The 70,274-nt window shown below is 36.4% G+C and overlaps 3 protein-coding genes, 1 long non-coding RNA gene and 2 pseudogenes across 5 annotated transcripts; 4 read left to right on the top strand and 2 right to left on the bottom strand.

Moving 5' to 3' along the window:
* Positions 1 to 20,804: 20,804 nt before the first annotated feature.
* On the top strand, positions 20,805 to 26,919 carry LOC120135252 (gamma-tubulin complex component 4-like). The gene is made up of 16 exons (XM_039151549.1): positions 20,805 to 21,035; positions 21,152 to 21,443; positions 21,534 to 21,670; positions 21,956 to 22,054; positions 22,253 to 22,373; positions 22,604 to 22,876; positions 22,969 to 23,049; positions 23,128 to 23,211; positions 23,408 to 23,494; positions 23,632 to 23,687; positions 23,770 to 23,940; positions 24,099 to 24,324; positions 25,047 to 25,135; positions 25,742 to 25,895; positions 26,283 to 26,405; positions 26,488 to 26,919. Exons 1-16 carry the CDS (start codon positions 20,866 to 20,868, stop codon positions 26,554 to 26,556), a joined length of 2,232 nt encoding a protein of 743 aa, XP_039007480.1. The 5' UTR covers positions 20,805 to 20,865; the 3' UTR covers positions 26,557 to 26,919.
* Positions 26,920 to 27,758: 839 nt separating this feature from the next.
* LOC120135360 (blue-light photoreceptor PHR2-like) lies at positions 27,759 to 35,044 on the top strand. Its single transcript, XM_039151638.1, has 4 exons — positions 27,759 to 28,789; positions 34,045 to 34,274; positions 34,487 to 34,588; positions 34,691 to 35,044. The coding sequence occupies exons 1-4, from the start codon at positions 27,815 to 27,817 to the stop codon at positions 34,767 to 34,769; spliced, it is 1,386 nt and encodes a 461-aa protein (XP_039007569.1). The 5' UTR covers positions 27,759 to 27,814; the 3' UTR covers positions 34,770 to 35,044.
* Positions 35,045 to 35,516: 472 nt separating this feature from the next.
* On the bottom strand, positions 35,517 to 36,771 carry LOC120135262. The gene is made up of 3 exons (XR_005517235.1): positions 36,148 to 36,771; positions 35,922 to 36,051; positions 35,517 to 35,603 (listed from the first exon to the last, which is right to left on the bottom strand). It is a non-coding gene; the product is annotated as an uncharacterized LOC120135262 (long non-coding RNA).
* A 4,597-nt stretch (positions 36,772 to 41,368) lies between these two features.
* On the top strand, positions 41,369 to 43,318 carry LOC120135337 (annotated as a pseudogene).
* Positions 43,319 to 47,779: 4,461 nt separating this feature from the next.
* On the top strand, positions 47,780 to 66,602 carry LOC120135373 (annotated as a pseudogene).
* Positions 66,603 to 66,927: 325 nt separating this feature from the next.
* On the bottom strand, positions 66,928 to 68,970 carry LOC120135346 (60S ribosomal protein L22-2-like). Of its 2 annotated transcripts, XM_039151623.1 has the most exons (3): positions 68,874 to 68,970; positions 68,545 to 68,774; positions 66,928 to 67,223 (listed from the first exon to the last, which is right to left on the bottom strand). In XM_039151623.1, the coding sequence occupies exons 2-3, from the start codon at positions 68,772 to 68,774 to the stop codon at positions 67,079 to 67,081; spliced, it is 375 nt and encodes a 124-aa protein (XP_039007554.1). In that variant the 5' UTR covers positions 68,874 to 68,970; the 3' UTR covers positions 66,928 to 67,078. The 2 variants fall into 2 exon arrangements, with proteins under 2 accessions (XP_039007554.1, XP_039007553.1); XM_039151622.1 differs by lacking the exon at positions 68,874 to 68,970 and having other exon boundaries at positions 68,545 to 68,865.
* Between the last annotated feature and the right edge of the window lie 1,304 nt (positions 68,971 to 70,274).

The following is a 70,274-nucleotide window of genomic DNA, read 5'->3' as shown; positions in this document are numbered from 1 at the left end:
TTTATAACATTTCATATCACTTGTTCTTTCTCTTCTGTCACATACCACATGTATGTGTAACCATATACTTCATATCATATCACATGTATCACATATTGCATATTCATGTAATCATATAGATCATGTCACATGGCTTATATCATTTCTCATATTCATATATATATAGTTCACTTTCACATATCACATTTTCCTTTTCTCCTATTTTTCATATCATGTCTCTTATAACCACATATGTCTGTCTTATCTCATATCCTATAATTCTTTAGCTTATATCTTATATCACATGTTTATATCATATAACTTATGTAATCACATATACTATTTATACTAGTTCACATAGCTTATTTCACTAACATGTATTCACATATACATTTCACTTTTCGTATGATTTCATAATCATCTGTCACGTAGCTTATAACACTTCTCTTGTGTTCATCTGGCATGTAACTCATTGTCATCTCTTATTCTCGTATGATTCTCATACACCAAGTATATCACATAGCTTGTTACCTATATAAATATTTTCTCATAACTTATCATCACATAGTTCCCATAACATTTTCCTATAGATTCATAAATCTTTACCATATGACTTATGTATTATATGTTCATTTCCGCTCATATATCCTCTCCATATAACTTATTTACATATTCATATAATCACTTCTGTCAATGTCTCCTCATTTATATATCATTCTTATATTGCCCTATAAATCAATGTTATTTAACTTATCTCACTTTTCATTTAATCTCATAAGTTGGTTATACAATTCCTATATATATATATATCTAACTCATGTAATTTATATCATTTCTCTTGTTATCATATAAATCATTGCCATATAACACATATCATATAAATTCATACCACCTAACATGTAATACAACTAAACATATTCATGTAATATAAACATAATCATACAATCATATATTCAACATATTGGAAACAGACTTGTCGCAAGTCAAATTTCCATACACAATACGTATATTCTAATAGTACGCACTCACCTGGCCTCACTAGTCAATATCGATCTGTTATCTTTCCTTGATCGATCTTACTTGCCAAATGTTCCGGAGTTGCTTTATGCGTAGAATCTACATACATGTACATTTTGAGGCAATCATTAGATACCTACACCTTGTAATTGGATACTAGCAACTTAAACGAACTTATTAAACCAATATTCACATTTTCCTTTAAGGGGAATCGGTTCCCTACTATGGGGGTATCGATTCCCTCATGACATTATGGAAATGTTGTTCGTTTGAAGGGGTATCGGTTCCCCTTGAATGGGTACCGATTCCCCTTGCCCAGAAATCATATTTTCAACCCGAAAATTACTTCATTTCCACTCAAACACTTCATATATCATCCCCTTTTCATTCTTAACTCTAGTACACATAGTTAAACCAATCTATATTCATTTATTTCATCTTAAACCTCAAAATCCTATTATCCATATAAGATTCAAAAATCATACCAAATTTTCAATGTGTTCTAATTCTCATTCTAACACTTCATACTTCTTAATTAGATTGATGACAAGTCAAATTCATCCATAAAACTTCAACAACCATACCATATCAAAATTTCATCTTAAAACTCATATGGCAAATTCCTTCATAATTCCTTTATCTTATTGTTTAAATCTCATATAAGCTTTCCTTAAGCTTATTTAATACCCAAAGAATAAAAACTAAGCTTAAAACTCAAGAATTAACCAACTGAAATTAAACTTACCTTTGCCTTGCTCTCCCACGTATGAAGAAGAAGAAAGGAGAAGAGCACTCTGGATGGTTCTCATATATCCCACGTTTATATTACCTTAAAAAAAATATAAAAATCCTTCTGGTCAAATGACCATAATACCCTTAATTTCCTTTAATAATTACCAAATAACCTTCAATATATATTCAAATAATCATTGAATTCCTTCATTCTTCTACTTTAGTCACCAAATTATGAAACTTTACAATTTGGTCACTAACCCGGTATTGCGGATGTTACAAATCTCCCCTCCTTTTAAGAAAATTCGTCCTCGAATTTTCACTGCACATCTTAATAAGAACATATCTTCTAATGTTCTTATGTTGCTTCCCTGACTTATTCTTTCTTGTCATCATCAGAAACTTACTTTTCAATCCTTTAGTTTTCCGACTATTTTTTTCGTTTATACATTCATCCTCTGTTGCTTATCATATCAACCATATTCAAATTCACATCATAATCAATTAACTCAACTTTATCTTTTCCTTCAATCTTATAACTTTATCACCTTTACTCTGACAGCTAGTCAATAACATATGTTTAATCTAGGGTACAAACCCTAATCAACCAAACACATACATCCTTTCAAATAGAAATTATCTCAACATTCGCTTACTCAACTTATCAATTTCACCTCTATTCTCATACATCCTGGAATTTCTTTTGCTTCAACTCAACATTCTGACTTCCTGTGTCCTATAATCTGATCATCGATATACACATTCTCAAACTCTTCTTATCAATCCTCAGCTTTACTTAAATATACAAATTCTTACTTCCTTTTCCTTTACTATACCACATTATTATGATCCAAATATGCAACTGTATCCAGATCCATTGCAGATCTGGTTATCATATCATGACAATATCTTATAATCTTATAATTCCAGTACATTTTTATCATATACTCTAGTTAGCCCATACTAACTCTTTTCATCTTAACTGCAAACCCTTATCATAAACATACTCTTGTTTATGCGCAATACTATCACTTCGTTTCAAACTCATAAGCTCTGACTTTATACATCTTATACACTTGTCACTGATGCACTTATCCTTGAGTTCTTCTATACGTACTCATCACGTCCTTAGATCTTTTTAACATTCTTATGGTGACACCGGTTCACCATATTCTATCTTATCCACATAATAACTCTATATCGTTTTTCCGATTCCAAACGATGAAAACTTTCTATCATTATTCAGATATGATTTCAGCTTTCTGAAATCAACTTTTGATCTTACTAGGCATTTCCTGAGGTGTCCGCTCTTCATCCTGCCTGGCCAGGGCAAGTGAATAGCTATCACAATCAGGAATATCACCTTTCACTTACTTCGAAATTATCACGATCGGATTTCTACTGTATTAAACTATTCTTATTCTATTAGCAAGACAACATACTCCTTACACAATCAGATCAGAATTTTTTTTTTCAATCTATGTTGGCATGTACACCTTTTATGACACTTTGGACTTCGGTTTATGCCGAGAATCGGCTAAACCTTAGCTCTGATACCATTAAATGTAACACCCCCAACCCGTATCCGATCCGGATACGAGTCCGAAGTGTCACATTGACTTTTCAAACATTTATTCGTATAAAATAGTGGGTAATTTAAAAACTTTGATAACATTTAAATTATTTCAAAACGTTTACAACAGATATCAGAGTTCATACCATTTATATCTTTAGACTACATGCCAACTACACTCTGTAAACAGTACATACATTTTCTGATCTGACATTTGGTAAGGATAACTGACCTGTCTTGCTCCGCATTACTCTTTATTCTTCTCGAAACCTACGTGTGAAACAATCACACGCTAAGTCGTTGACTTAGTGAGGCAATAATTAAACATATAACAATAAATTCATAAACGTGCATTCATACCATTGAATCATGACATTTCAATATGCATGTATCTATTGCATGATAACAATATATATAATCATGTCATACACACACGCAACATATCTTCTTGTATTACTTTCACTTTTCGTTTGTCTTCCAATTGCATTGCCCATGTATATTATTATCTTTATCAACATCATTATAATTCAAGCAACACATGACATATCACCATAAGTATATACATCACATATATCTTATACATTACATTCCATGTTATCTCTTATTAGCCCATGTGCACCTGTGAGAACTGTAGATATGTGAGTCTATTGAGGTTGTGCACCACTATGCTGTCACCACAGCTCATATAAATGTCCCGAAGGACCTATCCAGAGGTCACACATACCCCGGTAACTATCCAGAGGTCATAAAGATCCTCGGTAACTGTCCAGAGGTCATAAAGATCCTCGGTAAACTGTCCATATGTTCCTTAGAACATAGGTATACTGTCCATATGTCTCGAAAGACATAGGTAAAACTGTCTATATGTTCCGTAGAACATAGGTAAACCCTCGACTCTTGGCATGCCAACTATACCCCTAGCTCTCATATCACATAACATGGGCATTATCATTTATAACATTTCATATCACTTGTTCTTTCTCTTCTGTCACATACCACATGTATGTGTAACCATATACTTCATATCATATCACATGTATCACATATTGCATATTCATGTAATCATATAGATCATGTCACATGGCTTATATCATTTCTCATATTCATATATATATAGTTCACTTTCACATATCACATTTTCCTTTTCTCCTATTTTTCATATCATGTCTCTTATAACCACATATGTCTGTCTTATCTCATATCCTATAATTCTTTAGCTTATATCTTATATCACATGTTTATATCATATAACTTATGTAATCACATATACTATTTATACTAGTTCACATAGCTTATTTCACTAACATGTATTCACATGTACATTTCACTTTTCGTATGATTTCATAATCATCTGTCACGTAGCTTATAACACTTCTCTTGTGTTCATCTGGCATGTAACTCATTGTCATCTCTTATTCTCGTATGATTCTCATACACCAAGTATATCACATAGCTTGTTACCTATATAAATATTTTCTCATAACTTATCATCACATAGTTCCCATAACATTTTCCTATAGATTCATAAATCTTTACCATATGACTTATGTATTATATGTTCATTTCCGCTCATATATCCTCTCCATATAACTTATTTACATATTCATATAATCACTTCTGTCAATGTCTCCTCATTTATATATCATTCTTATATTGCCCTATAAATTAATGTTATTTAACTTATCTCACTTTTCATTTAATCTCATAAGTTGGTTATACAATTCCTATATATATATATATATCTAACTCATGTAATTTATATCATTTCTCTTGTTATCATATAAATCATTGCCATATAACACATATCATATAAATTCATACCACCTAACATGTAATACAACTAAACATATTCATGTAATATAAACATAATCATACAATCATATATTCAACATATTGGAAACAGACTTGTCGCAAGTCAAATTTCCATACACAATACGTATATTCTAATAGTACGCACTCACCTGGCCTCACTAGTCAATATCGATCTGTTATCTTTCCTTGATCGATCTTACTTGCCAAATGTTCCGGAGTTGCTTTATGCGTAGAATCTACATACATGTACATTTTGAGGCAATCATTAGATACCTACACCTTGTAATTGGATACTAGCAACTTAAACGAACTTATTAAACCAATATTCATATTTTCCTTTAAGGGGAATCGGTTCCCTACTATGGGGGTATCGATTCCCTCATGACATTCTGGAAATGTTGTTCATTTGAAGGGGTATCGGTTCCCCTTGAATGGGTACCGATTCCCCTTGCCCAGAAATCATATTTTCAACCCGAAAATTACTTCATTTCCACTCAAACACTTCATATATCATCCCCTTTTCATTCTTAACTCTAGTACACATACTTAAACCAATCTATATTCATTTATTTCATCTTAAACCTCAAAATCCTATTATCCATATAAGATTCAAAAATCATACCAAATTTTCAATGTGTTCTAATTCCCATTCTAACACTTCATACTTCTTAATTAGATTGATGACAAGTCAAATTCATCCATAAAACTTCAACAACCATACCATATCAAAATTTCATCTTAAAACTCATATGGCAAATTCCTTCATAATTCCTTTATCTTATTGTTTAAATCCCATATAAGCTTTCCTTAAGCTTATTTAATACCCAAAGAATAAAAACTAAGCTTAAAACTCAAGAATTAACCAACTGAAATTAAACTTACCTTTGCCTTGCTCTCCCACGTATGAAGAAGAAGAAAGGAGAAGAGCACTCTGGATGGTTCTCATATATCCCACGTTTATATTACCTTAAAAAAATATAAAAATCCTTCTGGTCAAATGACCATAATACCCTTAATTTCCTTTAATAATTACCAAATAACCTTCAATATATATTCAAATAATCATTGAATTCCTTCATTCTTCTACTTTAGTCACCAAATTCTGAAACTTTACAATTTGGTCACTAACCCGGTATTGCGGATGTTACAACAAGTGTCATGGAAGTATGAATGCCAGGTGAGTACTTCTAGAGGATATGATAACAAAGTGGGGCAGAGACCGCTTGAGCCTTTCAAAGATGATGTACTAGCTGTCAACGAACCTATAAAAGAGGAAGAAGCTAAAAAGTTCCTCAAGATGTTGAAGCACAGCAAGTACAACATTGTAGAATAGCTCCACAGTTTACCTACGCGTACTTCAATGCTAGCATTATTTTTGAACTCGGAGGCACATCGATAAGCACTGTTGAAAGTCCTAAATAAAACGTACGTGCCACAAGACATACCAGTCAGCAAGATGGATTAACTGGTGAACAATATTCAAGCTGATAATCTCATCTCGTTTTCAGATGATGAGATTCCATCCGGAGGAAGAGGTCGAACAAAGGCACTGCATATCACTACGTATTGCAAGGGTCACGTTTTATTGAGTATATTGATCGATAACGGCTCGGCCCTGAATGTGATACCTTAGGTGACATTGAAGAGGCTGTCAATAGATATATCTTACATGAGAACCTGTCAGAACGTGATCTGAGCATTTGACGGGACCAAAAGAGAGGTAGTCGGTAAGATCGAGGTATCGTTGACCATTGGACCAGCCACCTATGATGTTGAGTTCCTTGTGATGGATATCATGCCATCCTATAGCTGTCTTTTAGGAAGGCCATGGATTCATCAAGCAGGTGCAGTACCATCCACGCTGCACTAAAAAGTTAATTTTGTTATTGACGGAGCCTTAGTAATTATCAATGCTGAGGAAGATATCGTGGCAAGTGTGACCACAGAGGCCCCATACATCGAAGTAGATGAGGAAGCGGTAGAATGTGTCATTCCACTCCTTGGAGTTTGTGAATGGCACATTCATGGAAGAAGGAAAGAAGATTCCTAGACCTCGACTCTCCAAGTGCACAAAGATATAGATCAAGCAAACCCTAGGCCGAGGTGCTAAGATCAGAAAGGGGTTTGAGAGGCATTTGCAAGGAATGATAAATCCAGTCCTTCCTATTTTAAAGTTAGATCAGTTTGGGCTCGGTTTTCACCCTAGTTATCAGGAAAAGAGGAAAGAGGTCCAAAATAACTAGGAGAGGAGATTAACAAGGTTGACTGGAAATGAACTCCAATGGAAGCCTATGCCATTCCCGTCTCTTTACAAAACATTCAAGTCATGTGGTTATGTGTTTGAAACCACCATATCCGAGTTAAAAGCGGCTCTGGAAGATCTGAACATAAATGTCGTGACCACAAAAGATGTTAACAACATATATAGATTCGGGATATGCCCTCTGCCACATAGGTTCGTGCCTAGCAGTTGGTCGGTGGAAGAACTACCTGTGGTTTATAAGAGTCTTTCAGAGTAATATTCGAACTATCCCTATTTTCCTATACCCGGGGCAATAGGTGATATTTTGTAAGCGTGAATAAACATTTTGTTTAAATTCAATAAAAGATGCATTTTTTCCTCTCCATGGCAAACAAGTTTTCTTATTTTCATTTCTTTTTGAATTCATTGTTTATTTTCTTCATTCCAGTACTCTATTCTATTCTCTTTCAAATTTAATTCTTTGACTGTTTCGTGTGGGAAATTTCCTCTCTCGCACACATATCTTCTTTGTTCCTTCAGGACCCCAGATAACGATAATGTACGCACTGATGATCATGATCTAAAAGTGGATTTTGAATCGGCCATTTGTCTCGGGGAATTTGATGAATGCGACACTGAAGAGGAGTGTAACTTGCCTACCGAATTGTTGAGAATGATAGAAAGAGAAGAGAAGCAAATACTACCACATGAGGAGGCGATTGAAATCTTGAATATGGGCACTGAAGATGACAAAAAGAAGGTTAAAATTGACACAATTCTCTCAGTTGAAGTAAGACAAAACCTAATAGTATTACTTCAGGAGTATAGATATGTGTTCGCCTGGTCATATCAAGACATGTCGGGACTAGACACATATATGGTAGTTTATAAACTGCCAATTAAGATAGAGTTCAAACCCGTGCAACAGAAACTGATAAGGATGCGACCTGAGATGCTTCATAAAATTAAAGAAGAAGTCAAGAAGTAATTCGATGCCGGTTTCCTTCAAGTGGCCAAGTATCCAAAGTGGGTGGCCAACATAGTGCCATTTCCGAAGCAAGACGGGAAGGTTTGCATGTGCGCCGATTACCGGGATCTTAACAAGGCGGGCCTTAAAGACAAATTTTCTCTGCTTCACATTGACACGTTGGTAGACAATACAACCGGGAACGCTTTCTTTTCATTCATGGATGGATTCTTGGGATATAACCAGATCAAGATGCATCCTGAAAACATGGAGAAGACTACGTTCGTTACGATGTGGGGAATTTTTTGTTATAAAGTGATGTTTTTCGGTTTGAAGAATGCTGGGGAAACATATCAGAGAGCTATAGTGACCCTATTCCACGACATGATGCACAAAGAGATCGAAGTTTATGTCGATGACATGATTGTCAAGGCACAAACCGAGAATGAACATATCGAGAATTTGAGGAAGCTCTTCCAGAGATTGAGAAAGTTCCAACTGAGATTGAACCTTGGCAAGTGCACCTTCGGGGTAATATCCGGAAAACTATTAGGCTTCGTGGTCAGCAGAAAATACATCGAGGTCGATCCCGATAAAGTTAAGGTTATTCAGAGTCTACCTTCACCACGAACACAAAAAGAGGTCAGAGGTTTTCTGGGCAGATTGAACTACATAACACGATTCATATCTCAGTTAACCGACAAGTGTGACCCAATCTTCCGTCTTCTCCGAAAGAACAACGCTAGAGCGTGGGATGAAAAATATTAGATTGTATTCGAGAAAGTAAATGAGTATTTGTCTAACTCTACTGTCTTGATGTCCCCTATCCCGGGCAAACCTCTATTCTTGTATCTTTCCATATTCGAGAACTCCATGGGGTGGGTCCTTGGTCAACATGATAAATCTGGGAAGAAGGAAAGAGCCATCTACTATTTAAGCAAGAAGTTCACCGATTGCGAGGTCAGATATCCTCCTATCGAGAAGGTTTGTTGTGCTTTAGTCTGGGCTACAAAAAGACTCCGACAATACATGTTGTACCACACCACTTGGCTGATTTCCAAGTTAGATCCCCTGAAGTACATGATGGGTGTACCTGCTCTATCTGGAAGGTTAGCCCGATGGCAGATGCTCTTGTCTGAATTTGACATCGAGTACGAGAGCCAAAAAGCAATCAAATGAGTGTCATATCGAAGTTCTTGGCTAGTAGAACAGATGAGAATTACGAGCCATTAGACTTTGATTTTCCAGATGAAGACTTGACGGCTATATCCTTGGAAGAAACATGTACTTCAACGGACAGTTCCTGGAGAATGCATTTCGATGGTGCATCAAATGCATTAGGACATAGTATCGGGGCAATCCTGATCTCTCCAGAAGTGAATTATTACCCATTTACCAGTAGACTGAACTTCGATTGCACCAATAACATGGCAGAGTATGAAGCCTGTGTCTTGGGAATCCGAGCTGCACTGGGGCAAAGCATAAAGACCTTGCGAATATACAGAGATTCATCATTAGTAATCTATCAGCACTGCGGAGAATGGGAAACCAAGGATAGAAAGTTGATGGAATACCGGAGACTAATACTGGATCTGCTCGAAGAATTTGATGAAGTCACATTCCACTACGTGCCTAGGGAAGAAAATCAAATGACTAACGCTTTAGCTACCTTGGCAGCCGCATTCAAGGCTGGCAGGGAGTCTGAAATGATGCCAATTAACATGGATTCGTATGAGTACCCAGCTCATTGTTACCAAATTGAAGTGAAAGACACTAAGCCTTGGTACTACGACATTCTGCAGTATATCAAGCATCAGAGTTATCCAGAAGAAGCCACTGAAACCGATAAGAGAACCCTTAAAAGGATGACAGCTAGATACATCCTTGACGGAGAGGTTTTATACAAGAAAAGCCATAATCAAGTCATGTTAAGGTGCGTCGATGCTGAAGAGGCAAAAATGATAATGGAAGAAGTACATGATGGAGTTTGTGGAAGACATGCAAATGGACATATGATGTCAAGACAAATAATGAGATGCATATATTTTTGGTCTACACTGGAAATTGATTGCATCAACTAAGCTAGAAGATGTCATAAATGTCAGATTTATGAAGATAAAATCAATGTTCCACCTCATCCACTTCATGTAATGACGTCACCCTGGTCTTTCTCTGTGTGGGGCATGGACGTTATCGGGCAAATCCATCCAAAGGCTTCGAATGGTCACCGTTTCATTCTCGTGGCAATTGATTACTTCAAGAAATGGGTAGAGGCTGCATCATATGCCAATGTCACTCAGTCCACTATTTGCAAGTTTCTGAAGAAAAATATTATATGTCGGTATGGTCTACCTGAAAGGATCATTACCGATAATGCTACAAACTTGAACAACAAGATGATGAATGCTTCTTGTGAACAGTTCAACATAAAACATCACAATTCCACTACTTACAGACCAAAGATGGACAAAGCAATAGAAGCAACAAACAAAAACATTAAGAAGAAAATGGATAAAACGAATGAAACTTATAAAGACTGGCATGAGAAGTTACCTTTTGCTTTATTCGCTTATCGAACCTCGATACAAACCTCGACTGGGGTAACTCCATTTTCACTAGCTTATGGAATGAAAGCAGTGCTACCCATTGAAGTAGAGATTATGTTACTCCGGGTCTTGACAGAAGTCAAACTGGATGATGCAGAGTGGGTACAATCCAGATATGATCAGCTTAATATGATATATGAAAAGAGATTGAAAGCCATTCATCATGGTCAAATCTATCAGAAACAAATGATCCGAGCACATGACAAAAATGTACGTCCGAGAATATTCCGCGAATGAGATCTGGTGCTAAAAAGAGTTTGGCCAGTCTATAAAGATTTCCAAGGAAAATGGACACCAAATTGGGAGGGACCTTATGTCGTGAAAAAGGAATTCTCCGGAGGAGCCCTTGTCATGGCGGAAATGGACGGACCTGAACTGCCACATTCCATCAACTCGGATGCAGTCAAAAAGTACTTCGCTTAGGATAAAAACCCGAAAGGGCGTCTTAAGTCGAAGAAAGAAAAAAAAACGTTTATGGTGAAAACCTGAAAGGGCGCCCTAAATTAAAAAAAAAGAGAGGAAAAAAAAACAAAAACAAAAACAAAAAGAAAAAATAAGGTGGGTTCAAGATGAAAACCCGTAAAGGGCGTCTTGCAACCAAGGATGGGTCCAAGTTGAAAATTGAAAAGGCGATTTGGATAATGACAGTGGAGACATCCCGGCGTCTAAATCTTCTACAAACTCAACAAGTCGGAGAAAGGTTGCACTCTCCATAATGTGTCGCATTTTCGAAGAGTCCTTGACAAAGGCTGCATTCGAAGTCACCTGACGGCTTTTTAGCTCAGAAGTGCCCACATTATCGAGATCTAAGACATTCATACACACTTCATCATGTACTCATTTTCCAAAATGTTTGTCATGTATTATTTGTTTTTTCCCCTTATGAATAAATACAATCTTTTTTCTGAACCAATTCCTTTGGATCATCTTGAATTGAATTTAAACGTAATGATTTATTTATTTTTGCAAGAGATAATTGCATATTACTGTACAAAGATTCATTGAAAAGTACAGGTACCCGAAAGCCGATCAAGGCTCATGCACATACTTGAGATGGTCGAGAAGCATTTCCCAAATCAAGAAACAAATGGAATGTGCACATAAGATTTAAACATTTAAAGAATTCACGATCAAGGATCAGAACTTCAAGATTCCAAAATCAAGAGTAAACAACGACATGCCACCAGAGATCGAGATTTCTCTCTAGAGCCCAGAATAACATATGTTGCATATGCATCCATAACATCGCATATATGCATATCTTTGCGGATTTTATCTAGAGCCAATTTCAACTTCGCAGCGAAGGAGATTGGACTCGAAATGACACAATTTGCTCGAGAGTAGATTTTAACTTCACGACGAAGGACATCTAGCTCGAAGACCAAAATTCACAATAAATGGGTCATCCACGGTTTCAACTACACGGCGAAGGGAATCGTGTCCACCCGCAACATACAATACTTGGATTTCAACTTCACGACAAAAGATATTCAAGTCAAGGCTCAACTTCACGATGAAGGGGCCATCCACGATTTCAACTCCACGACAGAGGATATCACACCCACACGTCCACGATTTCAACTCCACGATAGAGGATATCGTGCCATTCGGGGCTCAACTTCACGATGAAGGGGCTTCCCAATTTCAGAGCCAATTTCAACTTCACAACGAAGGATATTGGACTCAAGACAACACAAGCTCAACTTCACAGCGAAGGGGCGGCTGACTGTCAACAAACAATTTCTAGTTCCAAAACCAATTTCAAATTCACGACGAAGGATATTGGACTCGGAGAAATACAACTTACTTGGATTTCAACTTCACAATGAAGGTTATCCAATTACCAGGCTCAACTTCACGACGAAGGGGCCACCCGCGATTTCAACTTCACGACGAAGGGAATCGTACACACAAGCGGCATTCATTTCTAGATTGGATTTCAACTTCACGACGAAGGATATCCAACTCAAAGAATGAGTGTCTGTCAATAAACTTTCCAGTTTCAGAGTCAATTTCAACTTCACGGTGGAGGATATTGGCCTCGAAACAACGCAACCTACATTGGATTTCAACTTCACGATTAAGGATATCCAATTATCAAGCTCAACTTCACGACGAAGGGGTCATTTACAATTCCAACTTCACTAATAGATTGATTCAACTTCACGACGAATGAGTCATCTGTAACACAGCCATATTGAAGTCTTTAGGTCAAGTTTCACCTTCACGTCGAAGTATCTTGAGCCAGAAGACGATCCAGAGACCGCTCGCCAAGTGTTTTGAGTCCGATTTCAACTTCACGACGAAGGATATCGTGCTCATAACCTTCCAGTTTAACTCGAGCTCACAACGAGGGAGTCATTTCATATTTTAGTTCAACCAATCGAATATCGGGTTTCAACTCTACGACGGAGGATATTCGATATGACCGAAATTTACGTCTTTTAATCTTTGCTCTATTTTCGTTATACGATAATGAGCAAAGAGGGGCAGCTGAAGACACTAAATTTCGTCCTTATATTATATAATATCTATTTATATTATAAATTATATTATATATTCATTTATATATAGTATATTTATTTACATTTTTTTCTTTTCAGACCCAATTGGTGCCCAAATGCAGACAAGTCCACATGTGTGATCCAATGCCCAACAAGCCAATCTAGGAACTTCCAGAAACCCTAGCCGCATGCTTCACTCCAATGTCGTTCTCCCCTTCAACTCCCCACGTTGCACGCCTCTCAACCACGCCTGATTTTCTCGGTAACCACCAACGGCACACAAAGATTTCGCATGCATCACCAACAAACAACCAAGAATAATCATATTAGGACTCTCATCAACCAATAAAACTGAGTTTCACTCGGGATCAAATGCTAAAAAAATAGGGTGTTTTTGTATTATAAATAAACACAATAGTTACCATAGGGATTAGGCACGATTTACACATAAAAGAATACCAGTAAAATTTCGAAAAGAAAAACAGACATTTTTGTAACGTTTCTCGAAAGCATATAAAGAAAGGTAACCTTTTTTACCTTTGATTCGGTTTGCATGGCTTGCATGTAATTGTTTTCTTCCTTCTTTGGTTTTAAACCGAACGCCGATGACTTTGGGGTGGAGGTTCTCGAAACATCGAATCTAGATCTACCCTCGATGCCTAGTTTTTTTTTAAAAATGTTTTGGTTTTCGAAGAGAGGGGAATGAAAGCTCTTAGAAAATGATTTTTTTTTAATATTCGTCGCCGATGACTGGCGAGGCGGCGCCACCTATTTTCTGGAAACACACGGCGGCGTGTTCATCCTTCGGATGAACAAGCCAGAGAAACGAGAGAAGAAGGAGAGGGGGCTTTGGTTTTCACATAAAAAATAGAGGGCTTTTAATTTTTTTAAGATATATAGTAAGCTCGTTAAAGCCCACGACCCGACCCATGAGCACCAAGGATCCGCGTATTTTGGTTTTAAAAAGGGTAAACTTCACTTTTCGTCCCTTCATGTTTTAAAAGCTTCAATTTGGTCCCTGATTTCGGTTGCAATTATGATTTCCCTTCAAATTTTTTCTATTATTTTATTTTCTCTTTAATTTAGTCCTCTGTTAGTGTACATATAATTATTTTTCCTTATTTTATTCATTTTATACATTTTTTATATATTATTATTAGTATTATTTTCTTTATACATATTTTGTTTTTATTATTTTTGTTATGTAAATATTTTAATATATTATATGCTTATTTTTATTTATCCTTTTTATATTATTGTATATATTTTGACTATTTTTTTTTATTTGTTTTATTTTGACTATCTTTATTTTGTTTGTTTTTTATTACTTTTTTCTTTTCTTCTTTTTATTTATTTTTCTATTTATTTGTTATTTTCCTCTTGCCTTTATATGTTGTATGTATCTATTATTCACTTTCTTTTTTTATATTTTCTTTTACGTTTTTGTCTTTGTTTCTTTTATATTTATGTTTTATTTTGTTTATATTTTTTATTTAGTCTATTTTTTTCTTCCTTTTCGTGTTCTGATTGTTATTGTTATATTTACGCTCTCTTGACCTTAATTCAATTCGTTTTTTCGTCTCAAATCTAATATTTTCATCATTTAAGGTCATTTTCAATCAGTCAGAGGTAAGTAAGTTAGATCAATATTTTACCTTTTAAATTAAACTTATAATTTTCTTACTTAATGACAACTGGAAATTACGTAGTATCGAAAGGGCAGTTCAAGGGTGTTAACCCTTTCTTGACTGTAACCGACTCCCGAATCCGACATATCACTGGTAAGACGCATATAATGTAAGAAATAAGGTATCCGATCGGCCTATTTTCAATAAAATAAATGATCGGTGGCGACTTCTAACCCAATTATTCAAGTCGAAGCCCAATTCCGGGCCCAACCGCAAGACGGTTCCAACACATACGTTGTAAACTGGTTCCTTAGAAATTTTTGAATGTAGAAAAGAACCTGAATCTCTTAGCACAAAATATGTTTCAACCCACCATAGTTGTACGGGCTGGCTTTTTTCTAGTGCTTTCAGGAAGATTTTATTATCTCATTCTGGGTCATGGCATGGCACGAACAATAGTCAAACTGAAATAATACAATCCCTACGTCGGCCAAATTTGTTTTATAGCTGTTTTCTTTGTTGAAGCAAAGTCAAGTATGTGCATGAATTTAAAAGCATGATGAACATTTATTTCTTTATAGCTTGTTGGAAATGTTTTGAGTGTATAACCAAATAAGGCATTTACTACAAAACCCACCACACAGCACGCTAGCTGGCATTTATGTCTCTAAATTAGATTTTGATGATGACTTCGGCTCAGAATCTATGTTCTTCCAAAAGACAAATATGGGTGACACCACCTCCTGCAACTTTTTTAGATGCACTTCCGAGTATGCTCTCAATCATGCATGCATGTATACATACATACACACATACAATAAGGGGATGGATTAACATATTATTGAGAAGACACAGAAGATGGTGAAATTATGATGGTATGTCATCATTCTTACAACTTTGAAACCATTGCTTAGGTTTTGCTTACGTGCAAATCACTTTGAATCTATGACAGTGTTTGAAATTCCATATCAGTGTTGGTGTATGACATAAGGCCATGGAATTTGCAGGGAATCCGGATTTAGTTTAAAGCGAAGGTCAATGTGTATAAAAAAGCTGGTGACTGCATTTATATAACAGTGAATGATGCCAAAGACTTATGTGGTGTTTGGTTCGTTGGAATGTTTATGAGGGAATTGGAATCTGTGAAGGAATTGGAATATGTTAGGAATTGAAATATGTTAGGAATTGAAATATGAATCTGAAACCTGTTTGGTTGGCAGAAAATTGAATTGGAATTTAATTTCATATTCTGTTTGGTTCGTAGATATGTCAGATGAATTTGATTTTAGTAATGTAAAATAACATAATTGTCCTTCTTGTTTTTTTGTTATATTTTAGTTTGTTTTATAACTTACATGTAACAATATATTATAAAAATTAAAAAAATATTAAATTTTCATTTTATTGATTGATTATTCATTTCAATAAATTATAAAAATCATGTTAATAAACATCATAAGTTAAAATCATCGCAATTAAGGATGGTCATGGGTCGGGCTGGGCCGGGTTTTTGGTCCATCCGATCCGACCCGAGAACAAAGGAACATCCACCCAAGACCCGACTCGACCCGACCAAAATAAAGTTTCACCCGACCCGACCCAACCCGAATATATGAATTAGAAACCCGACCCGACCCGACCCGAAATAATAAAAACTTATTTTTATTCAATAAAAAGTGACTTAAAAAACCCTAAACCTGACCCAAACCCTAAACCCGACACCGACCCGATCTGAATATCACACTTAAAAAAATTGACCCGACCCGAATATCAAACTTAAAAAAACCCGACCCGGCCCGATCCCGAAATTTAAAAAAAAACTGATCTGAACCCGACCCGAATGTCTCATTTAAAAAATCCCGACCCAAATACCAAAAGATTGACGAGGGTAGTATAGTCAAATTTCACATTCTCTCCTCCAAAGGATTTCAATTCTATTATGTTATGGATGGAATTTATTTTCCATCATTTGATGGAATTGAATTCCAATTATGCCTTTGAAAACTTGAACCAAACATGAAAAAATTGTGGAATTGGATTCCAATTCTCCTAATTCTAAGAGATTCCATGAACAAACCGCCACTCTAGGGAACCCCTATCTCTGTTTCTCTCATACTCGCACGTCTGCATCCAACACGGCAATACGCAAAGCCTACGTCTGTTCGACGTGCACTCTTACATTATTCTCTTCTGCACCTTGCATCCAACACAACAGTTTTGGTCATATCTATTATTATGGTGAATTTTTCTAAAATATATTTTTAAATTTTGTGACTTTTAATTTGATTCTCAGGTCTTGTAAAATTTTACAAGACTTGTGTTATCAAAATCAAGATTTTTTATTAGTTTAGATTCATTAAATTTAATTGAAAAAAAAAGCACTTGAATTTAGGGGGGGGGGGAACAAGGTGGTGATGGCGTGGATTTAGTGCAACGAGGCAGAGCTTGGTGTTTCCTTGGCTATCTGTACTTTTAATTTCTTTGCCTTGCGTATCACTATAACATACATGATTGCATGTCGCATGGGTTTTGGCGCTCTTTTGTCAGATTTTTGTCTTTTATTTTGCAACATCATGAATTTCACTCATTATTTCCCTTCCTTACCCATTGGCCAATGCCTTTGGGATTGTCACCAAACAAAATTACAATTTACAAATAAAAAAAGGGCCAACTCTCTCTTGCACTTATAAACACTGGAGCTTCTTCACATCTTCTCGACTCAAAATACGTTCCAAACTCAATACTCATGGACGTCAGTTGTGGGTGCGTTGCTCCTTATTGGAGAAGCAGGGCACGTGCAAACAAGTCTTGTCAAGATTTGACATACATGGATTTCTATATATGTATATTTATTATAAAAGATATCCTCTCTGCATGTGCTCTCTTTCTCCAACGTGGGTTCCTCACCTTATTATCTCATCTCTCTCAGCATGCTCCTCTAATTCTTGTAGGTAACGCAGTAGCATATTAATATATAATTACCGATCTCCATTTACTCACTAAAATTTCTGCCTTCTTCGTCTTCTTAATTTTTTATTAATGCATGTTGAAGTCCGTTCACTATGCTAAACCATTGGATTGGAATATGTATATAGTATATATATGTTTTTGGGCAATACATCGCACTGAATATATATACAACGAGATCAGCAGCGTTGGTATCCCGGGGGTTTTAAGTGCACCTCTGACCTTCTGATGCATGCATGAGAATGACACCCTTTGAGATTGGGGCCGGAGATTATGTGCATCATCATTCTTCATCAATCCATCCAAGTCTAGAAAACCCCATTGCTACACTATATTACAAGGATTCTTTTTATTTTACTAAACTAATAATGAACACATTAACGTTGCACACATCCATTTCTGTTGTTTTAATTTGAATATCAGTAATCAGACTGCAGCTTGCAATGCTCCGTCAAGTAATCACTTGGGGGAAGTAAATGTGGTGAAGGTGACTTTGATTTGGTGGAAATAAGAGGAGTTCAAATGAAGATGTTGAAGAAGTAGATGATGAAGCAACAAATCATCGGAATGTCAAGTGATGCCTTTGTAGGTCAGACTTCACATTGTTAGAGTATGATGTCTACTGATCAAAATTCAATTTTCTATTTACGTTTTTGAATTTTGATGGTTGTAGTACGTCGGACTCTAATTCAACTTTTCATCTTTTGTTATTTATTCAGCTAATTATATGTACCGAGTATTAATTGGATTGATATAAAATTTATTGATCTTTTCTAAAGCTGCCAGTTTGAGTAAATTTAAGCGAATAGTGTCCTCTATTTTATTGATATCTCAATAACGCCACATTTAGCACATGCACTCCATGTAAAACAAACTCAACATCTATAAATATTGTATTTTATATACGGGTAAATTACACTATTAATCATTAAATTTTAGACTTTGTATTGATTTTAGCGTTGGATTTTAAAACATTTTAATATAAGCGCTAAATTTGAGTTTTAAGTTTAATTAGGGCATGCATTGTGACATTAACGACACATTAAGTCGTTAATGACATGATGAGGTGACTGTTTCTTTCTTGTTTTTCTACAAAAAGATGTCAACTCCTTTAGTCATTGTATTGATTTTAGCGTTGGATTTTAAAACATTTTAATATAAGCGCTAAATTTGAGTTTTAAGTTTAATTAGGGCATGCATTGTGACATTAACGACACATTAAGTCGTTAATGACATGATGAGGTGACTGTTTCTTTCTTGTTTTTCTACAAAAAGATGTCAACTCCTTTAGTCATTGTATTGATTTTAGCGTTGGATTTTAAAACATTTTAATATAAGCGCTAAATTTGAGTTTTAAGTTTAATTAGGGCATGCATTGTGACATTAACGACACATTAAGTCGTTAATGACATGATGAGGTGACTGTTTCTTTCTTGTTTTTCTACAAAAAGATGTCAACTCCTTTAGTCATTGTTGTTGATCAAACGTAGTTCAACATTGATCATCATTCACGACAAGATCAATAATAAAAAAGTTTGTATTTTATTCCTTTTCCTTCTCCAGATAGTTTATTTTAAGAAATTCAATCAAAATAATGAAAATCCATTTAAAGGTTCAATGATGTAATGTTATGATCTCCTATGAAGATCGTTTGATGAGGCTTGTTTCAAGGTACAATGTTTATCTTTTTATAAGAAAATATTTATCATCGTTCGGCTTTTTCAACAAACACTTCAAACTCCTTAAATCTGATAAAGTGAACAATAAGACAAGTTAATCAATGTCTAAGGTGATTGCAAAAGATATCATATAATAGTTATTTTCGGTGCCCGACTAAAAATGAGTGAATAACCTAATTTTAATAAAGAAGACGACGAGGTCAAATAATTATTTGACTTCCACTTCAACACATGTCAACAACATAACTATCACATCATCATTCCATTGCTTTATATGGATCCAAAACTAAAGTTTAGTACTTATATTGAAACATTTTAAAATTTAATGCTAAAATTGATATAAATTTGAAAGTTTAGCGACTAACAATATAATTTACCCGTTTATAGATATAGCAAGTACCAACTGAATTTAACTTGGTATATATCATTACTGTTACAATGAGGACATGAAATCAAGTATATTTAAATATTTAATATCCTTTGATTCAAGAATGTGATCTAGATAATATAAATACCGGCATGCTTTGCTTGGTGCAGGTGATTAAGAAACCGGGTGTAATTATAAAACCATTCAAGTTTGGGCCTCGAGGAAGACGATCACAAATGGAGTTACACAAAGCTGGACAACAAACAGAAGCAAAGGTGCCAAGGTTGGCAAGACGAAGAAATAAGCGATACACACCTCCTAAATCTCATGCTTTCCGGAATGGCTTAACATAGTCCAGAAAGATTGATGTTTAAAGGATTTTAAAGATTGTATTATTTTTAATCGGCGGAGCTTAGTTACTAATGAAGTACATTAAAGCAAGTCACAAACTTGTTATGTTTCATCCTCGTTTCTTCACAGCTTAAAAATTCAGTTGAAACTTGATAAGTTTGAATCGGTGGTCCGACCGACACTAACTGGTGGGGAGCGGCATTTGGGCTCGAAATGTAGCACGGCCCAATCCATACTAATTCTGTCTACTGGAAACTGCACTAGTGGGGTCAGCCGGCGCGGTTATACCTTGCCGCCGGCATTCTGGAGGCTAACTTATAATTCAAATTTTATATTATATTCTGCTCCTGCATTTTACTCTTTAAGTTATTGGAGAGATTAGTAAGTATTAGCCATGAATTCTGTCTAATTGTATTCCATTTTGGGGAAAAAAAGGGGGAAATGTTGCACGAGATTTTACTAGCACTTGTGGGTTACACAGGAGATCTCATAATCGACGAGCGAGAACACAATAAATCTCTCGGCATTTGCTTATCCCCCGACGCACCCATCCCTGATCAACGTTCCTTCAAGCTTGCTTCCGATATCTCCTTTATTGACCCCAGTGAAAGGTCTTCTTTTTTCTATAAAAAAGAGGAAGAAATTTTCCATTTTCGTAAACATCCACAACCGCTTCTTTTTTATTCCATTCTCTTCCTAGGGTTTCATGCAAATGCTTTTGTTTCAGGGATCTTATCGAGAAGCTAATTACTTTAGGGTTTTACTACCGAGAGCTCGACCGCTTTGCCACGAAATCCCGGAATTTAAGCTGGATTAGATCCGCTGATGTTTCTCCTTTGAACAGAGCCTCTGAGTTGTCGAATTCTAAAAACAGGAAGCCAAGCGTTTATCGAAGAGCCATTGCTAATGGTCTGGTGGAGATGCTCTCTGTCTACAAGTCTACTGTTCTTCAAATTGAGCAGAAATTGTTGTCGGAAACCATGCCCATTTTGACAAGTGTCGCTCAAGGCCTCAATAAGGTTTCTTCTTACTTCAAGCACACCGCATAACTTATATAATTTCCTATTTGCTCTTTATTCCCGATTTATAAGTTAATGTTTTCGATGCAGTTCTTTGTAATTTTGCCACCTTTGTACGAGCTTATCCTAGAGATTGAGCGTGATGATATCCGCGGAGGACAGCTTCTTAACCTTTTACACAAACGTTGCCACTGTGGGGTGCCTGAATTGCAGGCCTGCATTCAAAGGTATTCATTTTCTTTCTTTCTTTCTTTCGTCCTTCACCTTTTTAATGAAAAAAAATCCAACAAGTAGTCTCCATTTCTCTTACAAAAATACAATTATGAATTGTATTTATATGCCATATTTTCAGTGTTCATGTAATTGCTTGCAGATGGCTGGGTGCCTGTGACTATGTTTATGCCTGGTTTATAAGGGCCTCTTCAAATGTAGTTATAAGTTATAACCATATGTTGATTGCTTAAAATGCTAAGATTTTTTTATCAGTTTGTAAACTAATTCCTGAACCATAGGCTTCTTTGGCATGGTCATCAAGTGTTGTATAACCAACTTTCGTCATGGATGGTTTATGGAATTCTACAAGACCAGCACGGAGAATTTTTCATTAGAAGGTAAGCAAAACTGCATATGTATTCCGTTTTCTATTCTAAATTTATGATTATTTTTTTATCTCTTAAATCCCTTGATTGTTTGTGAAATTTTAACGTCTTTTATTTCTTTCATTTTGTAATCTTGCATTGGCATTCTCTTTGGTTTGTGTCCTTACAAAATACAAGTTTGAAATGGTTTGATAATTACATTATTTTCAGGCAAGAAGATCAAGATATGGAGTATGGCTCATCTATCCCAGATACATCAGAAAAGTTGGCACGCTTGTCAACTGATGATACATCTTTGACGGATTGGCACTTGGGCTTTCATATATTCCTGGTATTTTGGAGCTGTCTCTCAATTGTTTTTTATTTTTATTTTTTGTATTCACTTTTTTGTGAACTTCCATTGATTGTTTTAGCTAAAATGAATTATAAACTATTTCGGATGGGGAAACACTGTTCTAGGGCTTGTGGTTAATTAGCATACTTTCAGCCACATTCCATCATTTATTTAGCGATTTGTTATCAGGGTAGGGGACATTGCTCACTTTTATTGTTGTTTTGTAGGATATGCTCCCTGAGTATATCCATATGCGTGTTGCAGAGTCTATTCTTTTTGCTGGTAAAGCCATCAGGGTTCTCCGGAACCCAAGCCCTTCCATTCAATTTCAGGACACTCTATACAATCAGCAGACGAAAAAAGGCTCTCAAAAGCTTCAGGGATCTGCCGGGGGTGTTCCTTTCCAGAGAGAGCCTTTTCTGGATGTAAAAAAGATTGGAGAAGAATTGCTCCCAATATCAGAGGCTGATAAGATTGAAACTATGCTTCTAGATCTAAAGGTTTTCTTCAGCAGTTATGTAGTATTATGGTGTCTACTTATGCCCTTAGATGGTATAAAGCCTTTATTAATTGTGCTTTTTATCATATGTAGGAATCATCAGAATTTCACAAAAGATCATTTGAATGCTCAGTTGACTCTATCCGGGCTATTGCAGCTAGTCATCTTTGGCAGGTGCTGTGTTCAAAACTTGCTTCATCCTTTGTGATATATTTGAAGCCTGTACTTATTTAATTTGCTATCGTCCTGCAGCTGGTGGTTGTACGAGCTGACTTGAATGGCCACCTAAAGGCTCTAAAAGACTATTTTCTTTTGGCAAAAGGAGATTTTTTCCAGGTAAAGAATGTATAGCGATATATCCTTTGCACCACACCCAAAAAAGTTTTTTTTCCTTCCTTTTTTTTGTTGGGGGGGGGGTTAAAAATGAAAACTTTGTGCGTTCTACCATTCTCCCTTAACCAACTAGATAAAATTATTTTATTTCCTTGAAAATGTGTAATACAAATTTAATAAATATATATTATCACTCTAGTGCTTCCTTGAGGAGAGCCGGCAGTTAATGCGCCTGCCACCACGCCAGTCAACTGCTGAAGCTGATCTTATGGTTCCATTTCAGTTGGTATGAGATTATTTCTATTAACTTGTTTGAACCCAAAATATAGAAATGGAATAAATGTAGTTGTAATCGGCTTCTTACAGAGGTTCCACAATTATTAACTGTTTGTATGAATTCCTTGGTGCTACATATTTTTTCAGGCAGCCATAAAGACTATTAGCGAGGAAGACAAGTACTTTTCTAGAGTATCTTTGCAGTAAGAATCTAGTCATTTGTCAATTGTGCCATATCTGGAAATTATATGGAACATGTTGTTAGCTGTCTTCCTCATCAATCAGGATGCCTTCATTTGGGATCACGTTGAAATCTTCTCAAAGAGATTTGCCGAAGACAAAAGCATTTGCTGATGGAAGTTCAGAGACCTCACTTGGTGGTTGGGATGGTATTGCACTTGAGTATTCTGTTGATTGGCCCTTACAGCTGTTCTTTACCCAAGAAGTGCTCTCCAAGTAAGATTCAATTGCTTTGTAGGTCCAATATATCTTATTGCTAAAATCTCCTTTAAGGAAGAAGCAACTTTTAAATAATAATTGAATTTAGATGCAATTGATAGGCTTTGCCTATATTTGATTAAAAGAAATATCTTTAAATCTTAATTGTACTCCAGGTATTGTAGAATTTTCCAATACCTGCTGAGGCTCAAAAGAACACAAATGGAATTGGAGAAATCCTGGGCATCTGTAATGCACCAGGACCACACAGATTTTGCCAAACACCGCAATGACCAGATGAACTGCTCAATTTCTCAGCTACGGAGACAACGTTTTAGACCAATGTGGCGTGTTAGAGAGCATATGGCATTTTTAATCAGAAATCTTCAATTTTATATCCAGGTCCTTTATTCTATACAGTTCAAATCATGCTTCTGCAAAATGTTTCCTGATTTTCTATCAATGAAAGAACGGTTTTTTTTTTATATTTTCTAGGCATCATGGAGTTGTCCATTTAGGCTTGGATCTGCGTAACATCCTCATTTTACATTTTTAATTAAACTTTATATCTTTGACGATGATCCAGGCTACTGTTACACAGGTAGCTGAAATAGTTAGATCATTTGATAAGGCTGCTAACTGGGCTTTATATCTTTGAAGGGTGCTCGCCATTTGAAGTTTCTAGTTAGCAACACCTTTCATTTAATTCAAATATCATGTACAAAATACTGGCATAATAATGAAATTACCATTTGAGCTATGGTTAGTTTGGGATGTGCTCTGTGGTTTCTAATGACTTCTTCAGTGCTGCATCATAGGTGGATGAATGACATCTACACCAGTGAATTACTTTAAACCCAACACCTGGATCCTAGTCAAAAGGAGTTGAAAGCACGGTTTCCAAAAAGGGAAATAAAAAATCATGACTTCCGGAAGACTCCTATATAATTTGAGTAGACAAATTCTGATAGATTTTGAGCTCTTTTAGAATTAAATACCAACAAAGTTTATTCCATTTTTGTTATTCTTACCTGTCCAGTATTGATGTGTTATTTTGTTTATTGTATTTATATTTTAGTCTTTTCATGGAGCTTTATAATATAGATTTTATCTTTTCTGTCTAGGTTGATGTGATAGAATCTCAATGGAATGTTTTGCAATCTCATATTCAAGATTCTCATGACTTCACTGAACTTGTGGGTTTCCATCAAGAGTAAGTAGGATGAGTTCTTTATGCCATCATCCTTCTGAACTTTTGTTACCATGTCAGCTTATTATATGCTAACATAAATGGAAAAGCAAACAACCTAAAATCTGAGTCATTATTGCTTGTTACTATTAATAAGGAGTAAGGACTTGTGGGCTGTTTGTTTACTTCAGAATGATTAAGCGTTGAATGATTCAGAAACTCTGAATGAATTAGCTATGAATGTGACATGTTGTTTGATAATGGCTCTGAATCATCTAGAATGTACTTCTGTGCTGAATCATTCAGCACTGTTTTGTTGAATCAATCAACACTGAATCATTTAGAGGTGTGAAATAAACGCGCTGAATGTTGAACGGTTCAGCATTCAGCGCTGAATGGTTCCATTAAGAGGCAAACAAACAATCCCTTGGTTCAACTAAATTTAATACAGGTTGTATCAAATTATGTTTGTCCTTTTGGGTCACTATTGTATATTTCACATATAATCTTTTAAGTAGAACTTTTTTATGCATGCTCCCATAGATTGGCGTTTTTTTTAAAATTATTTTGGTTTGTCGTGCCAAAACTGAATGATGGCTGATTGCTTTCATGTTCTTGATATTGTTACAGGTATTTATCAGCTTTAATCTCTCAGTCTTTCTTGGACATTGGTTCTGTGTCAAGGATATTGGACAGCATCATGACACTTTGTCTGCAGTTCTGCTGGAATATCGAGAACCAAGAAAGCAGCCAAAATACATCAGAACTAGAACATATAACTGAGGTACACATAATTTCCTTATGCAGGTAGAACTGGCAATCATTTTTTTAAATTACTGAATATGAAGGATATGTGCCTTTGTATATCAAGCAATACTTAAAACTTGAGCTTTAGCGGGCTCAGACAATTTGCTTTGGATTTTAACACTTGAGATAAGTCAGTCCACAAAAGGAAAAAGAAAAAATGGATAGGTTAAGCAGTTTGCTTGGTTTGCCACTTGCTATTAGTAGTGGGACTAGACCTCCATCTTTGTATATCTCTGAAGTTGTTGACTCATCATTTCATATGCATGCATATAGTTTAATTAACTTGTGATCAGGAGTTCTTTTATTGTTCATGTTACTGTTTGCATGATCTCATTTAGGACATTGTTCTGAGCCTTTTTTTCAGGAATTTAACAAGAAATCGAACTCCTTATATACCATATTGCGCAGTAGCAGGCTTGCTGGGAGTCAGCGAGCTCCATTTCTCAGACGTTTCCTTTTGCGAATGAATTTTAATTCATTCTTTGAGGTAGGGATACATGCAGTCATACAGATACTATACAAATTAGCACCCATACCTTTCTTACATGCTGTTTTCTCTCTATTTACAGGCAACTGCTAGGGGTGTACTGAATGTTGTTAGACCACGTCCATCTCTTCCTGTTTTAAGTCAGCCATAGCATGCTGATCATACGAAATGTTTGAGCTAGCTTGTCCTGATTCTTATTTGAGTTTTCCGAGTTGTGTTGATGCCTCCTTTTGGTTTTCACTAGAGAATAGTGCTTTCCTCTACATAGCTTCCTGAATTCCTTTTAACCTTATCAGTCCTGTTACCAGTTGTTTATAAGGTTTCTGCTTGCTATACCTGTTGACAATTGAGGAACCATCTGTTGAAATTGAAAATTGAGATAATATTTCTGTGGGTAGTTGGCTTGAGGTTGAGGGTGCAGTTTGTTGTCCCTAGTGTCATTATCATTAGCGTATACAGTTTATCTCTGGGCAGATAGTCGATGGCCCTAAAAATATTTGTCAGTTGAATTGAACCTGTTGTGTATGACATTGGGCGTTGGCTGTTGGTTGCACTTTTTTTTTTTGCATGCCATAAGAAACGCAGTGGATGCCCCCCCCCCCTACATGCATATAAATCTCTGTAAACATTCAAGGTTATATATATATATATATATATTGATGAAATATATTTATCCCAATTTGAACTAGAAATTTTAGTTACTAAAATCCTTTTCTTGAAAATTTGTATAAAATTTAAATTTCCATTATTTTTATCTAAATAAATAAGCTCATTTTTAAAAATTTTTAAAAATATATATAAATAAAATCTCTCTGTCAAATTAGTCGACCAAATACACATATTTTAAACTATTGTTGCAGACCACTGTTTTGCTTTTATTCTACCAACCCAACTCCCCAAAAGGATTAAATTCCTTGTACAAAATAATTTTTCCGAGTTTAAAAGTTGGATTAATAGAATGGGAGGTTCTAATGTGAGCCAGATTAATATATGGTTAAAAAATAGTGTGATTGATTAAATGAATAATCGATTATTAAAATTTTTAATAATTCTTCATGTTTTTCATTTATAACATTATAAGCTGTCAATATTTATGATAATACTTTACTGAATTTATTAATTATCTTATTAAATTTTACGTCAAATCATATATTAATCCGCTTTTTGTTAGATAAATACGGATTAATAGAACTTTGAAAACGGCGGAAATTTGATTTGCGTAGTGAAGCACAAATTTAGAATCAATAAAGCACTAAAAAAATATTTTTTTTTTTTGAAGACTACAAGGCAAGGGCAAGGGGATAAGTTGTTAGATTAGATATAGCAAGGCATCTTTCACTGCCAACCAAGTTCACCTGCTCCTCTCCTCTCCTCCACGCCTAGCTTTCTTGTCTTCACCAGAAACAACCATGGATTCCGACACCCAATCCCTTGAAAACCCTGGAATCGAATCAACTGAAGAACAAAGTCAAACACCAGTTTCTCAATCCCCGTTCGCCACTGCTTCTCTTTCTCTATCTTCCTTACCCGCAACCCTACCTACCCAGTTCTTCATTCAACCCAAAATCTTATCTTTATTCTCTTCTAAATCACCCACTAAGGTTAAAGTCCCAACCCAGGCTTCCTCCCTTTGCAATCTATCCCTTTCTTCAAGTTCCCCTTCTCCTTCCAAATTTTCATTCAAATCCACCTTTGCCAACAACCCTCTCCAGTCTCCTCTCTCCTTGGCCCCGCGCCGCCCTCTGGACCCTTCCAACGGAGCCGCAATTCGCCGAGCTTCCATCATCTGGTTCCGCAACGATTTACGGGTCCACGACAACGAGTGTATCAATACGGCCAACAATGAGTCCATGTCTGTTTTGCCTGTCTACTGTTTTGACCCTCGAGATTACGGGAAATCCTCGTCTGGGTTCGATAAAACGGGTCCCTACAGAGCCACATTCTTGATTGAATCAGTTTCGGATCTCCGAAAGAACCTACAAGCACGAGGGTCGGATCTCGTGGTCCGAATTGGGAAGCCGGAGAGTGTTCTGGTTGAGTTAGCTAAAGCTATTGGGGCTGACGCTATTTATGTTCATAGAGAAGTATCTCATGATGAGGTCAAGGCTGAGGAAAAGATTGAGACGGCCATGAAGGAAGAAGGGGTTGAAGTTAAGTACTTTTGGGGAAGTACTTTGTTCCATGTTGATGATTTGCCTTTTAAATTGGAAGATATGCCTTCCAATTATGGTGGGTTTAAGGAGAAAGTGAAAGGCTTAGAGATAAGGAAGACGATTGAAGCATTGGACCAAATGAAAGGGATGCCATCCAGAGGTGACGTGGAGACTGGAGATATTCCTTCATTGACAGATTTGGGACTTAATCCCAGTGCCACAATGGCTCAGGTTTGAATCTGATATTTAAATTTATGTTCAATGTTTTTATTAGGAATATTGGTTAATTCATGTTTGCATTTCGCTTCAAACTAGTAGAAATATTAGGATACTCACATGTGTTGTCAGTCACTGTATATTCTTCATTGTTGATAGTTATAAGTTGTTTTGATTTAGACATTGCAGCTAATGAATGCTGATAGATGTAACTCATTTGAACCGGATTCAATTAGCAATGATAGCTGTGCCTTATGGTTGTTCTGATGATGATTAATTGGGGAATGTTATTCTGGAAGATATACTTAGGATTTTGTTTACTTTTGATTATGGTTCTTTAAAGGTAAAGTCGAAAAAAACTTGTTCCGAATGAATCTATTTTATTTCTGCCGAATATGGCTGACTTAAATAGAGTTTACAATGTAACAACTTTACATAAAAAGATGCATAAAATTAGCAACAGAATAAAACTGATTCTATCTAATTAAAACTGATCCTATCTAATAACTAACAGAATAAAATATCTAGTTAACAATCCTAATATTTAATTTAGATATTCTCGACACCCACCTCAAGCTGGAGAATAGATATCGATCATTCTCAGCTTGGACAGAAATCCTTCGAACATCGTAGTAAACAGTCCCTTGGTGAGAACATTGACGAGCTGCTCTGATGATGGAACAAACGGTATGCAGATATCGCCATTTTCCAGCCTCTCCTTGATGAAATGTCGATCTATTTCGACATGTTTGGTCCTGTCATGCTGTACAGGATTCTGAGCAATACTGATTGTCGATTTGTTGTCGCAATACAACTTCATCGGTTTATCTCCTTCAACCTTCAGCTCCTCCAAGATTCTCCTAAGCCATAACAACCCACATACTCCTTACGCCATGGCTCTGAACTCGGCCTCCGCACTGCTTCTAGAGACAACTGGTTGCTTCTTGCTTCTCCAAGTAACTAAGTTGCCCCAGACAAAGGAGCAATAACCGGTGGTAGATCTTCTGTCTGTAGAACTTCCGCCCCAATCAGCATCAGTGAAGATCTCCACTCTTCGACTTCCATTCTTCGAAAACATGATTCCTTTACCCGGATTCCCTTTCAAGTAATGAAGAATCCGGTAAACAGCCTTGAAGTGTTTTTCTGAGGGACAATGCATAAACTGACTAACCAAGCTCACAGCAAATGCAATATCTGGTCTCGTATGAGCCAAATAAATCAGTTTCCCTACCAGCTTCTGATACCGATTCTTGTCCACAGGCTCAACACCATCTTCTTTTTCGAGTTTTTGATTCGGATCAATAGGAGTCGCCACTGGTTTACATCCGAGTAATCCAGTCTCTTTCAAGATATCGAGGACATATTTCCTTTGCAAGATAATTATACCTTTTGAGGATCTAAGCACCTCCATTCCAAGGAAATATTTGAGTTGTCCTAGATCCTTGACTTCAAACTGGTTGGATCAGAAGTTCTTCAGCGACTCCAATCCAACTCTACTGTGTCATCTCCTGTCATAACAATGTCATCTACATACACAATTAAAATAGCAATTTTACCATTATTGTGTTTGTAGAACATAGTATGATCGGACTGGGCCTGAGTGTAACCATGTTGTTTCACAGCTCTCGTGAATCTCTCGAACCAGGCTCTCGGAGATTGTTTCAATCCATAAATGGATTTCTTTAGCTTGCAGACTGCCATCCTTCTTCAATTCATCAATGCCTGGAGGAACTTCCATAAACACCTCTTCTTCTAGCTCACCGTTTAGGAACGCATTCTTCACATCAAACTGTCTGAGAGTCCAATCCAGATTGGCGGCTAGTGAGAGTAGGACACGTACGGTGTTTAGTTTGGCCACAGGAGCGAAGGTTTCCTTGTAGTCAAGGCCGTATGTCTGAGTGAAGCCTCGTGCTACGAGTCTTGCTTTGTATCTCTCGATTGAGCCATCTACATGGTATTTGATGGTGAACACCCACTTGCTGCCTATAGATCGTTTCCCCCCAGGTAAAGGAGTTAAATTCCACGTGTCATTCTTCTTCAGGGCCTTTAACTCCTCAAAAACTGCCTCTCTTCATCTCGGAACCTCTAGAGCTTCATGTATCGACTTAGGTAGTTCATCATCCATAATCCTGGTGGAAAAAGCTTTGAAATCTGGAGAGAGTTTATGATAAGAGACGAAATTGGATATTAGATGTTTTGTAGTACATGATCTGACACCTTTGCGTAAGGCTATGGGTTCAAAGAATTCTGTAGAAGGCTCTAAATTTGGAGAAGAAATAGGAGAAAGAGAAGTCGTACCTTGGACCATAGTCGAGTCCGATGGTTGGCATACCTTGGAGGCCGGTGGAACATTACTTGGTCGAATCATCCTTCTAGAATAAACACGAAGTTCAGTAGGTGGTTCCAAGTCGGCTTCTACCTGAGTCTCACGAGGTTGTGAATTTATAGGTTGTGAAATCCTAGGATTAGTTACAGGAATATGAATTGGTTCTACTGAGCTATTTACAACCAATTTTGGCAAAGATGTTTGTTCCCAAAAACTCATTTCAGAGTCATTCTCCCCCGGAAGAGAGTTTTTGTCAAAAAAATATTGTTTTTCAAAAAACGTGACATCCATACTCACATAATACTTCCCAAATTTAGGATCAAAGCATTTATACCCTTTTTGTGTTGGTGAAAAGCCTAGAAATATGCATTTATGTGCTCGGGGATCAAGTTTTCCTCTATTTTGGTTGTGTATATGAACAAAAACAATGCAACAAAAAATTTTAGGTGTTAAATCAGTGAAAGATCTATTTTCAGGAAACATATTCTTTAGAGCTTGCAAAGAAGTGATATAATTAAGAACTCTTGTAGGCATTCGATTTATCAAATAAGACGCTGTTAAGAGTGCTTCATTCCAAAAACGATTAGGAACATTCATAGCAAACAGTAAATCCCTAGCCACCTCTAATAAATGCCTATTTTTTCTTTCAGCAACTCTATTTTGTTGGGGAGTATCAACGCAAGAACTGTGATGAATAATTCCTTTTTGTTTCAAAAAATCACCTAAGATTGCATTAAAATATTCTCGACCATTATCGGTTCTAAGAACTTGAATATTTGCTTGAAACTGAGTATTGATTAGTGAGTGAAAATTTTTGAAATCACTTGCTGCCTCGAATTTTTCTTTTAGTAAATAAATCCACGTGACTCTAGTGTGATCATCAATGAATGTGATGAACCATCTAGATCCTGAGGCTGTTTTTACTCATGAAGGGCCCCAAATATCACTATGCACAAGAGAAAAAGGTTTTGATGGCATATACTTTAAAGATGGATAAACAGATCTATGATGTTTTGCCAATTCACAAACTTCACACTGAAAAGAAAAATCGTCTTTTTTTTTAAAAGATTTGGAAACAAATATTTCAAGTAATTAAAACTAGGATGGCTTAACCTATAATGCCACAACATTATTTCATTCTCACAAGACAAGGTAGTGAAGCATCTTGGTTTCTGAACTTGTTTATCTGAAGGATTTTCCGTGACCAAGTGATAGAGTCCATCAACCTCCTTAGCATTGCCAATCATCTTCCCCGAACAAGGGTCCTGTAATTCAAATCCAGCAAATGTTATTGTAGCAATGCATTTGCAATCATGAATAATACGATTAACAGAGATGAGATTGCAAGAGAGCTTTGGGACATGTAGGACATTTAGTAATGTGAGAGATGGAGAAATAATGATAGAGCCTTTTCCAGCTATAGAGGTTAGGGAACCATCAACAATTTTTACTTTCAGATTACCAGATAAAGGAAAATAAGATGAGAATATGGAGGAACTACCGGTCATGTGATCTGTTGCCCTTGGATCAGATCCAAGGGTTTGATTTAGAACCGGCTATGAAAGCTGTAGGATATGTACCTTTCTGGGCTAATGATGAAGAGGCAATATAAGATGATGGGTTAGGAGTGTTGGATATGGAATGAGAACTCATTAGTTGATACAATTGCTCTAGTTGTTCTTTGTTGAAGGCAGACGGTTCTGAGGCAGGTTTCGGTTCTTCAGAAGCATCTTCAGATGAGGCATGAAATCCCTTTGCATTACGAGAATTCCGATTGGCTGAAAAATTCTCGGCTGGCTTCCCGTGTAGCTTCCAACACTTGGCTTTAGTGTGTCCCGGCTTGTTGCAGTGCTCGTAGATTGGCCGATCTTTGTCGTTCCGACGATCGTTGCGACGTGATGGCTGACCCGAGAACAAGGCAGAAGACTCGGTGGGATTTGGTGAGTGGCCTCCAAGCATGACTGTCCGCCGGCTCTCCTCTCGTCTGACTTCGGAGAAGACTTCTCTTGTGCTTGGTAGTGGTTCACGACCAAGAATGCGCCCTCTGACTTCATCCAATTCCTTGTTAAGGCCGACTAAGAATTCGAAGACGTGTTCTTTTTCCACCATCTTCTGGAATAGAGCCCTGTCCTTAGCACAGCTCCATTCGTAGTCGTTGAACATGTCAACCTCTTGCCACAAGGTCTTGAGGTTGGTGCAGTATTGAGTGACAGTTTTTTTCTCCTTGTTTTAGCCTCCGTAATCGAGTTTTTAGCTCAAACTATTGTCCTGCGTTCCCGAGATCAGAATATGTCTCATTCACAGCATTCCAAATGTCATGAGCAGTAGGTAGGAAGAGATAAGTTCTCCCTACACTCGGATCCATGGAATTTATGAGCCAAGACATAATCATCGAGTTTTCTGCCTCCCATCTTTCAGATTCTTCATCTTCTTCGGCAGGTTTCGTAGTGGTACCTGAGAGATAGTCGAATTTTTCACTGTCACGAATAAACAGTTTCACAGATTGTGACCACTGTAAGAAATTATTTCCATTCAACTTATGAGAAGTGATGGATATGTTTTTGAAGGATTCAGTGTTTAGGGTGATATCAGAGGTATCATCGTAGTGTTTGGCCATTTCTGGCTCGGATACCATAAAGTCGAAAAAAACTTGTTCCGAATGAATCTATTTTATTTCTGCCGAATATGGCTGACTTAAATAGAGTTTACAATGTAACAACTTTACATAAAAAGATACATAAAATTAGCAACAGAATAAAACTGATTATATCTAATTAAAACTAATCATATCTAATAACTAACAGAATAAAAAACTGATTCTATCTAATTAAAATAGATCCTATCTAATAACTAACAGAATAAAATATCTAGTTAACAATCTTAATATTTAATTTAGATATTCTCGACAAAAGGCATTGAGAAAGTATTGTTTGTTTACATCTAGGACGGTAGGCAATCTGTTAGTGCCACTATGGCTGGAGGGGAGAATGAAGCAGTGCAACGGCTTAAAAAATTTGCAGCCGAGTGTCGAGCACAGCCGTACAAGGGGAGCAAGGATGGTAGCCAGGACAGCATATATGGTGCTAACTTTTCTTGCAAAATATCTCCATGGCTAGCCGTGGGATGCATATCTCCCAGGTTCATGTTTGATGAACTAAAGAAAACTGCGAATAGGTATTCTTTCAAGTACCCCTTTTTTCTCTCTCTCTCTTAAATGTATAAATATTGAGCTTTTTCTTGTGGATTTGGTCGAAACATATTACAATGGAGCAAATTGATCCTTATTACAAAAACCCCACGTAGTTGGAGAAGGCTTGGTTGTGGTTTAAACAATTTCAGGTTATCAGATATTTACTATTGATGAATGCATTTTATGTGATCTGCAGGACCATTTCTTCTGCTCCAAAGAAAAATGATGGCGGTAGTGGCTCACCTGATACTCAAATGAACTGGTTGATGTTTGAGTTGTTGTGGAGGGATTTCTTCAGGTAAAAACGACCTAGATTCACCTTTGCAGTAATGATATTAATTTTCCTTAAACCAAATCGAAGCTGAATATTTCATTGTGAATTGTCCATTTTGTGGTGTAGATTCATCACCAAGAAATACAGTTGTGCGAAGGTTGGAAGTGCTGCTCCTGCCACAGCTTGTACAGGTACCCTTGCTTAAGCAAAGAATTTGTACTGATTTTGAGGGGGTTATTGTTTTGGGAGTGTGGGTTGTTCTCAATTCTTCATGGATTTTTAACTTGTATCGAGTAGCTATTAAATGGAATGGTAGAATAGGTTTGCTCAAAAGGCAGTCCTCCTTGTTGAACTCTTTGTTTGTGTCGCCTAATAAATTGCGTTGTTATTGTAAATTTGTCTCGGCTTTTGGGCCTTGAAACCACTATGGCTGTTTCTGCATTGTTTAAATGGAAATTAGGGGTTCCAGGGATAACAGTTCGGACTGGTTTTTGAAAAAGAAAATTACCGTTAACAAAAACCGAATAGAACTCAAATTTATTGGTTTGGATTCATGCGATTAATTGGTTTAAAAAAAGGTAAACTATGCCCATGTTCAATACTGTAATATAGATATTGGATTTTCAAGTATTTAGATATAACTTTGAAAAATAGGTACTAAATTGATAAAATAAATACAATTTAGGGGACAATTTGTCCATTAAGTCACTAATAAATTATTTTGTTTTATTAAATATTAATATCATGAATCACATATATGAATAAGGGTTGGTCCCAAAAATTGAAAAATTATATAGTGAAAAAGAAAAAAGCCAGAAACTCTAAGGGAAGAGAGCACAACAAATATAAGCCACAGCATCATAAAGAATACACTAGTAACCCAGGCCCAAAACCTAGGACCTCCAAGCTCTGCCCCCAGTATCAGTCGCCTAATTACCAAAACCGAAATGCACCCAACGGTTCTCCGTATGAAATGAAATTGTATGCAGCATCTATCAACCACGGAATGCCGATGCCAACGTAAATGTTCACTGAGTTACTGCAAAAGGACACATATAAAAAACTCTGCAGTAAGTCTTTCTTTAGCCCGCCAAATATGAACACTTCAGATAAAAGTGGTGGAGCAATTGACATCACTCTTAAGCACTAAATCTTAGAAGTAAAACAAAAAGGCAACTCGTTCTTCCCCTTAAATTAAGGTATCATAGGGTAACAGTGAAACAGCTTCATAGGATTTGGCCATTTGGTACCTTGTACTAAATCAACTAATTTCAGTCTTACAGGAAACTCCTCATACAAAGACTTGGGTCTCTAGATTTTGAAGCACAGCTAAAATACGACATTCTGTGAGATATACCTGCAAGTAATATTTGATATGGCAGAGTCGGCTGTTATCTGACGTTCAGCAGCAATCTTACTTGCCACTAAATCTGGCCATGAAGTTCTAGCTGCTAATGCTGTAAATGCTATGAAATAACCATCTATCTCTGCAGCAGAATACAGAATGAGATAATAGAGAATTCACTTGATAACCAATAGGAAAAATAGTATTTTTTTAGGGGATGAGAGCAAGGGTAAAAAACCTGAAACACAGCTTATAAGATCAATCAGCTTTGTTACAATGTAAGCTATCCCACTGATGAAAATTAGAGAACATATGAAGGCAATCCATCCATGAGCAATGTGATAAGGAGGTACAAAAGCGAACAGGAGTCTCCATGGTACAAGTAGTGACTGCCAAAATATTCTTGCTAGCCGAAGATAGATATTGTTTAGTTCCTTCGGTTGACGGTTTCCAACTGTTTAAAAAATAAGGAATCATTCACTACTGCTAAGCTTAGATAAGAGGGAGGTGGGCAAAGAAGTCCCCTTGTGTGCACATGGAGATATGATGGAAAAATAATTAGATCAAAGAAAAAGTAAAATGTCCAAATCTAACATGCATTAGCTCCAAGAAACTTGAAGTACTGATTCAAACGAAGGAAGCAAGACCTAGTTAAAAGGGGAAAACTCAAGGGAGCTTCATGTAGAAATGTTTGTACCAACTTCTAGAGACAAGATAGATTGAGACGGTCATTACAATGATAGATTGCTTTCTTCTTTTTAGCTTTGCAATGGTCGAGTGCTAAATCATTAACCAATAATTATAAGATGCTACAATGTAAAGATACATACTGTAAGTGCATCCACGAACTGTGTTTTCCAGATTAGGCACATGAAGGCCTTCTGAATTGGTCTCCTGATGAAAGGGATGTCGGAGGTTTCAACAAAATCTTCAGCTGGAGGCAGCTTCTGATAAATATGGTCTGCAACCATTTGAATTATAAAATTAGTTCTGATTAATTCATCATCGGCTTAAGCTACTGAAACTTAATATCATCATAAGTTTTTATAGGGCTTATAGCCAACCTCTCAACCCTGTTAGAATATAAGTGACAACTGACAACAATTTAATGTAAATCATCTAAAATACCTCATTTATATAAATTACACTTAAGCCCACAAAGATACAACATCTGATCATTCAACAAACATGGTTTTGTCCAGCATCAATATCCATGAATCATCGCATACCAGGACCTCTCTCTATTTTGGTTTCTAATTTGCCTTATTGAGCACAATCTGGCAACCTGCAGCCTATAACTTCTAATTTCATGTCTTCTCTATGACTTCATCATTCTATGATTCTATATCTCAACAATTATAGCATAGAAATTAAGGCAAGTGGATATTGAATTATAGTTTTGATGAACAATGCTTAAGTTGTCCATGGTCCATCATACGTAACATTAATTCGAAGATATGATTTCACTTCATATTAACCTAGCATTCCCTTCACTCTTGAAGCATCAGTGAAACTTGTTTTGCTCACCACAAAATGACCTGATAATTAAAGAAAATATAACAAATTCATGTTTCAAACATTAGTAGCGAAGACGTACTCCAATTCACATACCATTTTCACTGGAAGGCTCATTTGGCATACAAATATGATCCTGAAATCAAATCAGAATCAAAGAAACGAGACTCAAAACGGAAAACACACTCCACAAACAACCAAGATAAATCCAAAAACTTCCATTGATGGTCAATGTAAATCCAAAATCTTTGATGAGATCGGAAAGACTACTTTTAGGGTTTTTTTATTGTCACCAAAATTAATTATTTATCGAAACACTATCAATGATCAGTGGCTAAAAAAACGAGGTCAAACAGAATTGATAAGAATAAATGATCAATGAAGCGTAGAACGAGATACCCAGGATTTAGTTAAGAATTATGTATTTTTATCAGATAAGATTTGGGTGTTCTCCGTTGAAATTGAAGTATGCCATGGAATTGAATTACTTTAATTAAAATGACAAATCACTGTACTATAATCGGTCAGGAATAGTTAAGAAAGCTTAAAATTAATTAACTCAATTTGAAACTGATTAATTTATCAAAATTTTAATATATGAAAAGTATTTAAGATTTAATGTTTGTATTTTTAATTCTAATATTAAGTTTAAATAAAATTATAAAATAAATTTATTTTCAATTTATTGTTACTTGAATTATTATTTTGAATCAAAATATATTACTTTTTTTTTACTAATTTAAATTAATCATATGAGCTATAATTATTTTGATTCAGTTAATTTTTTATATATAATTTAATTTTATTAACTATTAATATTTTTGGAAAATATAATTTTTTAATTAATATTTATTATTAACTGAACTCGCACTCTAAACAAACCAAGATTATGATTATAATATGGAATGTGAGTCAACTCTGCCTTATTGGACTGTTTCTCATTAAAAAAAATGGGGTATTCCCCCCCTTTTTTTGACTGATCTTATTATTTTTATTTTTTGTCTCCCACATTTTTCCTTGGCTAAAATATATTTATTTGATCACTAAACTATTATTGATTTTCTATTTTGGTTACCAAACGTTTTTGGTAAAATTGTAAGTTTTGTTTTATTTTGATCATTGACCCTTAAAAATTAATGGAAATGGTGATGTATCCTAATATAATAATATTTTTAGTCCTTAAGACTTTATACTCTGTCAATAATGTTATGACTCATCAAATATTTGGTCAAATCTCAAAATTCTAATCTTCTTTCTTCACTTGTTCTTCATCTACTAAATTTTGCTTCTCCAAACGCTCGAAATTGAGAAAAGGAAAACTTTAAGAAAATCATTTGCATTGGTACGCTAAGAAACATACAAATATTAATAAAAAGAAAAGACATAACTAATTTTAGGCATTATAATATTAACTACTGTACGTTACAAATATCTGGATTTCATCTACAAATGCTTCACGTATTGGCTGATGTTCTTAACCTAAAAATATCTTGCAAAACCTAAAAATATTTCCTATTCTCAAACGCTAACGACGACGATGGTGAAGATGACGAGAACAATAGATAAACGAGAATGACGATATGGAACATAGTGCTAACAATCAGTGGCGGATGCACTAAGCCCTTATAGAGCCAAGTGCATCTTCATTATTTTAGAAAAGTGGTTAAATTTAGTTTAATGTGTTAAGGAAAAAATAAAAAAATACAATTTTTGCATACCTATTATTTTTAAAAAAAAAAAAAATTAAAATTTTAGACCCCTATTCTTAAATTTTTAAATCCGTTCCTGCTAACCATGAAAATCACGACAACCTGAATAGTGGTGGAATGTTAAGAAAGAAAAATGACGGTAGAGAGTGAAACAGGGTGTGTTAAGTGGCTACACCTTTTCAAAACGGGTAAGAAACTGAAAAAGATATATGTAGGGTTTCATATATCCTAAAATTTAAGTTAAATTATGAGGTAGTCTCTATATTTTTAGGAGTTCACAAAAGGACCCAAAAATTTTACGACCTCTTCAATTCACCCTAACTTTGTGGTGTGACATTGCCCAGACCATCATCATTGTTGGCTCGACATGACTTCCCCTTCTCTGACGATAGGTGTTGGATGAACAGCGTTCCTTTTTTTGGCTTGTGATGACGTATGGTTTGTGGGTTCTACCACTCTTGTAAGCCTTTCGTTTATTGTCTTGGGAACAATTAAAATATCCAAAATATCTCAAACTTAATAATTAAAATATCTAAATTTTGAGGGTGGTATATTGGTACCAACTACAGAGAATGACTTTGCCCTTAATATATATAAAAAGGTAAATAATACAAATAGTCTCATTTATTTTTTGTTTGATACACTTTGATCATTAATTTAAAAATTAAGTAACTTTGATCTTTTACATTTTTTATTCGTCCGACTTTAATTCTTCAATCGTTAAATTCTGTTAACTCGTTAATGAAAGTATTACGTGACATTTAAAAAAGAGCACGTGTCTTCTTTCTTCTAACACTTGGATTAGATTATTTTGATTCTCTGTTAAAAAAACCTTTGGTGGAACATGTTCATTTATATATGTTAAGCAAGGCACCCCATGTTCCTCAACTCAGCCCTTCACAGGCCTCGAAAGAACACCTTACCGGCAGTGACGGAGAACCTCATGCAAATCAAAACTATGTTAATATGATGGCTGAGAACAGATCACTAAATCCAACAGAACATGACAGGGTCGTTGAAGAAGAGCCTCTGGCTTCAGCCGATTCTAATCCAGACAACGCTGAAAAGAGAATGCGGGTAGTGAGAGCGATTCCTGTCAGGAAACCCAGTCATCAGTAGTTGTGAAGGTCGTCGGAAATTAGGGTTCAAAGATCTGGTGATGGCCGCTTGTTTATATGGGATATTGGACTTACTACTGCAATCTTAACGGACATGGTGTTGTTTTCATGAGTAGTTCATAGTTTTCCCCATTTTTTTATTTAAGAAGTTCATGAAACCTTGAAAATTCACAATTTTCTGACTTTAACTTTTGGTTTTTTAAAATTATGTTGCACTTTGTCAGGCTAAGAAAGTGCAAAGCTTTTTCTTTTGACTTCCTGCACCTCAATCCAAGAGCTTTTTCATGAATTTTCTCAATGAACTCAAATAGAAACATTCTATGAAGTTGTTTAAATGCTCAGACTCATGAATTCCTCTTAATAAATCTTAATGTGAAATCTATAAAATTCTTGAAGGATAGCAAATAACAATTCCCAATATCCAATCATTCTAGTTGCACCAGGGAGAAGATTAACTGGAGCATATGAGGTGGATTTTACATCACTCTCAATTCTAGTATCTTCATTAACTAACATGATTAAGTCTAGGGGTGGATAAATAACCAATATTCCATTGATTCCGAAGTAATTAATATATTTATAAAAGTATTGTTATATATAATTTAGGTTTATGTTTTTCATTTATTATTCTGCGTCTCATTCTATCCTCCTCTTCTCATCATTTTTATTTCTTTTCCTTTCCTTCTGTTCTCATCGTTAACTAACAGTTGATGGTGATATTAGCTGACGAGGGGTGTACTTTAAAGAGCTGACCAAACGAGGCCCCACAGCCTCCTCTGACGCCGCCCAGGACTCAATGGTGAACTGGTCCAAGATAAATCCCTGGACAAGCTTGCAAAGCGTTTGTTGTTCCAATGCTTTAACCTTCTTCACTCTTCTTACTAATTGATCAGCTTCCTATATGTTTCCAGAAATAGCTGCCACTGTTCCTGAGTCAATAACTTCAAACTCGGTTAAGAACTTATTAAATATCATAATTAATTGATTGGATTTTTAGGTTAAAAGTCGTCGGTATGGGTTGTCCCACTAAAGGTTCCAATGCACAGACTGATCTCATTTTCAATGATGCACCGACTCGAAACTTCTATAATATCTTATCTCCCTCCAACGATTTTCTATGTTTTCCATGGAGAAACTCTACCGCTGCCTTGGCTTCACATTCTTCATTTTCTCACCATCAAGCTTTTAACTCGAAGAAAGCAAAACTTACCTCCCAGCCCCTTGTTTCTGCCAATTATTGGCCACTTTCACCTTCTCAGTAGCCCGCTCTACAAATCATTAGCAACCTTGTTATCCAAGTATGGCCCCATTTTATATCTCAGAGTAGGTTGTAGGCGTATCCTTATTACATCTTCTCCTTCTGCTATTGAGGAATGATTCGGCAAGAACGATATGATATTTTCAAACCGGCCTCAGACTATGGCCGGGGATACTTTAGTGTACGACGGCCGTTCTTACGTGTGGGCTCCTCATGGACCTCTTTGGAAGAACCTTCGCCGTCTCAGCGTCGTCGAGATTTTATCGACAACCAGCGTTCAGAAGTCTTCTTCCATACGTGAAGATGAAGTCGGCAACTTGGTTCGTCGGCACTTGCTTGAAGCCTCGTCAGCTAACGGCAGCAGCCGAAAGGTGGAATACTTGTTTGGTCTTCTGACGATGAATGTCATGTTGAAGATGGCGTCCGGAGAGCCTGCGGCTAGGGACAAGGAGACAGAAAAGATGGTATTCCAAGAATTTAAGAGTTTATTTTTCCTGAGCTTGGGAACCAACATATGTGATTTCTTCACGGTTCTGAAGTGGATTGGTTTCCAAGGGGTTGAAAGATTTTCATAGGTGGAGGGACGAATACCTACAGAAATTAATTACAGAGAACTCGTGACGCTGCTGCCAATGCCATAGAGAATCCTTCAGTGATCGAAAAGAAGATCCTGAATTCTTTTCCGATGAAGTCATCAAGGGCACGGCAGTGGTAAGTAGTTAATTCTCATCTCAAAGCATAAAAGGAAAAAAAGAGTACGGTTGTCGGCTTTTATCTCAAGCCTTTACAACTGCATTACTTATACAAATATGCAGTAGTAGACTATTTTACAACTGCATTATCTATACAAATCTCGAAGTCAGAAGGAGACCCATTTTATGCAAAAGTCCATCTTCAACAATTATTAGATCACAATAAGTCATTGGCTCATAATGTTTCGATTGTATAACCCGATAAAATTGAAAGTTTCAAAACTAAATTGCTTTGATTTATCAGTAATCTGTTTTTAATGATTCTAACATCAGCATGCAACATGTGCCCCAGATGATGTTCATTGCAGGAACTGAGACGACATCATTTACACTAGAATGGGCAATTAAATCATCCAGAGGCTTTGAGGAAAGTGAGAGCCGAGATCGATAACCACGTCGGGCACGAGCGTCTACTGAACGACTTGGATCTCGCAGAACTTCCTTATCTTCGTTGCGTTGTAAATGAGACACTCAGGTAATATCCTCCAGCACCGGTTCTAGTGCCCCATTATTCATCCCAAGACTGTATGGTGTGCGGATACGATGTATCTAAAGGGACACTGCTGATTGTCAATGCTTGGGCCATACAAAATGATCCTAGTTTATGGGATGAGCCAACCAAGTTAAGGCTTGAAAGATTCGAGGAGGAGAAAGAAGGATCGAAATTTCTTCCATTTGGACTCGGGAGAAGAGCTTGTCCTGGCGCTACCATGGGCTTGCGGTCGATTCTGTTGGCACTGGGTACAGCTATACAATGCTTTGAATGGGAAAATGTAGGGTCAGATACTGTAGATATGAGACCAGGTACTGGACCAACTTTGTCCAAGGCTATGCCATTGGAGGCTCTTTGTTCTCCACGGCCTGATTTGATTAAGCTCCAGATACTGTAGATATGAGACCAGGTACCGGACCAACTTTGTCCAAGGCTATGCCATTGGAGGCTCTTTGTTCTCCACGGCCTGATTTGATTAAGCTCCTCTCTCAATTTTAAAGTTCCAACTTCAACTAAAATTTGCAGCTTCCAAAGATTATGAAATTGTAACTACAAGTGCCATAGGGTTGGCCCGGCAAAATCAACGAGATAATGCGTTGAATTTTTTTTTTCACGAGATAGTGCCATCGTCAGATTAATTGCTCAGATGGGGTGATCTCTACAGTCCCCATATAGGTCGCCATGCACGCCCAGCGACCTAGGTAGGTCGCCATGCAATCCATGCAGCCCCCAAAGGTCGCCATGCACGTCCCAACACGCTGGCATCCGAGGCCATTCGACCGAGGCCATCCGAGAGCATCCGAGGCCATCCGAACGAGCTATGCGAGGGCATCCGAGGGCAACCGAGCGAGGGTAGGTCGCCATGCACTCCGGGCGACCTACCCTCGCTCGGTTGCCCTCGGATTCCCTCGCATAGCTCGCTCGGTTGCCCTCGGATGCCCTCGCATAGCTCGTTCGGATGGCCTCGGTCGGATGGTCTCAGATGCCCAGCGTGTTGGGGCGTGCATGGCGACCTGGTAGGTCGCTGGGCGTGCATGGCGACCTACCCCCAGAGACGTGGGACTGTAGAGATCACCCTATCTGAGCAATTAATCTGGCAAGGGCACTATCTTGTGAAAAAAAAATTCAACGCATTATCTCATTGATTTTGCCGGGTTGGCCCTAAGTAAGGCACTGGATTTTCAGGATTAAGAATTCAAAAGCCGAAAGGATAAACATCCAAATATATTGCGTTATTATTTTAAAAACCCCCCTAAATTAATTTTTTTGAACAATACCCGAACCAGATTTGTTAGAAAAGTATTCTCAAACTACACACGTAGGACTAACTCACATCCTAAAAAACACGAGTAATTGTCTCACGCTTTACAAGGTGCGAATTTTGTCTAACGTGTACACACTTTTCCGATAATGCAATTTAATATTAGAATTAATAACATTATGTTATGCATAACACGAGGTTTCAGAGATATTAAAACGTTTCGAGAAATTTATCAGGTCCGATATTTCACATGCTTCACGTTTTCCAATATGTGAGGTATTTGTTCCTTTTCAAATTGAATTTAATCATTTTATTTTTATTTGATAATATATAATAAAATAACAAAAAAAACTAGATTGTTATAAATATACAATACTAATTACAATTAAAATTCAATATCTATGTAAAATGTTACAAAATAAAATTGTTTCATGGTTCGAAAAACAAGAATCATAATAAACACAGATTGTTATAGTCTATTTGTCAACCTTGGTCGATTGAATTACATGGACAGTTGGTAGGACAATTTCAGGCTTCGATTTGTTCTGGGAATTGTGAAGATGCCACGACATTAACCATAAAAATGGATTCATCTACATACGAATAACTTCTAAATTTATTTTATTAGAATTCGCGAGATCGAGAGCTCTCTCGATTCGAAATCCTTCATCACTTAATTCGCCCCCAAAACAAATTATAATAAGACCATAGACATATATGACGTTGATATTACCTTGATCGACTACTTTCTTTAAACAATGTAGATCGAACTTTAAATTTTTTCCACTAAAATAATTATATATCCCTTCTCTATATAAAGCTTCATGATTATTAGCAGAAAGGTATCTTACGTGAAAAGTTTTCTCGGTTTGATTCCACAACATGACATTGTAATTTTTCATTGAAACATTATGAAAAATGTAATTCTGATCTGCAACTTCATGAAAACTCTTGCAACTCAATTGTGTGTTGATGAAATCGACGATAAATTTAGAAGCCACATGCACAAGATTTTTTATAACACTTCGCTCGGGAATAATTCAGCAATATTAAAACATATTTTCTTTGAAATAGGTTTAAGAAACCTTCCAAAAAATCCCCCTATTTATTACAGTCCTCACACTGTCTCAAAGCGAGTTGTAGGTAATGGTGCTTCGAATGGGCACATCTTTTCACTGTTTTGGGATTCATATATCTTTTCATTTATTATTTATAATTAAATGTTGTATTTTTAGTGGCTAAGTCACTCACATTCCGTATGCGAGGTTGAGGAGTTGTTTCAAGAATTGAGACACATGAATCAAGAAAGCTACAATTACCTTGCTAAAATCCCAAGGGAGAAATGGCTTCGGTCATTTGATGGGTAGATGATATGGTCATATGACAACAAACTAGGCTAAGGCGATCAATTCATTACTAAAGGGAGTGCGACATTTGTTTATCACTTCCGTTGTCAAAGCGACATATTATCAGTTGGCAACCCTTTTTGCAACCTTAGGAAGACAAGCTGCTGATTGGATTGCGGGTGGCCACAGAATCCATCCAGACCTCCACACAAAATTGAAAATCTTTGTGCAGTACTCAAACGTGATGAATGTGACACGTATCTCTCGCGAACAAAATAAATTTTGTGTTTCGAAATATTCGAGGCCATTGGAAAACATAGAGCACAACGCATACGTTGTTAATCTATGTGACAGAACCTATGACTGCGGAATATTCCAAACATTCAAATACCCATGTGTGCATATCATTGCTTGTTCTTCTGTACAAATTGACTACATGCAATTCATTGATCCTATATACTTACTTAAAACCGTATTCAATGTGTATCGATACAAGTTTCCTCCCATTGGAAATGAAAGGGATCTAAATGAAGTTGATGATAAACCTATAATACGACCATATTTTGCACTACAACACAAAAACAAAAAAAAGTTGTCCACGAGTAACGAGGATTTACTATGATGAGGATTCAATTGAACATTGAGAAAGAATCGGACATCTGAAGCTATGCAGTATTTGTATGAATCTCGGACACTCGAAGAACAAATGTCCTAATTGATCACGCCCTCGTATCGATTAATTTGTATTAAACGAATACATTTTTTATGTTTTAAATATATCATCGAATCTAATATAATGTTAAAATTTGTTTAAATTATTCATTAAGTTTTAATTATTAATTTGTACTTTATCCTTCAATAATATGATTTTCACCCTTCCCCGAACATGCATATCAAGCCATGTTAGCTTCTTCTTCAGGTAGAAAACCAAGTTTTGGAACCATTTTGAACGTAATTTTTACCATGCTTACAATGTCTTGTATGTGCCGATATTACTCTTAATTGAAAGATAAGTTACAATACTATACCATTAATCTTATAAATTACGAAAATTTTCAGATTAACTACCTGAAAAACCCCCTCGAATATGCCTATCAAACCATTTTATCATTTTCTTCATGCACAAAACAAGCTTTGGAACCATTTTCAACATGATTTTTAATCTGCTTACAATATCTTGTATGTCTCGATATTGGCCTTAAATGAAAGATAAATTTCAACACTACGCATCTAATCTTATAAATTACGAATAACAAAGTTACCTTAACGAACATAAATCATATCAATGCAGACCCTAATTCAAAACACCACACAACCTCGATGGCCATCTCGACAGTAAAGACGACGAGTTCAACTAGGGAAATGTCAAAGACAATGGTGTTGACGGTGACCATTGCCGACAATGGAAGTAATATTTTTAAGGATTTAGGATTTTTAAGGATTTGAGACTTTCTGTAATTTAAGAGAAATTAGGGTTTTTTAAATATAATAATATTTTTAATTTTTTAAAATAAAATTATAAAATTATTTGAATGCGACATGTGTTACTTAATGAACTTTTTTAATTGTTACTACAAACGAGACACTTAAAATAATAATATTTGTAACCTTAAACACTTAAATTAACATAAAAAGATTAAGATATCCTATTAGAAAAATGGTATAATTTAAATTTTATTATATTAGTACAATTGTTTATCGAAGGGATGGACGCAATTGTCTTCTTTTTTTCCCCTCCATTTGAATATGACACATTTTAACCATGTAACTAACGTCGAGTGTTTTTTTTTTTTTACCAATAATGCAGCTGCTCACTCAATCGACGCTTCTATAAATTCCAGGGAATGATAAAGACTTCCTTCATATCTTATTTTTCTGCGAGACGAAGTCATAATTAAATATCGACAGAGACTGGAATAATAGATTATTTAATAAAAATATAAAGACTTATTAGATATTTAAACTTGAAATTCAGCATGAACCAAGCGACTTTAGTGATTAAGAGATTGTTGTTTTCCTTGAGGTCCCGAGTTCAAGCACATATGTAGATGTATGAGCGTTCATTGTTAAATAGTTGAAAGTCTTTGTATAGACATTACATTGTATTCACCCTAAATTAAAAAAAAACTCAAAACTCAAAATACAACTTCTAATTTGTCTAATATTTAAACTTACAATGACTTAAATTATAATTAGTCCAAAAATTTGAGAACACATACATATCATCTTTTAGTTTGACCCCTACTTGATTAAACATTTAATAAAATTTTATATTTTTAAATTTAAATATTTATGTTTATATGAATCAAAATACTATTAAACCAAAATTATATCGAATATATAAATTTTGACAGGTTAGGGTTCCCTTGGGTCCTTAGGGAGCTCCGTCCCTGCCTGCAACGATTTCCTATGTTTTCCATGGAGGATCTTAACCACTGCCTTGGCTTCATATTCTTCATTTTTCTCGCCGTCAAGCTTTTAACTTTATATAATTTTGACTTACGACGGCCGTTCATATGGGCTCCACATGGACCTCTTTGGAAGAACCTTCGCCGTTTCAGCGTCGCTGAACTTTTATCGACAATCAGCGTTCAGAAGTCTTCTTCCATACGTGAAGATGAAGTCCGCAACCTGTTTCGTCATCACTTGCTTGACGTGTCGGCAGCTAACGGCAGCAGCCGAAAGGTGGACTTGACATACTTGTTTAATCTTTTGACGGTGAATGTCATGTTGATGATGGCGTTCGGAAAGGCTGCACCTAGGGACAAGGAGACCGAAAAGATGGTATTCATAGAATTTAAGAGTTTACTTCATCCCAGCATGCAAATGATTACTTTCCAGTTCTGATGTGGATTGGTTTCCAAGGGATTGAAACGAGGTTGAAAGATTTGCATAGGAGAGAGACGAATACCTACAGAAATTAGTAGACGGAATTAGATTACAGAGAACTCGTGACGCTGCTGCCAATGCCATAGAGAATCCTTCAGTGATCGAAAAGCTTCTGTCTTTTCAAGAAGATCCTAAATTCTTTTCCGATGAAGTCATCAAGGGCACGGCAGTGCTAAGTAGTTTCAAAACTAGTTTTTGATTAATCCGGTTTTAATGATATTAACATCGGTGTTGACACTCGTTTTTTCCGTCCTAAATATAATAATAATTATTATTATTATTACTTATTGTTATTATATATTTTGCAACACCCCATATGAAGCACTATCAATTGAGTAGACACATGCCCTGTCAACATTTCATCTACCCTAATTCAACAACTCTAACTACACGCAAGATTAAAAATGAGGGGATTAAAAAAAGGGGAATAAAAGAAAATAAGAGAAAGTTGCCATCACTCATGCCTCCCACGTGAAGCCAGTAACGCACGCCATTCTCCCCACCAAATCTGCACCCAATAACAAACAAGAAATCAAAATATCATCAACATCAACCAAAGTCAGAAGAAAAAGAAAATAATTTAATCATGAAAATTTCGGGATTTTACTTTACCTGCTTTAATCAAAGTCTCACCAAAATGAAGAAAATTAACATACAACGACAAAGGAATTTGGTAATGAAAATGGAGATAAAATAGGGGGAGGAGAGCAATTAAAGAGGGGAAAATCCTATTCGAAAAAAAATAGAAAAGAGGGGTGTTTATTTTTCTTTAAGAAAACAACTGAAAACATGAGAAATATTCCATCTTTCCATTCAAAAGCAATAAAATCATTTTGGAGGAGGATTATGTGCTGGAGGAGCATCTTGAATATTTAATTACTTTGACCATGTAATTGCTTTGATCATTTATAAGGATATATATTAATTTATTTAGCATATGGTATATATATATATATATATGCACACATTAATTATGGTAGTAAAAGTGGGATTTGAACCCACGCCATTGTATATATTATATATATTTATTATATGTCCCTTACGTATATATTATATTCTATCTATGTATGTATATATTTAATGTTTATTTCCTTTGTATGTTATTATTAGAATGTGTATATATATTTTCTTAGCAATATTTAGTTATTATTAGTTTTTGATCGTTTATAAATTACATATATAGTTGCATTCATTTTGATATATAAATTAGGTACATGGTATCTTTTAATTAATTTTGCATGATATCCTCATAAGCATCTCTTGACTCGAATCAAAATAAATTAACTAAGGGTAATATTCGAGCATTTTAATATTGTCGTAAAGTGACTGTCTTAACGTATAAGAAAGTTACTTTTGATAATTTTAAAATAAAAGTCTATCCCATTAGTAACACTTAAAAATTAATTCATCACTTTAAAATTTGGGAATGGAAGAAAAAAAAATGTTCGGCTATTTAAGTTTATCGAGAAAAGGTTGTTAGACCTCTAAGATCTGGTCTAGATATTTTTAAATAATCGAATATTCTTTATTTTTTTAAAAGGCAGGGTAATTTTAATTTAATCTGTTTTAGTGCTTTTGAAGGTTGTAAAATTCATATATTGTTTTGTTGGGGATCATAAATCAAATTAAATTTGAACTTGTACATTTTATCGCAAAGACAATTAATTAATCGACAAGGTACCGATTTAGGGCGTTGTGTGGGTGTTAACCCTTCCCCACGCGTAATCGACTCCCGAACTTATTTTCTGGTAACGCAAACCTCAATTTATTGTTTTAATTAAAATTAATTTTTATTTAAAATGACAAAACATTTTTGGGTGCCCAATCACACCCTAATCAAAGATTGGTGGCGACTCGAACCGTATTTTTATCGTAAAGGAATTTCCAAATTTTCGAAACGAGAGGTTTTTTTAATCACATTCACTTTTAAATTAAATTTAATCTGAAGAGAATAATTAAAAATTTGTGTGGTTTTCAAAATCTCACCCCGGAAAAAAACCGTTCCGACAGCTTGGCGATTCCACTGGGGACATAAATTTTAGAGAGTCAGGCCGATAGTTGATTAATTAATTGTCTTTGCAAATAAAAAATACAAGTTCGTTCTAATTTGATTTTTGATCCCTTTGTTTTGTTTTAAATAAATCTAATTTGGTTTTTGATCCCTTGTTTTGTTTTAAATAAGTTTTGTTTGCATTTTGACTCTTAATTTGCTTAACCACTAAATAGTTGTACTGATATGTTTGCTAATGTTTTCAGATTAAATAATTGTTCAGGGTCTCGAGTTTTATGTTTAGTGTTGTTTGCTTTATTTTCACTTTTCGTCACATACTGCATAACTGCATTTGCATAACATGAGCTAAAACCCCGCTCCGTCCTATTTAAGTAGGAGTAAGTAACTACTCCCTCGTGTGGTTTTCACCTCCATGCGGGATAGTGAAATGCTTCTTGGGCTCACTCCTTATGATCCTCGTGAGGTTTTCACCTCCGCAATGACATAAGAAAGTGTGTCCCCTCGAATTGAACTCGATCCGAAAGCCTTTGATGGGCTAAGATTGAGGGTTCGGTAGCCCGGGGCACCGACAAATGGCAATTCGAGGACCCTTACTTTAGAACCGAACCCAGCATGTAGTAAACTTAGAACCCAAATACAACCTTACCCTGACCACATGATCCTGTGAGGAGAGTACACAAGGAAAAGCTTATTTGAGCATTCTTTAGTGTAATTTTAATTTCTTGAATGAATGTATGTGAACTAGAGATCATGCAGTTAAGTTTAATTTCTTGGATAAGCATGCGAACTAGACAATATGAGGTTAGAATGTTCTATAAATAAAGCATATGGGTAGAAATCATGATTGGGTAGGATATACTAAAACATGATTGGGTAGCTAACATGTGGGGTAGGTTTTATCGATAAATTGAATTATGTTTAATCGATTTATTTATGATTTCTGACTGATTTTCTTTCTTTTTGTTTATTTTATGCTCATCTTGCATTGCACTATTCATTTCATTGGTGTTGATCCATGACTGATGTCCATATAGAAGACTAGTATTATGGAACGAATGATTCAAAAAGAAGTAGAGGATAATGCAGACGTCTTGATATGGTCTGAGCAGTCTCAACTAACAAATGGAGACAGTTTATCACTAGGGTATATATCCGAGCTGAGAGGGTATACTCACATTAACGTTTGTCAGAATGATATGAACGAACTGAAAGAAATTTGGGGAAGATGAGAAGCATCCGATAAGCAGTTGTTTTATCAACTCCATGGTGACATTTCATATCTCCTTGATATCCTGATTGATCGGAATCTATTTAGAGCTCTGGCTCAGTTTTGGAATCCCGCATATAGTTGTTTTACATTTGGCCGAGTAGACATGACGCCTACTATAGAGGAGTATCGTGCCTTGATTCGTTGTTCGAGGTTCCAGGTAGACAAAGTATACACCAAACCCCCAAATACTCATTCCTTTAAGAAGAAACTTATTCCGATAACTGGCATGAGTGAAGAATGGGTTATGAGAGGCATAAAAAAGAAAGGAGACCGCGAATGCGTTACTTGGACCCTTTTGAGAGATTTGATTGACTATCATCCTGATTGAAGAAAAAAGATTGACTTCTTTGCTCTAGGTATCTATGGATTGGTCATTTTTCTGAGAGTTCTCAGACATATTGATGTATCAGTGGTTGACATGTTTGAAAGACTGGATAGACATGTGGATCCTATTCCAGCTATTCTGGCAGAAACATTTCGTTCCCTGAGCTCTTGCCGAAGAGAAAGGGAATGACGATTCATAGGCTGTGCACCATTGTTGCTAACCTGGATCCTTAGTCATTTCAAACACGTCGAGAGAGCACCTGGCCGAGTTTTCTTAGATGGTTTTTCACCGTTGAAGGATTTCATTTCTCGGCAGTGGCCTTGGGGTTTTACTGAGGAAAAGTGGATGATCATTTTCAAAAGTATCCGAGACAGTGACATTCTATGGCGTACCTCATGGAATGTCTCATCCGAAATATTGTATCGATATGGAGACAGAGATTGGGTTCCATTACTTGGTATTTGGGGATCTGTAAGGTATACCCCATTACTGGTTTCCCAATAATTTGTGTCGAGATAGTTTATTCCGGCAACAAGGGAGTTATCTAAGTCTGAGTTCTCATTCAGGGGATAACTGTATAAGAATAAAGTTAAAGGAGTCATTGATGCTTGGAGACATACCCATCAGGTAAATCTCTTTACTTTTGAGTCAAGGCTATCTCAAGGATACGAGGAGTGGAGAAGCAACCGAGTCAATGATAATATTCCAATAGGAAATCACGAGAATACCCAGCCTATGGAAGAACACCTTAGGGTGATCCCGTCTCCGCTCGAGTAAGCCAGACTTGATTTTAAGGCGGAAAGGAAACAATGGAGAGCAACTTTGCAAAAGCTAGAAGATAAAGTGTATCAAAAAGGGTTGGAGATTGACATCCAAAAGAGTCAGGCTGACCGGATCAAAAAGTGGAGAAGCAACTCAGATTGGATTTCAATGACCTTCAGTTATCACACCAGCGAATGATCAAGGATCATGCATCTGCTAGTTCGAGTAAGTCTTCTGCTGAATGGATGCAAGAAGTGGCATGACTGAAAAGAGAAGTTGGGGAAAGCAATGAAGAACTCAAACAGAGCAGACATCAGGCAAAACTACTCTCGAGAGACAAAAATGCCCTTGAACAACAACTGCAAGAGAATCAGACCAAGAATGAGAAATTAAAGAATAGAGTCTTGAGCTTAGAGACTGCTTTGCGACGATATCAAAGTCGAGAAAGTAGTTCACGTACTGAAGTTGAAAGATTGACGAAGCGTGTGAATGAACTCGAGGCCTTAGTTTAAGATTGGCAAAGAAGAGCAAATGAACTTCCATTGGTCCCTTATGAAGGAGTTATGCAATGGCGTTATTGTTGGGAGCAAGCTCAGTGGAGAGTTAAGCAAAGGGAGGATCTCATCACAAGATACCTACAACAAGATCAAGGAGTGGCTCATCACTTGGTTGACCTGTCACAAGAAGCTGATAATGTGATCGAAGAATTGGATCCAGAAGCAGAAGAAAACCAGAAGATTGTGGAATTACTAGGACATATCCAACAATTAGGAGAGATAGCGCTATTGTATCTGTGATCTGTTTAATCCTTGTAATTGAGCTTTGTTTCCTATATAAAAAGTTATTCTAAGGAATCGTCCCAGAATCAACACCTTGTATTGCATTCATCTTGCATTCATATTGCATCTACATTGCATTTCCTTTTATGAATAACATTCTAATCACATTTTTCACACCTCATTAATAAAACACCATGATTAATAAAAAATATTATGGCAGAATACTGGACACTTATAAGCATTTATACAACACGCGAAAAAAGGCAATGGATGATAGAATTGTTAATATAGAGAAGGTTCAAGCTGAAATGCAAGAGAATTTAAAGAAAGCGCAAGAGGATATGCACAAACAGATAATGAAGGCTCAAGACGACATGATGGCAAAGTTGGTTAGTTTGCTACAGGGAAATAGTATGGTCCAAGGAGAGGCTCCAGTTATCGGTCCTGCTTCTGAGGAACCTTTATATCCCCCTGGATTCACACCACCGCATGTCCACACACAACAAGCCACGACCATCCAACCGAAAAAAATACAAGTGAACTTACCTGGCTCTTCTACATACCCGCAACCAATTGAAGATGTCCCTGATTTGGATGAGGAAGATAAAAAAAGAACAGGATAAGGAGATTAAGAAAGAATGGGAACAAATGAAGCATGAATTTCGAGCTATGAAAGAAGATGCCAGCCTATAAGGAATCGACGCCAGAGAACTAAGTCTGGTCCCTAATTTAGTACTGCCACCGAAGTTCAAAGTTCCATACTTCGAGAAATTTGATGGCACCAGTTGTCCTTCTGCACACATTACCATGTTTTGCAGAAAAATGACAGGCTATGTGGGAAACGATCAGCTATTAATTCATTATTTTCAAGAAAGTTTGGCAGGAGCAATTCGTTGGTACAATCAGCTAAGTCGGGCTCAAATTAAATCCTGGAAGGATTTGGCTAAGGCTTTTCTAGAGCAATATAAGCATGTAAAAGATGTGAGGCCGAACCGAATTTTATTACAAAGTATGGAAAAAAGATCCAACGAGAGCTTCAGGCAATATGCCCAAAGGTGGAGAGATGTGGCTGTGCAAGTTTATCCACCATTAGAGGAGGAAGAAACCAATATGTTTTTTATAAATACTCTGAGGGCCCCATTTTTTGGACATCTCATTGGAAATTCATCCAAGAATTTTGCTGACATAGTTAATGCAGGAGAAATGATCGAGATGGCGATCAAAAGTGGGAAGCTAGACAGAGGAGAATCTAGCCGAAAGCCTCCAGCGAGAAGAAAAGATAATGAGGTCAGTAATGTGAAGAAATATGATTCTAATAACATTACAGTATCTCGATCACCGGCCACTGTGTCGTCAGCATTAAATCCTGTCCAGCAATGAGTGAAAGAACCAAGACAGGAAGGGGAAAGGGTTCAATTTGACCCTATCCCCATAACTTATAAAGAATTAATCCAGATACTGTATGACAAACATGTGCTGTCACCTTACCACACTTTTCCAATACAACCTCTTTACCCAAAATGGTTTGACATTAATGCTCAATGTGAGTATCATGCGGGGGCATCGGGGCATTCAATTGAAAATTGCCTGGCCTTTAAAAAGTTGGTGCAGAGATTAAGACAAAGGAATGTTATCAACTTCGGTGATAGTGAGCAACCTAATGTGGCTCAAAACCCACTGCCGAACCATGCAAGAATAGGGGTTAATATTGTTATTGAAGAAAAAGGGAATGAAGTCATAACCAAAGTCAATGAAATGAAGTCACCCATGCATTGGGTATGGGGGAAAATGGTCAAAGTAGGTTGGTTGACCTTTAATGCTAACGGGAATAAGCATGCTTGCCCCTATCACCGTTGCGAGGATCATATCATTCAAAACTGTGATGAGTTCAAGGCCTTGGTTCAAAGGCTGATGGATAGTAAAGACATGGAATTTTACCATGAGGCTACGAAAGAGAAAGAGATTGAGATTTGCGCTTCTGAAGACACATCCAAGGGGGTTTACAATACTAACTACCCTTTAGTCATCACACCGAAAGCTCGGACTATAGAAAGGTTAATCCCAAAAGTGATGATCACGCCTCCGTCGTCCTTTCCTTATAAAGACAACAAGCAGGTCCCTTGGAGGTATGGATGCCAAATAGAGAAAGTTGAGAGCTCAGAAGCTGCTAAGAAAAAGGTGTATGAGGTAGGCCACTTCACCAGAAGTGGGAGATGTTATTCTCCTAACCAAACCAGTGAACCTGAGAAAAGAGCGGCCCCTGATAAAGGAAAAAGGGTCGAGATACTGATGAAAGATGACGAGTCAACAATTAATGAGCCGGTAACAGAGAACGAGGCTGTAGAGTTTTTAAAATTTTTGAAGCATAGTGAGTACAGCATCGTCGAGCAACTACACAAGTTGCCAGCTCGAATCTCAATCATGTCTCTACTATTAAGCTCTGAGGCATATTGAAATGCATTGCTGAAAGTTTTGAATCAGACTTTCGTACCGAAAGATGTGCCAGTGGAAAAGATAGATCGACTGGTTGCAAATATTCAGGCGGATAACTTCAACTCTTTCTCTGATAATGAGATCCCATCCGGAATGATGGGCAATCCTAAAGCCCTTCACATTACCATCATATGCAAGGGACTTGTGTTATCGCGAGTACTAATCGATAAGGGCTCTACCCTAAATGTGATGCCATTAGTGACATTGAAGAAACTGTCGGTTGATAGTACACACATGAGAAATTGCCAAATAATCGTTCGAGCTTTTGACGGAATAAAGAAGGAGATGCTGGGGAAGATCGATATTCCTTTAACCATAGGCCCATCAACCTACGAGGTCGAGTTCCTTGTAATGGATATAATGCCTTCCTATAACTGTTTGTTAGGAAGGCCTTGGATCCATCAGGCATGAGCTGTGCCATCCACTCTGCATCAGAAACTCAAATTTGTAATTGAGGGGAGACTGGTATGCCTTAATACTGAGGAGGATATCATTGCTTCCATATCTACTACCGCTCTATTTGTCGAAATAGATGAAGATGAGGTCGAGTGCTCTTTCAGAGCCTTGGAATTCATTAATGCCACCTTTGTTTCCAAAAGAAAGAAAATTCCAAAGCCTAGACTATCTAATTGTACCAAAATGGAGCTGAAAATGACTATGAGAAGAGGAGCCAAGGTTGGAAGAGGGCTGGGAAGCCGCCTACAGGGAAATATTAGTCCAGTTTTTCCTGGTATTAAGCGAGATCGTTTTGGTCTAGGATATCGTCCTACCTTAAAGGAAAAGTCGAAAAATGTTCAAAAGAGCCAAGAAAGGAGGAAAGCCAGGTTAGTCGGGGAAGATATTAAGTGGGAATCCATGAATTTCCCATTGTTGCGTAACACCTTTATATCCGGGGGGCCATATGTTTCAGGGGGACCGATCATCAAAAGAGCCTGTTATTGAAAATACCCTGAAGGATTTGGGCGTAAATGTGATATCAGAGGAAGGAATCAAAGACGGAAGGGCTATGGGTATCTATCCCGCACCACCAGGCTTTGTGCTAAACAATTGGACTGCAGAAGAATTACCTGTAGTTTACAAAACTATTTCAGAGTAATGCACAAAAAATTTCCCTATTGTCTAAACCCCGAGATAATATGTGATCTTCTGTAAGGGGTTAATCTATCTGCTTTTTATTTTAAGAAATGATGCATTCTTGTTAATTCACGAAATGGCAAACATCATCCCTTGCATTCTTTTATTTATTTATTTCTTTCTTTCTTTCTTTATTATATATTATTATTTCATTCTATTTTGATATGAGATAGATTCTCCTGTATTTGTATATGTATATATCCTCTCGTTCGTTATTCTTTCAGGACCACCGGTATCAATAGTATGAATGCTGATGAGTCTGACATGAAGATAGATTTCGAGCTGCCCATATGTCAAGGGGAAATTGAAGGTTATGATAGTGATGAGGGAAGCGACTTACCTTCTGAACTACTAAAAATGGTAGAAAGAGAAGATAAACAAATTCTGCCTCATGAAGAGCCCATTGAGATCTTGAATCTAGGGTCATAGGAAGATAAAAATGAGATAAAAATTGGCACCATCATATCTGTTGAGGGACTACAAAGTTTGATTGAGTTGCTTCGAGAGTACATAGATGTGTTTGCTTGGTCGTGTGAGGACATGCTAGGTTTAGACACTGAGTTAGTGGTACATAAGTTTCCAATAAAGCCTGAATGTAAACCGGTACAACAAAAGCTCAGAAGGATGCGACCCGAAATGCTACTTAAAATTAAAGAAGAAGTAAAGAAACAATTTGATGATGGGTTCCTGAAAGTAGCCAAGTATCCGGAATGGGTAGCAAATGTCGTTCCAGTACCAAAGAAATATGGGAAAGTCTGTATGTGCGTCGACTACAGAGATCTTAATCGGGCCAGTCCGAAAGATAATTTCCCTCTGCCACACATAGACACCCTGGTGGACAATACAACTGGAAACTTTATATTTTCATTTATGGATGGGTTTTCAGGTTACAATCAAATAAAGATGCATCCAGATGATATGGAAAAGACTACATTTGTCACCATGTGGGGCACGTTCTGTTACAAGGTGATATCGTTTGGGCTAAAGAATGCAGGAGCAACTTATCAAAGGGCCATGGTAATATTATTCCATGAAATGATGTATAAGGAAATAGAGGTCTATGTCGATGATATGATTGTTAAAGCTAAAACGGAGGAAGAACACATTGAGAATCTGAGGAAACTCTTCCAAAGATTAAGGAGCTGCCAATTAAAAATCAATCCAAGCAAGTGTACCTTCGGGGTAACATCGGGAAAACTCTTGGGGTTTGTAGTAAGCAAAAAAGGGATTGCAGTAGATCCTGACAAGGTCAAAGCTATTCAGGAATTACCACCCCCACAAACACAAAAAGAAGTTCGAGGATTTATGGGAAGATTAAATTATATTGCCCGATTTATTTCGCAATTAACTGAGAAGTGCGATCCCATTTTTCGCCTTCTCCGTAAAAATAACCCAGAGGTATGGAACGATGATTGCCAAGGAGCTTTTGAAGCAATAAAAGGATATTTGTCGAATGCTCCAGTCTTAATGCCACCAATATCAGATAAACCATTAATCCTCTACTTGTTAATCTTTGAAAATTCAATGGGGTGCGTATTAGGGCAGCATGACCAAACTGAGAAAAGAGAAAGAGCAATCTACTACCTCAACAAAAAGTTCACTTATTGCGAGACAAGGTACTCACTAATAGAAAATTTGTGTTGTGCTTTAGTTTGGACTACCCGAAGGCTTAGGCAGTATATGTTATATCACACACTACTTGGCTGATATCTAAACTTGATCCTCTAAAATATTTAATGGGTGTACCTGCTTTATCTGGAAGATTGGCTCGTTGGCAAATTTTATTGTCTGAATTTGACATCCAATATGTAAGCCAAAAAGCAGTCAAAGGAAGTGTTGTGCCCGATTTCATTGCAAGTAGGGTTTCTGAAGAGTATAAACCACTGAACTTCAATTTTCCGTACGAAGATTTAATGGTTATTTCAATCGATGAGGCAGTTTCCTTTACTAATGAACAGTGGAAGATGAATTTCGATGGTGCTTCTAATGCCTTGGGGCACGAGATTAGGGTAATTCTCGTCTCACATTGTGGAAAACATTATCCTTTCACCAGTCGATTGAATTTTGATTGAACAAATAACATGGCCGAGTATGAAGTATGTATTATGGGTCTTAAAGCTACCATTGAGCGTAAAGTGAAAACACTCGAAGTATACGGAGATTTAACCCTGGTAATTTATCAACTCAGAAGTGAATGGGAAACAAAGGATACGAAGTTGGTGGAATATTGTAGGTTGGTCTTAGAGATCATTAAAGAATTCAAGAGGGTGACATTCCATTATCTCCCCAGAGAAGATAATCAAATGGCGGATACTTTGGCCACTTTGGCAGCAACTTTCAAAGTTAATGAATATTCAAGTATGATGCCTATTACGATGGAATCTTATGGGTATCCAGCCCATTGTTATAGCGTTGAAGAGGAAAAAGATGGAAATCCCTGGTATTACGACATTCTGCAATACATTAAATATCAAAGCTACCCTGAGCATGCCACTGAGAATGACAAAAGAATTATTCGAAGAATGGCAGCAGGATATGTGCTTGATGGTGAGATCTTGTACAAGAAAAGTCATGATCAAGTCTTGTTACGATGTGTGGATGCCAAAGAAGCTAGAACAATAATTGAGGAAGTGCATGAAGGAATATGTGGTGCCCATGCTAATGGACATGCAATGGCTAAACAAATAATGAGATTTGGATATTATTGGTCAACTCTGGAAACTGATTGTATCAATTTCTCCAGAAAACATCACAAATGCTAGATTTATGGAGATAAGCTCCACACCCCTCCTCATCCATTACATGTAATGACTCATCCGTGGCCATTCTCTATGTGGGGCATGGATGTCATTGGGCAAATTTTACCCAAAGCTTCTAATGGCCATCGTTTCATATTTGTGGCAATAGACTATTTCACTAAGTGGGTAGAAGCGGCCTCCTATGCAAATGTCACTCAGTCAACAGTTTACAAGTTCTTAAAGAAAGAAATTATCTGTCGGTATGGGTTACTAGAAATGATCATCACCGATAATGCCTTGAATTTAAACAATAAGATGATGGAGTCAGTATGTAAACAGTTCAAGATTAAACATCATAATTCCACCACTTATCACCCAAAGATGAATGGAGAGGTAGAGGCAGCCAATAAGAACATCAAGAGGCTCATACAAAAAATGACTGAGACTTATAGAGGCTGGCATGAGAAGCTACTATTTGCTTTGTTTACCTATCGAACTTCAGTGAGGACGTCCACTGGGGCAACTCCATTTTCTTTAGTTTATGGGATGGAGGTTATGTTACCCATCGAGGTTGAGATTCCGTTACTACGAGTGCTGTCAGAAGTTAAGCTAGATGAAGCAGAATGGGTGCAAGCTAGGTATGATCAGTTGAATCTGATTGAGGAAAAAATATTAAAAGCTATCTGTCACGGGCAAATGTACCAGAAACGTATGATAAGGGTACATAATAAAAAGATTCGTCCACGAGAGTTTCAAGAAGGAGATTTGGTGCTAAGAAAGATTTTGTCAATTCAGAAAGACTTTCGAGGTAAATGGATGCCAAGTTGGGAAGGACCTTATGTGGTAAAGAAGGCAAGAAGTATTTCGCCTAAAAAATAAAAAAGACTAAAAAAGGAAAAAGAAAAGAAAAATGAAAGAAAATAAAAGAGAAAATAAAAGGAGGGTTCATTATGAAAACTCGTAAAGGGCATCTTGAAACCAAAGAAGGTCTCAGGTTAAAAACCTGTAAAAGGCGGCTTGAGAATTGTGTAAATTCAGAATTCGTGCATGGCGGAGGTTCTGAATTAGTTTTGAAGGCTTGAAATGGTAGTCATGGAGAAGGACTGGAAATCGAAAAGCTTGGGTAACCAGAAAGTGAATGAGATTCAAACACAGGCTTATGACATTCAACAGTCAGGAATTTGGTAGTATAGGGGGAACTTCACACCCTTACGCATTATCACAATCCTCAAGATCCCCTTTACAGAAGCTACACTCGGGTCCTCTTATGGCGTGCCAATTCAAAAGCATTTGTACTATTGATGTTTGATAATGCCTACTGTGTTTTCTTTTGATTATTCCAATTAAAAGTTTGTCATGTATTCATCCAAAACTCTTTATTTATAAATAAATAGATATTTTTAACTGCGTTTCAAGCACGGGTCCTCTTATTGGCGTGCCAATTCAAAAGCATTTACTATTGATGTTTGATAATGCCTACTGTGTTTTCTTTTGATTATTCCAATTAAAAGTTTGTCATGTATTCATCCAAAAACTCTTTATTTATAAATAAATAGATATTTTTAACTGCGTTTCAAGCATCCTGATTAAAAATAAAAACATGTAGATTAACTCAGGAAACATGAGATCATTGTACATTATTGTACAAAAAGTTTTAGAAAATACAGATATTTTGAAGCTGAAAATGGTTTTAGCATAAGGCTTACGCAATGTCAGGCCACAAGAAGTTAAAGCCTTGGGATACAAGTGATTTCTCAACAATGTGGGATAACTAAAGAGGTTTTGTCACTAATTAAATAGCTAGCCATGAGAAGCACATGGGTTCAAAGAGTAAAAAGAATCAGAGTCATGCTTAACAAAAGAGTGTCCAACTAGAGTTTTCGATCGAGATGAACTGTTGTTGATTTTTCATGCCCAAATCAGTTAGAAGTACAAGCCCGTTAACAAAATAAAATTCTCATTTGAAAAGAAAATACCCTTAAAATAAATGTATCATTGCACACATTTTAGGCATAAACAAGATCATGACATAAAATGCATAACAATGAGTGCTTGCAGGTTCTCTTAAAAGAAATGACAGAGATATAAAGACCTAACATAGAAATAACCAATCTGGATTTCCATGTTTGGTCGTGGCAAGACAAGCTTCCGCAAGAGAAATCTCTTTAAAAAATTATCATCCCAAGTCTTTCAGGTATGATGTTTTTGAATCCTCAAACACATACTAACAAAGGTTAATGTTTAATTTTCAGGTTCGGTCCCGATTCAATGGATCAATTCCTCCAGATCTGATATTCCCTTCAGAGTAAGCGGAACATGTCTCTCTTATCCAAGATTTGATATTCCCTTCAAAGTAAGTGGAACAAGTCTATCCTGATTCAATGGATCAACTCCCCCAGCTGTGATATTCCCTTCAGAGTAAGCGGAACATGTCTCTTTTTTCTAAGATTTGATATTCCCTTCAGAGTAAGTGGAACAAGTCTGCTTTGATTCAATGGATTAACTCCCCCAGATGAGATATTCCCTTCAGAGTAAGCGGAACATGTCTCTTTTTTCTAATATTTGATATTCCCTTCAGAGTAAGTGGAACAAGTCTGCTTCGATTCAATGGATTAACTCCCCCAGATATGATATTCCCTTCAGAGTAAGCGGAGCATGTCTATCTTTTCCAAGATTTGATATTCCCTTCAGAGTAAGCGGAACAAGTCTGCTTCGATTCAATGGATCAACTTCCTCAGATCTGATAGTCCCTTCAGAGTAAGCGGAACAGATTTCTATTCTCAAAGATTTGATATTCCCTTCAGAGTAAGCGGAACAAATCTCTCTTCTTCAAGATTTGATATTCCCTTCAGAGACATCGGAATAACAAGTCTACCATGATTCAATCTTCCCTGAAGAACAGTGGAATAGATAAACATCCCCAGATCTGATATTCCCTGAGTGACAGCGGAACATATCCCTTATCATATTTCAAACCATGAAGTTAATCAGACGAAAAAACGCATTGTCTCTTCGTCTTTGCCCTATTCTTGTTGACACAAAAATAGAACAAAGAGGGGCAACTGTTGGCACTCGTTTTTTTCATCCTAAATATAAATATTATTATTATTATTACTTATTATTATTACATATTTTGCAGCACCCCATGTGAAGCACTACCAATTGAGTAGACCATGTCCTGTCAACATTTCATCTACCCCAATTCAACAACTCCAACTACACGCAAGATTGAAAATGAGGGGATTAAAAAAAGGGGGAATAGAAGAAAATAAGAGAAGGTTGCCACCACTCATGCCTCCCACGTGAAGCCAGTAACGCACGCCATTCTCCCCACTAAATCTACACCCAATAGCAAACAAGAAATCAAAATATCATCAACATCAACCAAAGTCAGAAGAAAAAGAAAGCAATTTAATCCCGAAAATTTTGGGATTTCACTTTACCTACTCCAATCAAAGTCTCACCAAAATGAAGAAAATCAACATACAACGACAAAGGAATTTGGTGAAGAAAATGGAGATAAAATAAGGGGAGGAGAGCGATTAAAGAGGGGGGAATCCTATTCGGAAAAAAAAAACAGAAAAGAGGAGTGTTTATTTTTCTTTAAGAAAACAACTGAAAACAGGGGAAATATTCCATCTTTCCATTCAAAAGCAATAAAATCATTTTGGAGGAGGATTATGTGCTGGAGGAGCATCTTGAATATTTAATTACTTTGACCATGTAATTGCTTTGATCATTTATAAGGATATATATTATTTTATTTAGCATATGGTATATATATTATAGAGAAAATAACCTCAGTGACCAAAAATCTTAGATAATATACGATTTTGACCAACTTTTTTTGGATTTGCGAAAATGACCAACAAAATCGCAATGCGATCTCTAATTCGCATTGCGATCTCCACTATTGCAATGCGATCTCTAATTCGCGTTGCGATAGTTGAAAATCGCGTTGTGGTTTTCCATTTCGCGTTGCGATAGTTGAAAATCGCGTTGCGATTTTCCATTTCACGTTGCGATAGTCTACAGTTGTCGTTGCGATTTTCCAAATTCGTTGAAAAAAAGATTTTGTTTCTTAAGAATTTTCTCTAAAAAGATAGTATACGCGCGGACGTGTCGAAGACACGTATTACCACGACCACGACCACGACCACGACCACGACCACGACCCGACCCGACCCGACCCGACCCGAGACAAGACGAGACGGACGGCGGCGGCGGTGCGCGAGAGTCCCCCTTGTTCTCTATCACTCAACAAGGAAGTGGGAAAGCCAAGCCTTAAATACCATTCCCAATAGTATTTCCAATACAATGTGGGATTGAGCATTACCAACACTTGTTTCCAATATAATGTGATTGGGAACAAGTGTTGGGAACAAGTGTTGGTAATGCTCAAATTCCACATAGTATTGGAAAGACTATTGGGAATGGTATTTAAGGCTTGGCTTTCCCACTTCCTTGTTGAGTGATAGAGAACAAGGGGGACTCTCGCGCGCCGCCGCCGCCGTCCGTCTCGTCTCGGGTCGGGTCGTGGTCGTTGTCGTGGTCGTGGTCGTGGTCGTGGTCGTGGTAATACGTGTCTTCGACACGTCCGCGCGGATACTATCTTTTTAGAGAAAATTCTTAAGAAACAAAATCTTTTTTTTAACTATCACAACGAATTTGGAAAATCGCAACGACAACTGTAGACTATCGCAACGCGAAATGGAAAATCGCAACGCGAATTTCAACTATCGCAACGCGAAATGGAAAATCGCAACGCGACTGTAGACTATCGCAACGCGAAATGGAAAATCGCAACGCGATTTTCAACTATCGCAACGCGAAATGGAAAATCGCAACGCGATTTTCAACTATCGCAACGCGAAATGGAAAATCGCAACGCGATTTTCAACTATCGCAACGCGAAATGGAAAATCGCAACGCGATTTTCAACTATCGCAACGCGAAATGCAACGCGAATTTGCGATAGTGGAGATCACAATGCGAATTAGAGATCGCATTGCGATTTTGTTGGTCATTTTCGCAAATCCAAAAAAAATTGGTCAAAATCGTATATCATCTTGGATTTTTGGTCACTGAGGTTATTTTCTCTATATTATATATATATATATATATATATATGTATGCACACATTAATTATGGTAGTGAAAGTGGGATTTGAACCCACGCCATTGTACATATTATATATATTTATTATATGTCCCTTACGTATATATTATATTCTATCTATGTATATATATATTTAATGTTTATTTCCTTTGTATGTTATTATTAGAATGTGTATATATATTTTCTTAGCAATATTTAGTTATTATTAGTTTTTGATTGTTTATAAATTACATATATAGTTGCATTTATTTTGATATATAAATTAGGTACAGGGCATCTTTTAATTAATTTTGCATGATATCCTCATAAGCATATCTTGACTCAAACCAAAATAAATTAACTAAGGGTAATATTCGAGCATTTTAATATTGACGTAAAGTGACTGTCTTAACGTATAAGAAAGTTACTTTTGATAATTTTAAAATAAAAGTCTATCCCATTAGTAACACCTAAAAATTAATTCATCACTTTAAAATTTGAGAATGGAAGAAAAAGAAATGTTCGGCTATTTAAGTTTATCGAGAAAAGGTTGTTAGACCTCTAAGATCTGGTCTCGATATTTTTAAATAATCGAATATTCTTTATCTTTCTAAAAGGCAGGATAATTTTAATTTAATCTGTTTTAGTGCTTTTGAAGGTTGTAAAATTCATATATTGTTTTGTTGGGGATTATAAATCAAATTAAATTTGAACTTGTACATTTTATCGCAAAGACAATTAATTAATCGACTTGGTACCGATTTAGGGCGTTGTGGAAATGCTTACCCTTCCCCACGCGTAATCGACTCCCGAACTCATTTTCTGGTAACGTAAACCTTAATTTGTTGTTTTAATTAAAATTAATTTTTATTTAAAATGACAACGTTTTTGGGTGCCCAATCACACCTTAATCAAATATTGGTGGCGACTCCTCGAACCGTATTTTTATCGTAAAAGAATTTCCAAATTTTCGAAACGAGAGGTTTTTTTAATCACATTAACTTTTAATTTAAATTTAATCTGAAGAGAATAATTAAAAATTAGTGTGGTTTTCAAAATCTCACCCCGGAAAAAAACCGTTTCGACAATTGGCATGCAACATGTGCCCCAGATGATGTTCATTGCAGGCGCTGAAATGCCAAAAGTTACACTAGAATGGGCAATGTCACTCCTATTAAATCATCCAGAGGTTTTGAAGAAAGTGAGAGCCAAGATCGATAGCCATGTAGGGCACGAGCACCTGCTGAATGACTTGGATCTCGCCAAGCTTCCTTATATTCGTTGAGTTATAAATGAGACGCTCAGGTTTATATCCAGCAGTACCGTTTCAAGTGCCTCATTATTCATCCCAAGACTCTATGGTGGGCGGATACGAGGTACCTAAAGGTAAAACTTTGATTGTCAATGCTCGAGAAATACAAAATGATCCTAGTTTATGGGACGAACCAACCAAGTTCAACCCTGAAAGATTCGAGGGAACTTTGGAGGTGAAAGATCGATCCAAAATTTTCCATTGGACTCGGGAGAAGATCTTGCCCCGACGCTACCATGTGCTTCCGGTTGGTTCTGTTGGCACTTGGTACAGCTATACAATGCTTTGAATGGGATAATGTAGGGTCAGATGCTGTAGATATGACCCTAGGTCCTGGATCAATTTTGACCAAGGCTATGCCATTGGAGGCTCTGTGTTCTCCACGGCCTGAATTGATTCAGCTCCTCTCAATTTTAAAGTTCCAACTTTAACTAAAATTTGAAACTTCCAAATATTTCGGGCACTGGATTGCAAGACAGTTTAAATCTGAATTTCATAGTGAAAAATGGAATACATGCTATCCTCAAAATCTTGTTCAATGCATGCAACTAAAGATCTTTAGAAAAAATCAGATGGCCAGGACCACCTGTTTGATACCTCATCTCACAAATGCCAAGTCCTGGGTCATAACCGTCACTACAGAGAGTACTGCCAGCTAGTACCAGCCTTTGTTAAAAAAAAAAGCTAAGTGCAAAATCAATTAAATGCTTGTGAAAGTTATAATCAGCTCCTTTTTATGACATCTAAAAAGACCACTACATTAAACCAAAACTTCACTGAAAAACAAAGTAGGGTTCGAAATAACAATGAAATCAAGTTCAAAGATTTGACACCTGAAATAGATAAACTAGGTTCCTCATAACAATTAAACCAAACAAACAGGTGAGGGAAAAGGCTAAACCAATATTCACTCTTCCTCCTCACCCTCATTCTCAGCAATATTGAAGTATCGTAGTTCATAAAAATTACGATCCTTGTTGGAAGCAATCACTCGAAGCCAATCCCTGACATTGTGCTTCTTCAAATACTTCTTGGTCAAATACTTAAGATACCTAAACACCAATAAGAAAGATAAAGAAACCATCAGCTAAGAGGCTCAAATATTTTAATATCAAGACAAACAACCAAAAAGGGAAAAGAAAAAAAAAAACTAGATTGATTGAAGGTTTCAGACATCCAATGAAGGGATAAAACAGCATAAGCAAAAGCTCTCAGGTGGCAACTGAGAATGTTTTGAGAAACAAGCCTTCAGTGTTGTCATAAATAACGCTACGTAGGTAAAGATAAAGTTACAAAGGTCCCATCCATAACACTAAGTAGGTGAAGCTAAAGTTAGTTGCATGATAAACAATCAAGGATTAACGAACTCCATTAATCCTTGCATGATAAAGGTTAATGAACTCCGTATTCAGGCCATATATGAGGAGATACATCTTAGTTTCTTCAAGACATTCTAGTTAATTCCAAGGATTGGCAGCTCATTTCAGTCATTACTTTTCTCAAGTTTTGCAACGGAAACAGCTGTTTTTGTAAAGGAGTAAATGTGATTTTGGAGGTCAATTATTAGGGTCGTGATTTGTGAGAAATGGGTAGCAATGGATTATAAGAAAATTCAATGTATTGTGGATTGAACGGAACTAGAAACAATCAAGGATTTGAGAGGATTCCTCGGCCTTACGGGATATTATAGAAAATCCATTGAAGGTTATGGGTTGAAAGCTATTGAAGAAGGGTGGGTTTGTATGGAGTGGCCAGCCTCAGTTAGCCTTTGAGAATCTTAAGCAGGCTGTCAGTACCACTCCTGTACTCACACTGCCCGGGATTCACTAAGGTATTTGTGGTAGCGACAGATGCTTCAAAAACAGGAGTGGGAAATGTGTTTAGAGATAGAAGACCTATATCATTTTTCAGCAAAGCTTTACGTGCTTAAGTATCAATCATTGTCGGTAAAGAAAAAAGAAATGCTAGAGGTTTTGATAGCAGTTAAAAAATGAAATGCTTATTTGGTTGGTAGGCATTTCATTATTCAAATGGATCATAAAAGCCTGAGACTTTTACTTACACACCATCATTAACCAAATTATGGCTTCTTGAGGTGCTGATGTGAGGCTACAAAAAGTGATACAACAGCTACAAAACAACAGTAGTAGTGTGTCTAAATATTTAAGTTATACCGCAAACAAAAATCCATTTCTTCTAAAGATCCAGTTCAAATTGGGCTCTATATTCAAAACAATCCGACATAAACCATAAAATTAAAAGATTAAACCATCATAACTACACATTCAAAACATTTTCAAGCAAAAAATTCATGGAAGGGAGCAGATGGTATCGTAATGAACTAAATGATCAAAAAACAAAAATGAAAAGTACCTCTTGGAGAAGTTGGAATCAGAGGTGACGGTGATTTTGCTCTTGTCACGGGTGACAGTGACGGAGTCGCCAAGAGCACCTGCTTTACCACCGACCTTGATCCTTTCTTGTAGGAACTTTTCCAGTGAGGATATGTCCATGATCTTATCCTCAACCGGCTTAGAACAGTCGATGGTGAAGGACGCTCCCTTCTTCTTCCCCTTGGGTCCCGCGGCTGCTCCACGACTCATCTTCGCACCGAATCACGGAGTTTTCATTGAGTCAATTCAATAAGAAAAAAAAAAGAGGGGGAAAAACAAAGGGAATGCAGAGATAGATAAATAGAGTACCTTAGCTGTCACTGTGGTTTAGAAGATACAAAGCGGCGAAGTTAAAAGACCTAGTCTTTGAGCAATTTCTTAACAATTATATTGATTCCTAGGGTTTTCTGAGATACTTTCCATGATTCGATTTTGGGCTTTGATTGTATGGCTTTTAGGCTAAAACAGGAAGGGAACAAAAAGAATTGAAATGGATTACTGCCATTATTCAACCCATAGAACTCTTGGATGGACCTGGAACTGGATTAAAAGCTCCATGTACATGGGTTTTTTTTTAAAAAAAATTGATATTTCTTTATTGAACCTATCGACTATTAAAAATTATAAGATTATCATCTGATTATATATTATGTTTCAAACTCGTCATTTTTTATTAAAATTTTAACAACAGTATAAGTTGGATGTTTATTTGTTAATTGAGATATGATAGTTTTTTAAGATTTTGAGATTAGATTTTATCATATCTCAAGTAGTAGGCTAACAACCAGCTCAGACCGTCATTATTTTTTTTAGGGTAAAGTATAGTAATGGTCACTGAACATTTCAGAAGCTTGCATTTAGGTCCCCCAACATTTAAAACTTGCAATACAATCCCCCAACATTTATTCCGTTTGCAATATGGTCCCCCAACTTAAACCACAGTTAGAAAATTAGGATAAATTATATAAATGGTCATTGAACTTTTCAGTCACTTGAATTTAGGTCCCCCAACTTTTAAAACTTGCAAAACAATCATCAATTTCATTCTAAACCCCAATTTCCAAAGTAATTCAATTTTATTCTAAACCCTAAATTCCAAAATACTTAAATTAAATTCAATTATGTCAAAGTTATTATTATTTAATTTCATCTTATTTCATGCGATACATATTTTTTATATAAATATAATAGTATAATTCTTATCTGTTGAAGAAATTTTTTAATTAAAAAAAAGTAGTTAGGATATAAAAGAGGTTGAAAATAATTCGAATTTTAAATTTATAAAATGTTATTTTGACGTATAAATAAAAGTGTAAACTACTCGGTTGACAATTTAACTATCTAGCCCTTTTTACTTTTGTCATCGATCTTTTAAATTTATCAATCATATCACATAATTATTTAACTGTTTCAACTAAGCCACTAGTCGTTACCAATTGATAAAAATGATGATGTGGCAGTTAAAATGAATTGACATTATTATACATTCAGTCTTTATTATTTATATAATCAATTTGGTCCTAAATTAAATAAAATTTAATGAATTAATCATTTAATTAGGATCTGACATGTGTTAGCACATGATCATGACACGTGTCATTGGTGACACGTGTTACCACCTAATTATTTATATATGCTATCAATTTGGTCCTAAATTAAATAAAATTTAATAAATTAATCATTTAATCAGGATCTGACATGTGTTAACAC

This window comes from Hibiscus syriacus, unplaced genomic scaffold (assembly GCF_006381635.1).
Source record: "Hibiscus syriacus cultivar Baekdansim isolate YM2019G1 unplaced genomic scaffold, ASM638163v2 tig00110607_pilon, whole genome shotgun sequence".
NCBI classification, from domain to species: Eukaryota; Viridiplantae; Streptophyta; class Magnoliopsida; order Malvales; family Malvaceae; genus Hibiscus; species Hibiscus syriacus.
Note: the sequence above shows the minus strand (reverse complement) of the source record. Positions and strands in the feature narration are given on the sequence as shown.

What these genes read in the sequence shown, in the direction of transcription:
- LOC120135252 (XM_039151549.1), top strand. Translation starts at nt 20,866, where the DNA reads ATGTTGCACGAGATTTTACTAGCACTTGTGGGTTACACAGGAGATCTC. An exon ending in TCGCTCAAGGCCTCAATAAG is followed by an intron (nt 21,444 to 21,533) that starts GTTTCTTCTTAC and finishes TTTTCGATGCAG; the next exon opens with TTCTTTGTAATTTTGCCACC. An exon ending in TTGCAGGCCTGCATTCAAAG is followed by an intron (nt 21,671 to 21,955) that starts GTATTCATTTTC and finishes CCTGAACCATAG; the next exon opens with GCTTCTTTGGCATGGTCATC.
- LOC120135360 (XM_039151638.1), top strand. Translation starts at nt 27,815, where the DNA reads ATGGATTCCGACACCCAATCCCTTGAAAACCCTGGAATCGAATCAACT. An exon ending in CCAGTGCCACAATGGCTCAG is followed by an intron (nt 28,790 to 34,044) that starts GTTTGAATCTGA and finishes GTTTACATCTAG; the next exon opens with GACGGTAGGCAATCTGTTAG. An exon ending in TTGTGGAGGGATTTCTTCAG is followed by an intron (nt 34,589 to 34,690) that starts GTAAAAACGACC and finishes TTTGTGGTGTAG; the next exon opens with ATTCATCACCAAGAAATACA.
- LOC120135346 (XM_039151623.1), bottom strand. Translation starts at nt 68,774, where the DNA reads ATGAGTCGTGGAGCAGCCGCGGGACCCAAGGGGAAGAAGAAGGGAGCG. An exon ending in GATTCCAACTTCTCCAAGAG is followed by an intron (nt 67,224 to 68,544) that starts GTACTTTTCATT and finishes ATTGGTGTTTAG; the next exon opens with GTATCTTAAGTATTTGACCA.